We start from the raw sequence: 69,148 nt of genomic DNA on the forward strand, positions 1-69,148 counted from the left end.
ACTGTAAGAGAGAGAATCTGGGAGTTTGTTGTGAGATTGTTCCCTAGTAATGTCAGAAGCTACACCCATAAATCTCACCAACAAGACTGCTCAAACATGAAGTAAACAAGGACAGAATAAGACCATCCTCAATGGTCTTATAATGAAAAGCTTGGAGCCAGATATTGGGGTAAATGCTGAAAGATCAGAGAGACAAAGGAACAAACTACTAGAGAAACTTACTGAAATCCTTAGGCCAAAATGGAGACAAGATCCTATTTACACGAATCCTCAGACTGCAAACCTGAGTCCTCAGCCAAAAAGATCTCAGCCGAAAGGCTCTAGTTCCTGTCTCCTCAGGCCTTATATGCCTTTCTCCACCCAGACATATCACTTCCTTCCTAGTGCTGGATTAATGGCATGTGTGCTTCCCAAATACTGGTAGCAAAGCCATGATATCCCAAGTGCTAGGATTAAAGGAGTGTCACTCCCAAGTATTAGGATTAAAGGTGTGTGCCACCACTGCCTGGCTCTGTTTCTTTTTTAGACTGAATCAATCTCATGTAGTCCAGGGTGGCTTTGAACCCACAGAGATCCAGACAGATCTCTGCCTCCCCGAGTACTAGGATTAAAGGTGTGTGCCACCACTGCCTAGTTTGCATGTTTAATCTAGTGGCTTGTTCTGTTCTCTGATCCTCAGGCAAGCTTTATTAGGGTACACAATATTTCACCACATTTCCCCTTTTTCATCTAAAATAATAAAAGGTTGTAACTAATATAAGAAAAACTATATACAAAAGTACAATAACTATATATAATATATACAGTCAAGAACTATATTAACAATGTCCAGTCCATAAACATTTGACACAGAGAAAACACTCCATTATTTATTCTGTTTTGGTGAGTCCAAAATGTTGTACCTAATTCACTTTCAATCCTGACTTGTATTACCAACCAAAAACTATCTTTTGATGTCTTTCAAACTTATACACTTTACACCTTTTTAGTGGTTTTTTTTTTTTTCTGAATTTGTTAACAAGGAAATCTATAACTATAACAGTCCTGCTTGCCCAGCAGTCTGGACGAATCTCTCCCACCCTAGGTTCCACAGCCCTTTATAAAATAATCACTCAGAGGCTTATATTAATTGTAAACTGTATGGCCTATTATAGAAAAAGGTAGATCACTGAATCTACTCTGAAAAAAGAGAAGATATAGAAATGATAGAAGATAGACTTTTGAATCTACTCTAAAAAAAAGAGAATATGGATATGATAAAAGGGAGATTATTGAATCTACTTTTAAAAAGGAACTACTTGTTTTACATAGGATAAGTAATGAATTTTTTTGTCTGAATCTGTCAAATGTTAATGGACTAGACATTGTTAATGTAATTCTTGACTGTATATATTGTATATACTTATTGGATATAGTTTTTCTTGTATTAGTTATAAGCTTTTTTTAATTTTAGACAAAAAAGTTGGTGAGGTGAGGTTAGCTGTGGCTGGTTCTGTTTCTCTGATCTTTCAGCGTTCACCACAAAAAAAGAAAAGAAAAAAAGGAGGCTTCCAGTTTGAGGAAACAGGATCTACTGAGAAGTTGGCAAGGTGAGGTTGGCTGTGGTTTGTTCCGTTTCTCTGATCTTTCAGCGTTCACCGCAGTACCTGGCTCTGGGTTTGTTTTTATTAATAAGGTCTTTTAAGAGTCATGCTACAGCCTGTGGCTTCAGCTTCTTGCTAGCTAGCTCTTTCATCTTAAATTAATCCGTTTCTATAAAACCATATGCTGCCACGTGGCTGTGGTGGTCCGGGTCTGCTGACATCTTGTTGCTCTGCCCCCGCCCCCTGACCTCAGTCTTCTAGACATCCACCTTTGTCTCCCGAGTGTTTTGTCTGCATGTATGTCTGTGCATCATGTGCGTGCCTGTGTCCACGGATGTCAGAACGGATGGGACCTGGAGCTGGGGTTACAGATGGCTGTATGCCACCTTGTGGGTGTTGGGATTGAACCCAGTTCCAATGCAACCGGTGCTTCATTTCTTTAAGTTCGTACATATTTGTTATGTAGCTCAGGATGACTTTGAACTTCACTTTCAAGGTGTGCCACACCATGGTTTGTGTTTTGCTTGGGACTTTGTTGTTGCTTTTTGTTTGGTTTCTTTTCTTTTTTCTTTTTTGAGAAAGTCTCAGTAATCCAGGATGGCCTCAAGCTGGCGGCCAGCCTCTTGTCTCAGCCTGGCAGGCACAAGTGAGGCACATCCGGTTCCCGTGACTTTTTTTTTTTGTTTGTTTGTTTTTCGGGACAGGGTTTCTCTGTGTAGCCCTGGCTGTCCTGGATCTCGCTTTGTAGCCCAGGCTGGCCTTGAACTCACAGAGATCCGCCTGCCTCTGCCTCCAGAGTGCTGGGATTAAAGGCGTGCGCCACCACCGCCCGGCACCCAAGAGTCTTTTAACTCGGCACAAACAGCGTAAGGAAATTTATGGAAACTCGTATCAACCCCGAGAAGGAGAACAAGCCAAAAGGCCACGTCGGCTCCGGAAACCTCGGCTTCACTAGCTCGTTCATTCACAGGTCAGAGAACCAGGAAGTCTCGCGATGCCGCCAGCCGTGGTTGACAGCTCGCACCGGGCTGCGGACTTGGGATTGGACCGCTGATTCTGCGGGGCGGGGCACAAGGGCCGTCTCTCGGCGCGATTCGACTCTCGCGACATTTGCCTCCAGTCTCGCGAGCCTTGGCGTGGCACTGGGCTGCTGGCCCGGGCCGGGAGGAGGTGGCCTTCCGTTGGTGACGTTGGGCTCGCCGGCAGGGCGTTCTCCTGCGCTGACCGGAGCTGTGCGGCCAGGTGAGGAGCTCCGCGGGAGTGCGGGAGCCCGCGGCCGGGGCGGGCGGCGGGCGGCCTCCTGGCGGCCGCGCCCCTGGCTCCGGCCCCGCCCCGCCCCCCGGCTCGCCCGCCCTCAGCGCCCTCCTCCCTGTCCGCAGCTCCTGCCGCCGCCGCCGCCGCCGCGCTCGCGATGGGCGCCCAGGACCGGCCGCAGTGCCACTTCGACATCGAGATCAACCGGGAACCGGGTGAGCCGGGGCCTGCCGGGGCCTGCCGGGGCGGTGGAGCGCGCCGCGGGCCGGGCGTGGGGAGGAGCGGGCGGGCCGCTCAGCGGAGCGCTCCTGCGAGTCCAGCCTGGCTCGTCACGAGCTGGTCAACTGCCTTCCCGTCTCCCTCGAGGACCGCTGGGGAAAGGGCTCAGGCGACAGAAGGGCTTGTGTGCGTTCCCGAACCCCGGGACTGCGTCGTGGATACGCCGCCGCTGTGTTGTTTTGTCTTAGGAATTCCAGTGTGCAGCCATTCATTAATACACAGACACACACAGGGAGACTTACACATACATGCGTGCACATGTACACACACGCACACATAAAGCATGCACGTATACAGCATAAACATACATACACATGTATAAACATACGTTTGTTTTCCTGAAATACTTGTTTCAGGCGCAGAAGTCCTTGTTTTGTTTTGTATTTCGAGACAAGGTTTCTCTGTATGGCCTTGGCTGTCCTGGAGCTCCTTCCATAAACCAGGTTGGCCTCGAAGCTGCCTCCCAAGCACTGGTATTAAGACGTGTGCCACCATGCCGGCTAGGCTCAGGAGTTGTAAACTGCAGGAATTTTAACACATTTTATGTTTCGGATGTCTTGGGAGAGCTTGTCCTAGGCTCTGAAGGTACAGCAGTGACTAAAACAGCTGCCACTTTTATGTTTACATCCTGTTGGAAGACCACAGGCAGTTAACAAAGGGTTAAAAACACATTCCTTCCAGTGCTGTTCAGTGAGGTGGTGAGAAGAGGCCGTTGTGTGAAGACAGTTAAGTAGATGAGAAGCCGGACCATGTGGGTGTGTTTGAGAACCGCTTGACGTGGACAGCAGTTTTCGAGGGAATGCAAAGGGCCCAGTGTGGCTGGAATGGAGGGAAGGGAGTAAGGAGAACCCGACTCCGTGATAGAGGAAGACAGCAAAGCGTTCTGAACAAAGAACGAAGTGATCTTAAAAATTTTGTCTCTCCCATTTAACATTTCAACCCTTAACTGTTTCTGCAGTACATTCAGCATTTACCAAACTTATTGTGGAGATTTTTTCACAGACCTTTGCAAACCTAAGGTGTGAGCATACTCAGAAAGCAATAATTAGTTACTTAGAAACGTAACTCGGAAGTAGAGCATTTTCCTAGAATGACCAAGGACCTGGCTTTGATCCCCAGCACCACAGATATGGATCTTGAAAGGAAAATACTTAATGTGGCTGCACAATCTTTGCTTAATGTCTATTTTTTTTTTTTTTTTTAGGGCATCTTCTGTTTTTAAGGTTTTTTGTGTTTTTTTTTTTTTTTTTGTTTTTTGTTTTTTTGGGGTTTTTTTTTTTTTTTTTTTTTTTTTGTGCAGTTCTGGCTGTCCTGGATTCTCTCTCTAGACCAGGCTGGCCTTGAACTCAAAGAGATCTGACTGCCTCTGCTGGGATTAAAGGCATGTGCCACCACTGCCCAGCTTGTTTTTAACCCTTAAAAACTAGTAAAACTCCTGTTATCTGGAGCATGTATTAACTACTGAGCAAAGATGAAGTAAGAATCATACAGGAATATAGTTGAGTGGGAGAGTGCTTGCCTATCATATGTAAGCTCCAAGTTCAATTCTCAGCATCACAGATACAGTATCTGATTTACTTTAACAAGCAGAGGTGGTATAGAAATCAAGATACACTGCTAAGAGTTGAATACAACGTAGTGTATATTTTCAGTTACCATCAGTACAAATGCAAAACAGGTTAACTTTTGAATTATAAAACTATGGAATGAATGCAAATGCAGATTTAAAGGGGGAAACCTTTACATTATATAGTAGTTTTTCTGTATGAATTCAGTGAATTGTTCCTATTGGAAATAATTCTGACTGTTCTTTTGTTGTTATTAAGGCTCTTAATGAATATTTTAATTTCTTTGATAGAGGAATATTCATCTACATGTCTCTTACTTATTGATGTAGTGGTGGTTTGTAGCTTTTAAGAAACTGACGCATTTATCTAATTTGTCAGATTTGTGTACATAGGCATTAGTTGCCATAGTCTGAAGTCATAGCTCATCTTTCCCTCCTGATTGAAATGTGTGGTTTACCTCTCTAATGGCAGCATGAACCTGGGAGAGTGGAGCCTAAAAATGAGGCGGACAAAAGTCTCATGCTATGGCCAGTTTTATTCAAAGCATCAGACAGTTTATACTCTGCGGGTTAAGAAGAGTCACCTGATTAATCACAATCACAAGCTGCTCATGGCAAAAACATGTTTTTCCATAAAGGCATAGAAACAAATAATAGCCAGTTGTAGTCAGTAATCTAAATTGAACTCACTCCTGTCTGTCACACCTGGGAAGGTCATGAAAACACATTCTAAGAACAATTCCCTGTTTTTGAAGAAACCGAAGCCACAAGACTCTTGTTTCCTTGGAGTTTTCTCACAAGCACTTTGACTTGCTGAAACTTCTCAACAGTTCCTCCTTAAGAATTCTTAGGAATTTGGCCTAGACTGGAAGTTTGTAAATTTAAGGTCCTCTTGAGCTAGAAATTAAGTTTGAACCTTGAGGCCAGCCTGACAACTTAATGGAGTCTCATAGGGTATAAAGAGTACAGGGGCCTAGTGGCCAGTCCTGAAGGCTAATGAATGAAGTTTTTTATTGTTTTCAGTGTGCTCGCATGTGTGCGTGTGCGTGTGTACGTGTGTACGTGTGTACACGTACGTGTGTATGGGTTTGCATCTGGCATTTTACATGGGCTCTGGGAGTTCAAGCTTAGATCTTCACACTTGTGATACAGATGCTTTGTCTGTTGAGCCGTCACCCCAGCCTCGCCGTAGGAGAGTGGCTCTCACCCTTCCTAAGGCTGCAGCCCTTTAATACAGTTCCTCATGTTGTGTGACCCCCAAATAGAACATTATTTCGTTGCTACTTCCTAACTGTAATTTTGCTACTGTTGTGAATTGTAGTGCAAATACCTGATAGGTGACCTCCAAAGGGGTTGATTGTGACCCATAGGTTGAAAATCACTGCTCTAGGATACTTTAAAAAAATTTTCTGGAGATAGCAGTTTGCTTTGTTTTTATTTATATTTTATGTGTATGGGTGTTTTGCCTGCCTGCCTGTATTTCTGTGTGCATCTTTAATCCCAGCACGTTGGAGGCCAGAAAGGGCATAAGATCCCTTGGAACTGGAGTTACTGTGAGCTACCAGGTGGGTCTTCTGTAAGAGCAGCCAGTATTCTCAACTGCTGAGCCATCTCTAGTTGGATATGGCAGTGTTTTTAACCTTGCACCAAATTAAAGTCATAGCAGCTTTATTTTTTGTCTATTCTCCAATCCTAATGTGCTATAGAGAACACAAAGACTTTCTGCTAACCCTTGCCTCCTGAGATTAAGTCCAGTAGAAAATGTTCTACATCAGGTTAGGTTATGATAGTTAGGCCTACATCTCTGAATGTTAGACTTCATATTTTCAAATTTATTGTGCTACTAGGAGATAAATAACTTAGTCACCTGTAAAGGAGAACTTTGACCAGCTTTCATTAAAGTGGTGGTTCTCAACCTGTGGGTGACAACACCTTTGGAATCAAACAACCCTTTCACACAGGGGTCTCCTAATACCATCAGAAAGCACAGATATTTACATTATGACTCATAATAGTAGCAAAATTACAGTTGTGAAGTAGCAACAAAATAATTTTATGGCTGAGGGTCACCACAGCATGAGGAACTATATTAAAGGGTCATTTAGGAAGATTGAGAGCCACTGATTTAAAGCCTTGTTAGTTTTAGGGGGAAGACGAAAAATAAAAACCAAAAAAAAAAAAAAAAAATCCACTTGATTTAGATGTTTCTATGATCTTAAGAAAGCCTAGGTTGAAGCCAGTCTAGTGGCACACACCTTTAAAACCAGCACTTGAGGCCAGCCTGGTCTACAGAGGGAGTTCCAGGACAGCCAGGGATACACAGAGAAACTGTTGCTCTGGCTGTCATAGAACTTACTTATGTAGACCATCAAACTGGCCTCCAACTCACAGAGATCTACCTGTCTCTGCCTCCTGAGTGAGTACTACACTGGAATCTCCTAGATTTGGAGTTTAGGTGGTTGTGAACCTCCTGGTGTGGGTACTGGAAGTTGAACCCAGGTCTTCTTTTAGACAGGATCTCTCTATAGTTTTATGTTGTGTTTTGTTTTCAGGATAGAGTTTCTCTGTGTAACAGCTCTGGATGTCCTGGAACTTGGTTTGTAGACTAGGCTGGCCTCAAAACTCACTGGGATCTCTTCTGCCTAGAGTGCTGGGATTAAAGACTCTTGCCACCACACACCCTATTGGTTTTTGTTTGTTTATTTTATCCTACAGGCCAACATTGTACAATGATTTCAAAGATCTAAGTATGTTCTGACTTGCAGAGCTTGTATCTTTTTCTTCAAGAGTCAGCTAAAGTTTTGAAGTTGTTTTAAACTTTGACTTTGTCAGAGTTTAGTTTGAGAGTGTTGACACAGGGAAGTTTCCTCACATGATGGATGGTCAATAATGATCCCTCTGGTTGTCCTGTGGGGGCCCACAGAGGCTCCCTAGTGAGGTCTTACTCAATGTCTGCAAGTCTGAGCTTGCTTTGCCCAGCAGGGATACATAATGGGATGATTTGGCCAATGACGTGGTTACCAGGTATTTTGAAGGGTCTACACTTGTTGGTACTTTATACCTCAACCTTGAAAGGGGGAGGTCTTTTGCCCCTCCCCTTGCTGATATAGAAAAAGCCCATCATGAATAAAGTCCAGGTGACTGGGTATTGACCCAGGGTCCTCCTGAAGCTATCCTATGTCTGTCTTTCTCATTGTCTCCGTCTGTATTTCTGTCTAATACTTCCTCATTCCTCGCTCCTCCCCAAGAATCCTTCTACATGTCGTAGCTGGCCTCTGACATTGTCCATGACAGGTATCTGTAGTGCAGTAAAGGACAGATTGGGATAGCTAGAAATATATTAAAACTGTTAATAAAAACAGTAGGACTCAGTTTGTGTCTATTCTAAACATGACATATTTGATGTACAGTTTATTTTGATTTATACTGCTTCTTTAAATAAAATGTCCATAAGGGAAAAGACTTTGTAGAATGAGGGAGGAGATGGAATTAGGAGAGAATTATGAACTAAAACTCCATTTCTTGGGGGCCAGAGAGATGGTTCAGCCGGAAAAGGTACTTGCTGCTAAATCTGATCCTCTGAGTTTGATCCCTGGAACCTACACAGTGGAAGGAGAAAACTCATTCTTGCAAGTTGTCCTCTGACCTCAACACATGCTTTGTAATACGTGCATACCATTGCCCCCAGTAAATAAAAGGATATGTAGTAAACTTTAAAAATATTTTTACTGAGACTCTTTGAACAGGTCTATATAGTCAGAACTGGTTTCTTATTTGTTTTTGTTTTTCAAGACAGGAGGGTTTCTCTGTGCAGCCCTACCTGTCCTAGCATTCATTCTGTAGACCAGGTTATCCTTGAACTCAGAGATCCACCTGTCTCTGCCTCCTGAGTGCTGGGATTAAAGGCGTGCAATACCACTTCATGATTCAGAACTATTTTTTATGATTATACTAAAACAGGATTTGCACTTTTCAGGAAGATCTCACTTCACTGACTTGAGGGCTAATGGAATATGTGCTTGGATATTGTATCTTAAAGGAATGTCTGAGTTTTGATTTATATATGCTAATTAACAAGTATAACCCATTAACAACATCTTAGTAATTTTAAACAGTTCAAAAGAATATGGAGCTGGGTGTTAGTGGTGCACACCTTTAATCCCTGCACTTGGGAGGCAGAGGCAGGTGGATCTCTGTGAGTTCGAGGCCAGTCTGGTCTACAAAGGGAGTTCCAGGATAGCCAGGACTGTTACACAGAGAAGCCCTGTCTCGAAAAACCAAAAAAAAAAAAAAAAAAAAAAAAAAAAAAAAGAATATGGAGACCAGAATTTGTGAACAGTTTTTAGGGCATAGTGTGTTTCTTTTTATTGTTTTTTATTGTAGACAGCATTGGTTCTTATGAGCAGCCTTTTCTCCCCTGGCTCTCAGGGAGTGGAACATGAGCATTGAGTGTGGGTACAGTTTAGGTGATTGGCTCCAAACAGCTGAGGGAAGAAAGCTCCAAAGACAGCATGGAAGAACTTTCCTTCTAACTGTGCTGAGCAAAACAGACTGTTATGGAGGGAGGTGCTAATGTACTGACAGGGCCTGGTGGGTCACACAGCTTAGTTAAGAACACTTGGGAGTGTGTGCAGCTCAGCACTGGAGTGCTTGCTGTGCGTGTGAGGCCCTGGGCTTGGTCTTCAGCCTAGCAAACCAAAGACGTACTTTTTAAGAGGGTTCTTAGTTCTGTACTAAAGGACTCCAATATACAAGAAGGCTCTGTTAAAAAAAACACTTTAAATTGTACAATTTTTGTGCTAGAGAACTCACTGTGTTAGATCTCCAAAAAACAAAGAAGAAACTTACTATTACTAGGGTACCTCCCAGTTCTTACATGAATATTTGTATTAACTTGTTCACTGTTCTTTTTCCCTCATATATTTTGTTTCAGTTGGTCGAATTATGTTTCAGCTCTTCTCAGACATATGTCCAAAAACATGCAAAAACTTCCTATGCCTATGCTCAGGTCAGTGAAGTTTTTAACCTGTTTTCAGTAAGAATGCCTGGCTACTTGTATCTGTATCTGCTTTAGGCAGGGGAACTTTCATAAAAACGTAATTGTCTGTGAAGTAAGTTTTATAGCTAAAATGTTATCATTACTTCATATGAAATGAAGTAATTGAGAGGACAGGAAGAAAAATAAATCATCTTTAAAATGATAAGATTCTATTTCATGTGGTACAATTTTTATGTATTAGTTTGTCAAGTAGGACATCTTCAAAATTAATTTTATCTTGGAAAAATTTTACCTAAATTTCAATTTTTTAAATTATAAAACATGTTGTTTTCTATTATGTATCATTGTACATACCCTAGCCAAGCAGAAAAAAAAAAAAAAGTTAAACATTAGAAATAGCAGACTTCATTTTTAAAACCTTTATTTGAACACAAAGAGACACAATGTTTGAACTAATTTATTTTATTCATCTCCATTCTTACCTCCTGTAGCACATAGAATTGTTTCTGGATCAGTTTAATACATGAACTGCTTTGTGTTACTTATTTTAGTTTGTACGTTATGTATGTGTGCTACATACATTGTGTCTTACATCTCTCAGGTATCAGCACATGGGAGGGATTTGACTGCAGATTAGCTTGTTGGTTATTCCCATAGAATGATGGTTTGTAGCTAAACTTCTTTTTTTTTTCCCCCCAGGGGAGAAAGGCCTTGGGAAAACAACTGGGAAGAAGTTATGTTACAAAGGTTCTACATTCCACCGTGTGGTTAAAAACTTTATGATTCAGGGTGGGGACTTCAGTGAAGGTAGAGCTAAAAGTTATATTCCTAATAAATCCATCTGTCACTTTTTAAAGATTCTCATTATTTTTTTTTTAATGGTGAATATCATGTCACAGAATGATGTGAATATTGTGTCCTCAGTGCATCATTGGATGAACAGATGTTACAGATCGAGAATTTGTGAAAAAGTAAAAAAAAAAAAATGATGTTGTATTGTATGTAGTTTATTTTATTGACATAAACTATCTCATAGATTACCTTTCAGTGCACACCACAGTATTGTCCAATTACAGCTATTCTAGAAATTAGTGTGACTTAGTGTGACTACTACTGGAAATAAATGGGTCATAGAGATCATTTTTCTGATAGTACTTAGCATGATATTTTAAAGATTAAATTAATTGAATGCACCTAGAATCATAGGTTTTTTTGGTAGGTAAAAGGTTCAAGATTTCCTTCAAGATATTGAGGCCATCAAAAATAATTTATTGGGCTGGGAAGGTAGCTGAATGGTAGAGCACTTACTTGGTATGTATGTACCAGGCCCTGGTTTCAATCTGAAGTACTGCAGTACTGATGATGGTGATGATAATTGTAATAGAGGTGGATGTGGTGGCGTACACCTAAAATCCCAACACTTGGGAGGTAGAGGCTAGGGATTTTAAGGTCACACTGACCTACACTAGTGAGGCCGTGTTTTAAATCTAAAGCAAATGGAGCTAGCAAGGTACTAAGCAGGTAAAGGTACCTGTGATTAAGCCTGATGACCTGAGTTCAATCCCTGGGACTCACATGGTGGAAGGAGAGAACTAACCCTTGCAGGTTGTCCTCTGACCTCCACATTTACACTGTTGCACACATACACATGTGTGCATACCCTAGTAGATGTTTGAAAGATACTAATTTTCATGTGTTGAATATTTCAAATTTTCATTATGGCTCATTGTTTTCAGGTAATGGAAAAGGTGGAGAATCAATTTATGGTGGATACTTTAAAGGTAAGGCCTGGTATTTTGTGTTTTTTTTGTTTCAGTTCTGATATAAAGCAAGTTTGGTCGCATACTTTAATGAGAAGAGGTTTACTTGTAGTTCACGTTTTGCATGAAACTAATGCTGCATGAAAATACTTTATTTGCATGAGTTTGGGGATAAATTATATTGTAATATATAACTTTTAATTGACAAGATTAATTAAGGCTAACTTTAAGGTTAAACATGACTTTCAGCATGGAGGTTAGGCAACTATATACATGAAAACTCCTATCTTCCTGCCTAAAACTGTCAACATATTCTTTTGTTTATAGAGAATGTGGTCTTTTGCAAAATGAAAAGGTAAGAGAACGAAGCTCAGTAACACAAACTCCACTCTGCTCCCTTGTGCCCTCCTAATAAATCCACGGACAGTCTGGTCAGGTGGTGGCTGGATGTCTGTATTGTTTGAAGACTTGGAAAATCTATGTGATTTCATACATGCATCTGTGCCTTTGTTTCTTTACAATTGGTTATTCGTTCTACATCAGGGAAAAAAAGAATCTAGTTGTGGTTCCCCCCCGCCACAAACCAAGCAATTTCTTTGAATAAAAGTTGGTATTTTTTTCCTTTCTCAAAGGTTTGTATGTTTTCTTTTGTGTACTAGAACTTTACGGTTGTATTTTACTCCTACAGTAGTAACATTTCATAAGTCTAACTATTGCACTTCCCCAAAAAGCCTTAGAAAAGTCAGTTGCAGGGATTTACAGTGGGCTCCAGCATTGCTGGACTTTGACGCTATCAAAGCTTCAGTGTGTAATGGTCTTTTATATTTCCTTTGGGGAAAATGGATCACTACTCTTTTTTCAGAAGCCTGTCCCCAAGGTAATCATTTTTTTTTTACAGTTTTATGTTTCTGTTTGTTCTAAAGAAAGATTTGTTTGTATGAATGTAAAAGGAAATTTGTTTTAAAGATGTTTCTTCCAAATACTTACCGGGCCTGACCCTGCTTAATTTCTGATATTAGAGGAGATCAGGCGCATCCAGAGTGATATGGCTGTCCAGTTTTAAAGATAGTCTACTGAATTAAAGCCATCTCTAAGTGGTGGTGATGGCAGATTTTTTTCCCCTTTCTAGCTTGTTCTAATGGCATGTAGCAACTTACACTTAATGTTGTGGGCCGCTTTAATGTGGCTATTCTCTGTGGCAGATGCTTTTGTATCTTAAGATTGTATTTTGCCTTTTAAAATGTTAGTTTCACACAACTTTCTTCCATAGGTAATTTTGTGATCCTTTTGATACTTAATTTGATATTTTCCTAAAACTTAATATATGTAATATTTTTGTTTTCATAGACCAGCTGACTTCAGTAGAATAATAAATTTACCTTACAAATGCTAAGCATTTAAGATTAGGCTTATTAAACTCACCTACGTATAGTTCATGTGTCAGGCTAATTGGAAACTTGAAGGAAATACATTGAACTGTAGATATTTTTCTAAAAACTTCGTGACTGGTCTCCCTGAGAGTCGGTGGTTTATGTCATTAGCCGAGTGGCTTCTGCTGGAAGTGACTGTTCTAAGGCTGTTTGTGCAGTGTTCAATTCCTGTTCTTTTCCTCAAGGCTTTCATTAGTATCTTTTCGGCCTTTTTGTGCTTTTGTTACTTGATTAGTTAATTTTTTTTTTCTAAATATTGCCAAATATCTTACCTACCAGAAGAGGAATTTCATCCTTTGCTTTCAATTTAGTACTTGAACATGACTTTAAAAGCTGCTTATAATTGGAGACTAACAAATTTGTGTTTTCTTCAAACAGATGAAAACTTTATTCTCAAACATGACAGAGCGTTCCTTTTGTCAATGGCAAACCGAGGGAAACATACCAATGGTTCCCAGTTTTTCATGTGAGTAGGCATAATGCAGAGATGAGCTTTTCCTACAGAGAAGCGCTGTTCATGAGAAAGATGGAATAGCTAACCTCATTTTACTGCTCAAACACTTGACAGCTTTGGTTTGACTCTGTGTTTCCGATGTTATGTAGTAACTGTAATCTCTAATGGCTTCTTCAGCGCTCAGCACATATCCTGGATTTGAAGAATGGAACCGAATAATATAACCTGAAGGCACATGCTGTTTCCAGAATATGCTGCCATCATGAGGAAGGAATTTGTAGCCTTTTCCTCATTTGAAGGCTTAGTTTAGAAACCTAGATTGGAATAGGAACTCATGATGAACATGCAAAAATTGTTCATGATGTAGCCTAGCGGGATGTGGCGGTGCACGCCTTTAATCCTAGCACTTGGGAGGCAGAGGCAGGCCGGTCTCTGAGTTTGAGACCATCCTGGTCTACAGAGTGAGTTCCAGGACAGCTAGAGCTATAGAGCTACGTAGTGAGACCCTGTCTCAAAAAAAGAGAGAGGAGAGAGAGAGAGAGAGAGAGAGAGAGAAAGGAAAGAAAGAAAAGAAAAGAAAAATTGTCTATGATGGACCCCTAGGCATAAAATGGTTTGGGTTAAATCATCATGTGAGGTTTTGGTTTTGTTTTCTCTCTTACTGTGAGCTTGTTTTGAGAGAGGTAACCTTTTCTAAAAGGAGGTATAGGAACATTATTAACTCAACATTGGCTGTCATTTTCCCAAAATTTGTAAATATTACTCAACAAACTTTAAAGTACTAAATTTTCTTTTCAAAAAGCCAAATAACTTTTGGGCTGGCTCTGTGGTTCAGTGTTGGTAGAGCACTTGACACATAAGCCCAGCAACCCGAGTTTGATCCCCAGAACCCACATAAAGGTAGAAGGAGAAAATCAACTCTGCAAAGTTGTCTTCTAATCTCCACATGTGTGCCTACATACATATACAGATGTCATGCACAGTAATAATGGTTTTTTTCTTGTTAGTATATGCATGCACAACCAAAGACTAGATTCTCATGTAAAAATTCTAAGTAAAACCTTTGGCATACTTTTAATTACATTCTTATCTAAACCTATTTTTTTTATTATCTCATCATATAAAATATGAAAGGTAATTGCCCAGCATGCAGCTTAGTAGTTTTGATAGTAATCTCTGTTGTTCTATGTATGTTGGAGAAATATCTTATTCATGGTTTATCACGTTTTCTTTTACATCTTTCTGAATGGATAAATATGAATAGCGCTTCTCTGTCTTTAAAGGAGTCAATTATTCATATAAAAAACTCACATTTTAAGTTTGAAAGATTGCCAACATGATCTGAAGAAGTTCAGATAAGGGGCATTCTCTTCCTAAAGATGTCCTAAAAATGGAAAGCTAGCAGAAAGTGATGATGCTGAGTTACAGGGGAAGGAAACCTGAGACTGTCACTTATGTGCCCTGTTTTGATCCCACAGATGGTTAGTTACACACTTTTTCACTGGAGTACTTTTCCTAGTCTTACCCTTTGTTGGGGGCGGGTACAGTGCAAAGTAAAGAGGTAGATTTTCAAAAACTTTTTTGTAGTAACTCCTTGTCAAAGCTGTTTGCTCTAAGGCCTCTTTGTTTCCATTTTTAAGCTTATCTGAACTGTAAACATGAAAAACTAACAATTCATTTGTCAGGATGGTGCCATCTGAGGGCTCTAAAGTTTCTTTTTTATCATTACATTTAAAATTTGCCTTATCAGGTAGTAGCAGTTTCTTGCCTTTATTGCATATAGTTAGCTTATTTATACAGACCTCTGTTACTATCCTATTACCTTATCATTTTAATAGCTACTTAAATCTTTAGAAACATTTAGTAAAGGCATTACTGCTTTCACTGTGGCCTAATTTTGCATTGGACTGCTGTTTGAAGAGGAATGCCAAATGAAAAATTTAAATCAATAAATTAGAAATAAAAAATTTAAGCTTGTTTTCATAATTAACTATAGCTAGCACTAAAATCACTGGATGCATGGGAAAAAAATCTATCTTTAGTTTGGTGAAATTTATTTGAAACTTCCTTGTGGAGAGGAGTTCACAGTTTTGGAGGTAATTGAACATTTTACACCCACACAAAGTTTGTTCTAATTTTTTTTAAGTGACTTGTGTGCCTATGTGCTGCTTTATGCTGGCTGAAAATTCCGGTTTCCACAGGTTGCAAGATTAAAATCAAACTAATGTTCACATTTCTGAACAAAATATCCTGAAAGAGATGGTAGCCAATAAAGGAGAAGTCTTTGAAACTCTATATCTTGCAAGCTAACGTCCTTTTGGAGCTGGAAGTGTAAAAAGAATAATGTACTGTCTTTAGTTGTGTGTATAATCATAGAGAGACCTACCCAGTGGCTTTCCTGGAACAGCTCTGGGCTTTTGTTCTTTGACCACACATCTGTGGCACCTTGAGTAGTAGTTCTGAAACGGAAAGCAAGAGAGGCTTCACATGTGTCTTATAGATTGTTTCATTGGTCTTGCAAGGACTTGTAAAACATCTGCACAAAATGATACTCAGTTTGTGTCCCACAAATCTTTTACAGTTCCCAAGGAGTAAATTTGGTGCTGTTAGTGTGGCATGTGGAAGCCTCAGGATTATTGTGCTCTGTGCACTAACTGTTGTCTTGATGCTCACACATTTAGCAACTTCCCTTCATAAGGTGTACACTATTTTCATCAATATAATTTCACATGTATTGTTTTAGTGGCTAAATCTGTGTGTGTGTGTGTGTTGTGTGTGTGTGTGTGTGTGTAGAGAGAGTATATCTTAGCAGATATATATTTTATGATCATACATAGTGAAGATGAGGTTTTCTTTACAGCTATTTACAATTTTAATTATTAGCTGCTTGTATTGACTGCTATATGAATTGGTGCTTCTGTTGGGGAGCTTATATAGAAGAAAAGACATTTATGGGGAGTAGTACTGCTCAAGAAATGGGAAAGAAATGGTTTGTGGCCCCATCCTCATAAAGTTCTAAGGAAATAAGAATTCATATTGAAACATTTTTTTTTTTAAATGAATTCAGAATCTTGGAACCACACTCACCAAGTCAACCCCTGTTAGTGTTTACTCATTTCGTCATTTTCTGTTCATTTTTTAGGTCAAGTATTTTAAAACAAACAAAAACAATAAATGCTCTAGGGCAGAAAGTGTAGTTCAGGGATCGAGAGCTTGCCTTGTATGTGCAAGGCTGTAGGCCCAGTCACCAGCACTGCAGAAACAGATGCAGCAGTGAACGAGTCAGGTAAAAGCTGTAGAATTAGAGATCATGTGGGACACGTTTCATGTTGTATAGAGAATGAATGCTCAATAAGGAAGAAAAGACATGCCCAGTCTAGGCTGCTCTAGAGTCTTCTCTCACATTCTGGAAGAAAATGTTAAGACAGGAGAAGAAAGCTGCTGACAGACGGCATGCTCCAGGGTCATAAGCACTGTGTTCTGAGTCACTGTGGTTAAGTATCAGAGTCAGGGACATCCTGCTGCAAAAGAAAATGACAATTACTACTTTCGTGGGATGGAATATGTACCTAGCTATCAGGGTGCCTGGTGTGGCTCATACCTGTGATTCCATGCACTCAGGTGGCTGTGGAAGAAGAACAGCTGTGGATTTGAGTACAGAGTGAGTTCCGAATTATTCTAGGACACACAGCACAAGAAATCTGTCTCAAAAAGCCACACACACACACACACACACACACACACACACACACACACACACACACACACAAAGAAATCTTGGTTTTAGTTCTGTTTTTCTGTACCCTGAGTTAATTTTTTTACTCTTTTTGTTATTTATAAAAGCCTATGTCTTTATGTGTGTGCATGTGTGCCTGTTCTCAAGTGTACTTGAGAGCAGAGGTTAGAAGTTGACATCAGGGGCTGGAGAGATGGCTCAGTGGTTAAGAGCACTGACTGCTCTTCCAGAGGACCTGGGTTCAATTCCCAGCACCCACATGGCAGCTAACAACTGTCTGTAACTCCAAGATCTGACATCCTCACACAGACATTCATGAAGGCAAAGCACCAATGCAAATAAAATAAAAATAAAAATTGATTTTAAAAAAAGTTGTCATCAGGTATCTTTCTTTGTCGACCCTTCTCCCTTATTTTTTTTGAGACAGTTTCTCACTGAAGCTGGAACTTTCCAGATTCTCCTAGACTAGCTAGCTGGAAAACTCCAGTAACCCTCCTTCCTCTGCCCTTCCCAGTTCCAGCACTACAGGTACATGCTCTTACCAGCTATTATGTGGGTGCTGGCTATCAGAACTAGGGTCCCTCATGCTTACACAGTAAGTACCCACTGAGCCATCTGCCTAGCCCCAAATAGCCCTATTTTTAAGATAAACTATAAACACTTTGGTACAAAAATGTCATAGAAGAAAGAGCATGTCTTACAAATTTCTGAATATATGGAATGATTTGTGTACAAGCATTCTTTAAAAGAAATTGTTCTATAGCTACCTAATAATGTTCATCAGAAAAGCTCCTCAGAAAGACATAGGACTCATCTTGTCTAAACCAGGAGCTGCAGCATTCACTCCCTCAGCTGCTACTAAAATATTGGTCAGTACAGGTCTTTTTTTTTTTTTTTTTTTTTTAAACAAAAACAAAAACCAGTATTTTGTGCACATGAGTGTTTTCCCTGCATGTCTGTGTACCATGTGCATGCAATGCCCTCAGAGGCCAGAAGAGGGCATTGGATCCTCTGGGACTGGAATTGTGAGCCACCTTGTAGGTGCTGGGCATTCAGTGCTCTTATGCTGAACCATCTCTCCAGCCCCAGTGTAGGCCTTTTATGGCTTCAAAGCTTTGGTGAATAGACTGTCACTGGCCACTATTTCTGGTCATGATAATTTTTATGAAAACAAGATGAAAAGAAAAGCTCAACTTGACCTTTAAACAAGATTTGTTTTTTTCTTTTTCTCAGTGCTGGTGGTCAGACTTAAGGGTCTTGTAAATGCTGTACAAGCAGTCCTCTAAACTGGGTTGGCTGCAACTCAGAGACCCACTTGCCTCTGCCTCCATGTGCTGGCATTAAAGACATGTACCTCCACACCCAGCCTGTTGATTTTATATCTATGAATGAAGTTCTTCTCTTTCCTCCCCATTCATGTGTGTGGCTGTTCTGCCTGCATGTGTGTCAGTGTACCACATGGACACCATGTCTCCTGAGACTGGGTTACATAGCTGGTTGTGAGCCACCAGGAGGTGCTAGCAAATAAACACTGGTCCTGGAGGAGCAGTAAGTGCTCTTAACCACTGAGCCACATCTCTAATCCCCAGCTTACTACAGAGGTCATAAATAAGACAGGGGCACGTGATCTAGGATTTTTGTTTGTTTGTTTGTTTTTGTTTTTCGAGACAGGGTTTCTCTGTGTAGCTTTGCGCCTTTCCTGGATCTCGCTCTCTAGACCAGGCTGGCCTCGAACTCACAGAGATCCGCCTGCCTCTGCCTCCTGAGTGCTGGGATTAAAGGCGTGTGCCACCACCGCCCGGCATTAACTTCAGAAATTTTTTAAGAGGGAAGGAGTTTGTGATATTTGAACTCAAAGCCACTTTGTCTGAATATTGGATGTCGTTTCTAACACTTGGGCTTAGATTTACTGAGTGCTTGTGCGACATACATGTTAGCAGTCAGGAAGAGATGTTGTATCTAGTTATCATTTCTGTGTATTTCCTTTGTATTAGAGCTGAGTTTCAGAAGGTTCTTCTGTCTGAGTGACCTTGGGGACACAGCATTGTGAGTTGCCCACTGCCTGAACACAAGCTCCCCTCTTTGTGACAGCTGTAGTTTCAGGCTGTGAAGGAACGAGTTGTATACCAAAGATGACATTAGAATAGTTGTTTTTCGTGACCTCTTACTTTAGGCCTGGAGTACCTTTCTGTTTTACTGAAAAGAAAAACTGCATGATTTAAAACTTTTTTGTGTGTGTGACACTAATGCATGTATCATCTCATGTATATGAGAGATTCTAATTTACTTTTAAACATTTTACTTAATATACCTAAATTCCTGGCAAATTTTTGTTTGTGGTTTAGTAGGGTTTTTGGTTTATGTAGTCATAGTTTTTGTTATTTTTTTTTTTTAGGTTTTATTAGTTAAAATTCATCAGTGTGTGTTCTTAAAAAAAAAGACGTCTCATAAAGAGAAAAATCATATTAGACGTAAGTCCTGTGGCCAGGATTTGAGTTTATGCTCTAAGGCTGTCACCTCTGTTGCCTTTTGAGTCTCAGAGGAGATCTTAAAGTTCTAATTGTGCCCTTATGACTGTTTTTATTAATTCTGTCCAGTGACTTAACAGCTTGAGTATGTGCAACAAGCAGTGAGCATAGTCCAGACTCTGCCCAAATAATTTTCCACGTATGTTGATATTTATATGTCAGTTCTGTTATGTTGTGATATATAACCAAAAATGGGTTTGAAAGGCAGAAGCATGAAAATGAACTGAAATAGTTAAGTTCTTCAAGTTCTGTTTTGAATGATCTGAACTTGGTATTTTTAGTGTGTGTGGGGGGTCATTGCTTTCTCCTAGAAGTTCCTACTTCTAGTATTTGGATTTGTATATCTGTGTTCATATTCAAGATGCATTACCTTTTTGAGAAAGATTTTTGGCGTAGCTAGTCTCTGGGATTATAAATGGAGCTTTAATGTTTTATTAGCTGTTACCATCCCCTGTGTTAAAATACCATCAGTCTGAGAAGATCTCCACAAGGCCTTTCTAAAACAATATTCATCTCTTCATAAATATCTTATGAAAGAAAATTTAGAGCCCTCCATTTTAAAAAGCTTTCTTGCTTTGCATAAAACTATAAAATTTTTATTTCAAAGTTATATTGATATTAGAACATAGATTCAGTCTTGTCTTAAAAGTGTACTACAATTTATTTCTTGCCATTTTTGTGTAAAATTTACAGAAAGAGTGTTACACCGTGCGCTCCAAAGGTAATGTCTCATTACTCTAAGGCTCTCTCTCTTTTTCTTTGCCTTTGTTTCTTTAATCCTATTGTTATGTGTATTGAAACATTTTAAGGAAAAAAAGCTTTCTGCTTGTTCTGTGTAGCAGCAGTGTACGTAAAACAAGGGTGTTTGTTGCTTATGGTTAACCTAAGAAGTACAGTTCATTTCAGTGGCTCTTGTGTGCACTGGGCAGTGTTTTACATTAGAATTTTAGAAGGTAGTAAGGTCCAAAAGCTGGTCTGATGATGGCATACGTGTAGTTTATTCTTTGGAACAACAGCAATACTCTTCAGTTTCTAGGGTTTGTGATTTAAATGAACCCCTGCAATAACTGTTTTAAGTAGATTCAGGGGCTGGAGTGACTGTGTCTCTAAGTGATAGCAGAAAATAGAAACATGTGAGCACTGAAGCTTTATAGTCTGAAATGTTTTTTGTTTTTCTTTTTGTCTTTGTTTCTCCTTTGCTTTAATAAGTGTGTATAAACTTACACATCTCTGCTCGGCTCTGGTCTTCTGAGTCTTCATTTACTGTGTGTATATCACTGGCACGAGTGATGTCATTGAGAACATTGGATGTAGTAAAGAGTTGGTGGGTGGGGTTTCTCTGTCTGCTTTAATAGACTTGGCTGAGCACACGGTCCCTCCTGCCCTTCTGTTACCCTGTGGTCTGTTGACTGTTTATCGTGTGTACTGTCAACACAGTGTCAGTGAGCCTGCCTTACAGTGAGTCCTCCTGGAATTGGTAGGCTCAGATCCAGAGAGTTCCTTTTTTTTGTGAAATACTGTTCATGTTCTTACTATATATTCTATCTCAGTTAAGGTGCAAGCTGATATTTCTGTGTCCTGAATTGTAGGCGCCAGGAAATTAAAAGATTCACATTGGTTTGAAAGCTGAGCAGATTGAAAGTTGTCCTCAGAGGCAGAGATGATCCTTTCCTCTGTTCATGTGTACACTAAGGACTGGGTTTGTTTATCAACCAGTTTTCATTTGAATTAAACACAGAACTAGGGCCTGACCATGTAGTTCAGTGGTTGAGCATGTTCCTAGCACATGTGAGGGACCTGGGTTCATTCTCAAAATGAGACAGGTTATCTATCCTAGCTTGAATGTCCTAAGATCACTGTTCCATCCTCAGTCTGAGTTTATGTTGCTACAGGTATCTGGAATTTGCTTCAAGAGTTTGCCTTACATGTCTTACACAGTATTAGATGAGGTGGCGGTTGAATTGGAAAATTCGGTGTGCTAGAAAAATCTGTAGGCTCTTCTCAATACTAGATTCCTGAGAGTGAGGCCCAAGAAAGGAGGAGTGAATCTAATCAGTAAACAACCATGTGCTTTCATCTTCTGCCTGGCAGAGCAGGTTTGTCTTTCTGGAAGCACCCTTACTCCTTCTTAGGAGGGCTTTCTGTCTAGCTTGTGTGTTAGTTTGTATTTTGATAAAGTCCTACAATAGAGGAAGCATCTTGTTTCACGGTTGTTGTCTGCCATGGCTTCTGGGTAATTGTTTCATAGTTTCAATGTTTGTGGCTTACCAGTTTGTTAGATTTTCTTCATTTCTTTCCTTTTTTTCGTTACCTATTTTTTATTTTTATTTTACAATTATACTATCTTTAATTTCTGCTCAGTTTTCTAAGAAATATTTGAGACTTGTGACTTTAAAACTCAAAATTCATTTAAAGTTCTGAAACTTAAGTTGACATTGAAATTTTTTAAGTTAAATACTATCTATACTCCTCTAACAGAACTGGATACTCTTAAAGTAAGTATAAGCATTGCAGTCTCTTGTACAGTAATGGTTTTTGGCATTGTTGTAAAGGTTATTAGATTGTGTTCTGTTCATGTGTCTTGGAATGGCTTTAAAACGTACATAGAAATGCATATGAGTTTTTCTTACACAAGTGACTGCTTTAATATGGCCTGATAGCTCATCTGTTTTTTATCTTTACTAGTTAAGGTTCTGGTCTAATGCTGATCTAGCTATCCACTTTTGAATTTTTGCATTATAATTCACATACAAAGATCTATGAAAATGTTATGGGAAAACCAGCTTGAATTAAAAATATCTTAACCAAGTATACCCCACAGAGTTCCCAACAGTGACAGTGGGACATTTACAGAGCAGCTAGTGGGGTGTTTTCTGGACCATGGACATTGAAGACGTCAATAATACCCCCCTCATTTCTTACTCTGCTGTAAGGAGCATCTGCAGTTTGAAAGCCCCTCCCTATTGCATTTTCAAAAGTGTGAGTGGTGAGGCTTGAGTGAAAGAAGAGGGGCAGGTAGTTCTGTAGATAGGGATAGAACTCCTGAGGCTTCTCCATTGCCTGCCTTAAAGTATATGCAGACTGTCTCAGTCTTAAGTAACAAATAGAAGAGCCAGTGGGTGTGTGGCCAGTGTTCATCACTCCTTTGTGTGGGGCCTTCCTCCTCGTTTAATTCTGCTGGGAAATTTTTTTTTAATGTTTGTTTCTGTTGCCATTATTGTTTTTGATTTGAGAGTAAATTTAATTTCAGTGTGTACTCTGTACATTTTTTATAATGCAAATGAAACCTATCTCATATTCTAATAGAGTTGGTTTTATAATTCATTGCAATCTTGTTTTTTTTAATCAGTAAAGTGGCTATTATTGGTGTTTGGGTGGTCTTTAAGGTTGGATATATATTATGCTTAACATTTTTCTGTCTTTTTATCTTTACTTCTTTGTTCACTACATGCTATGTTTAAACCTTCTGCTTTCTTCATCTGAATACGTCATTTTTGATACCATCTTTGTGTTGATGTTTATTGTACAGAACTACAAAGCCTGCTCCACACCTGGATGGGTAAGCATCAAGTTATTAAAATATTGGGGAGTTATTTGGGTGCTAAGCCTGAAAGACTGGTTGATCCGGGGTTAGTCTTTTCACAGCTAAACTCTTCCTGAAGGGGCACAGAGGACAGTAGCTTTAAGAGCCCATCTCTCCTGTTACTAAAGACGTCTTTCACTTGTGCCCATGGGTCGTCTTCCCAGCCATGTGGTTTTGATTGTCTCTGTTGAGGTGGTTTCTCAGTATGAAGTATACTCTGTTACCAGATTCTTAACCCTAGAAAGGCTAGGAGCCACTACAGAACAGTCCTATTTTTTCTTCACATGAACGGTTGCTGTTTCCTGTAATGAAGTAGATTTCAGGTTGTCACTCCCTTCTAGCTGTTCGTAATACTTTGGCTTTGTTTGCAATTCTGTAGATATGTTTTTTGTGGCATTGTCCCAATTACTGTTCATAATGTAATTATCAGACTAATTTATTTCTTGAATTTATATTATGACAGGGTTCATGTCGTCTTTGGACTGGTTATTTCCGGTTTTGAAGTAATTGAACAGATTGAAAATCTGAAAACAGATGCTGCAAGCAGACCTTATGCAGATGTCCGAGTCATTGACTGTGGTGTGCTTGCCACCAAGTTGACGAAAGATGGTAAGAGCTTTTGAAGGGTGGAGGAATCTGGGATAGCGGTGTAAAGCATATGGCAACTTGAAGCTGCCTTCCCAGTTTCTAAGATCCCTTCTCAATTTCTGTGTGGAGGTGGTAGCTTTGGTGCTTCTGTGCCGTGCCTTATCCCATCCACCAGCAGATACTGTCAGCTTCTCCTTGCTTCTGCCCGGCTGCTGGCTTATCCAAGCCAGCCCATGCCTGTGTTACTGCAGTACCCTCATGCTACCTACCTTGCTTCTGTCTCCTTGTGTTCCCATGACCATTTATCAGCAAGAGTGTCCTTGCTGGTTGCCTTGTTTTACTTTGGTTTGTCTTTAGCAGCTACCACAGTGATCCTCTTCAGCCACATTGCGAAAACACGTCCGTCCTGCCTAGACACACCTACAGTGGCATCCTTAGCACAGAGGCCTGTGGTCTCTGTTGTCTTTCTTTTTCCTTACTCATTGTCCTCCAGCCACGCCGACCTTTATTCTGACACTAAGGGATTTTGTGCCTGCCCTTGGGTGTCTAGAACATTCTTTGTTAAGATATCTATAGGACCCCTCCCTACTTTAGGTCTCTGCTCAAATGTAAGCTTAAGCTACCTGCATCTCTCTGTTCCCTTTATATGTTTTATTTTCTGTCTTAGCTTTCATCACTTGCCACACTTACTCAGACTATAGACTTCATGGTGGGTAAGGGCTTTGGTATTTTTCAAGTTTGTAGACGACTCTAATATACATATAACCGGAGAAAAGTTTAAGTCTTAGTTTTAGTTTGCTATGCATGAAGTCATGATATGATAACCAGCAGTCACGTTTCTCACTCGGATGGGTGTGCACTGGACTCAAGCACTAATGTTTTTGTTACTATCTATTAAAAGTTTTTGAGAAGAAAAGGAAGAAACCAACACATTCAGAAGACTCGGATTCTTCTTCCAATTCCTCTTCCTCTTCAGAATCATCCTCAGAAAGTGAAGTTGAACAAGAGAGAATCAGAAGGAGGAGACATAAGAGGAGGCCAAAAGTCAGACATACTAAAAAGAGACGGAAGGAAATGAGCAGTTCAGAGGAGCCAAGGAGGAAGCGCACAGTGAGCACTGAAGGGTAAGTGTGAGTCGAGTGTCCGACCCAGCACACAGCCTGCGACAGGAGGCACAGTGACCACGCCGCAAGCTCAGTACTCTTACTCACCGTGCTTATAGGGGGGCCTTTGGAGTTTAACCTGATGCCTCTAACAATCTAGGAGTGGTCTAGACGTCTCATAGCAAAGATTGGTGGGGTTTTCATGTGAAGGTATTTCTGAACTTTCTTTTTTTAATGTTAAAGTTTTATTTTGTGTATTCAGAGATGTGTGTATGTGATAGATGCACATGTGGGGGTCAGAAGACAGCTGGAGGAGTGGTTTCTCTCTACCAGACGGGTCCCAAGAGATGAAATTCAAGACATGAGGCATGGTGACAAGAGCCTCTGTTCATTGAACCATCTTGCCAATCCTAATGCCTGATATTCTTTTTCTTAATACAGTATTTTTATTCTTTGAGAATCTCATACATTAATTTGATCATCTACTTCCTAATCCCTCTTCAGATTTCCCACTGTGTCTCCCTCCTCTTTTATTTCTTCTGTCAGTAACCCACCGAGTCCATTCAATATGGCCTAGATGTGCGAGGGGTGTAGGCCACCCACTGGGGTACAGGCAGGACACCAGGGTCCACATCCTGAAGAAAGCTTGATTCTCCCTAAAGCATGGCAATTGGGATGGCTCAGTGGCTTCTCACCATGCCTGAATTTGACCCCTGGTTTAAAGAGGGAGCCATCTCCTACAAGTTGTTGTCTCAATCCACATCATGGCACACTAGCACACACCAGTAAGTAAATAAATACTATTTAAAGAAAGGAAACATGGCCAGGTGGTGGTGCACACCTTTAATCTCAGCACTCAGGAAGCAGAGGCGGCAAATCTGTGAGTTTGAAGCCAGCCTGGTCTACAGAGTGAGTTCCAGGACAGCCAGGGCTACACACAGAGAAACCTTGTCTCAAAAAACAAAATAAAAAACCCAAAAAACCAACAAACAAAGGAAACATTAGCAGAATTGACAACTTCCATTTCAAAATTTTAGTTTTTTTTTTTATAAAAATTTTCTTTGCTCTGCATTTTTTTAATATGTTGATGTTTTTATATATTTGTACAAGTCAACATTTCAGGGTGAGTGTAAGTTTCGTTGTTTTATGTGCCTTTATTTTGTGAATGCTAGCATCTAAATTGGTGGCTTGATTTATACTTTAGTTATTCTGAGAGAAGTGATGTGAATGAAAAAAGATCAGGTGATTCAAATGCTAAAAGAGAAAAGCCAGTTGTCCGTCCAGAAGAAATTCCTCCAGTTCCCGAGAACCGATTTTTACTTAGAAGAGATATGCCTGCTGTCACAGTGGAGCCTGAACCGTAAGTAGGCTGATGAACGTATTAATCTTCTCCCTGCTGTGTCCACTGACAGAAACACCTTGCTCATGGTTTCAGGGAATTAAATCTATCACTGCAGAGGGGTACCATGGAGCAGCCCACAGCACAGTGGACAAGAAGCAGAGGGGAGGCAGTGCTGACATTCAGCTGGCTTTCTCCTTCTTCCTCCTTTAATCTGCCCTGGCCCTAGCACGTGGGATAGTTAGGATGCCCAGTCTTGTAGGTGATTGGATATCCAGTCAAGGTGACAGTGATGATTAGTGATTACACTGTATATTTTTGTTTCTTTGATGGGTAAATCCATTATTTCATTGCTACCTTACACTCCCTCACCATGACTCCTTTTCGGAATCCACACTTGAGTACATAAACAGGTAAAGGAAGTGGACAGTTATTCATTGAAGAAGGTGTGTTTTGTTGTTTTGCTTATGTGGCTTTTGTCTGCTTATGGATCTTGCTATGTGTTGCAGGCTGGCCTTGAACTGCTGATCCTTTTGCTTTATCCCTCCAGAGTATTAGGGTTATAGCTATGTATATGCCGCCTGCCTGGCAGGGAGGGTAAGTGCTTATTTAGAGGTCTTGGAAAGCTTATATTACTGGTCTTGCTGATTGGCCTTTTGTTCAGAATGGATTATCAGGTTGATTGAGCCCTGTGCATCCAACTGAGTGGTGAAATCTGTTTCACTTTTAATAGTGCAAAGTTAATTACATAGTGACTGGAGATAAAATTTAGTATCATAATATTACTGTAGTTAATTCCCCTGTATTGTGGCTTTAGGTTTAGTCTCAGAAAATAATATTTAATATGCTTCATATATTAGATTTAAATTTGGAATTATTAAAAGGACATGAGCATGGTGGCATATGCATGTGGCCTAGCCACGGGGAAGATTTTTTTTTTAAACAAATGAGAAGATTTTATTTTTTTTTCTTTTTATTTATTCAATGTGTCTTTTACATCATGCATCTTGATCACATTCATTTCCCTGTTACTTCGAATCTGCCCTCTACCTCTGCAACCCTTCCCCCCAAATAAAACAGAATTTAAGAAAAAAAAAAAAAGGAAAAAATTTAAAATTTCCTCATGGAAGCTGCTGTGTGACACAGTGAGTCACGAAGTAAACCCCTTTGTGTATATATCTTTACTTGCAAATGTTCATTACAAAGTGTCATTGGTCTGGTTCGAGACCTCTGTTTTCTAGTACACTATCAATGCTGGGTCCTCATTGAAACTCCTTGAATATTCTGTTGTTGCCCTGTGTTGTGCAGATCCTGCAGCTTGGGTCTGCGTGTCAGGCCCCTTCACATGCTCCAGCAGATCATAGATGGGGTAGATATTGGCGTGGGCCAAGTCATAACCCTACTTCTGGGCCTGGGCAGCTGCAGGGTTGGCCAGCCTGCCAGTTCTCCTGCTTTCACACCCTCAGGGTCAGCTCTTCCCTACCTACACCACCAGGGCCAGCTCTACTGTGTTGCCCAGGTGAGGTTCAGGGGCCACTCTGCTGAGTGCTACAGCTGACAAGGGGCTGGGACAACCCTTGTGCTCTTAGGATTCCAGGGCCAACTCCTCCACCTGTCTCAGGCATTGATTGGGGGTTGGGGTGGGCATCTCTCCTCCACCCATGCTGCCAAATATCAGATGAGTAAAGGGAATGGCTCTCCCTTGCATCAGTGCGCCTGGGTCACCCACACCTGCAACAACAGGGCCAGCTCTGCTGTGCTACCCAGGTGAGGAGCAGGGCCTGCTCTCCTGAGTGCTGCAGCTGGCAAGGGGGAGGGCCATCTTGCTCGGCTGTGGCTGTTGCAGACGGTAAGGGGTTGCGGGGGACACGGGGGCATCTCTCCCCCACCCACGCCATCACCTGACAGACAAGTAGTGGAGACAGCTCTCCCATGCTTACAACTTCGGGGATGGCTTGCCTACACCTCTGTGAACAGGGCTGGTTCTATTGTGTGCCCAGGTGAGGTGCAGGGACAGCTCTCCTGAGTGCTGCAGCCTGTGGGGGGCAGGGACAATTGGGGAAGATTATTTGACCTCAGGAGTGATGTTCATCCTAAGAAACATGACAAGGTCTAGTCTCAAAAGAGGGAGTTGGGGAAGGAGAGGGAGGAGAGAAAAACACCTTCCGTGAACAAAGATGCTGCAGTGCCTGGTGTAAGTCGGAAGTGCCTGTGAGTAGTTTAGGAAGCTGAGAAGTCAGGCAGAGCTGTACCCTAGCCCTTCAGTTTCTTGTTTGCTTTGCTTTGCTTATTTCTTTTTGAGACAGGGTCTTGCTGTATAGCTTAGGCTGGCATTGAAGTCCCCCACATGCTGGGATTACAGGCATGTGCTGGCATGGTTGGCTTCCTCCATAGATCTTTTATTTTTAAAAAAAATCAAAGTAGTAAATATTAATTTTTCAAATTACATATTTACTAATGGAATTCTTCTGGGGCAGGATAACTCCTGTCTAGAGCTCAAGTTAGTATTCTCTGTTAGAAGAGTTGTTAGAGCTTTGGTCTTGTAGTTTGCAGTGAGAACTCACACACCTCATGTTGGCAGTGAGAACTCACACACCTCATGTTGGCAGGGTCCTGTATGTAGCACCTGAAGTGCTAGTTGTGATTGTATCTGGTGATGTGTGGTACACCTCATAGCTGAGTGAGCTCAGAAATATGTGGATGGATGAGAATTTCATGTAATTCTCATGTCATGAACTATGAAACCTTGTATGGTAAAGACTGTAGTTCTGCCTTGGAACATTTGGAAGACATTCTGGCATTTGTTCATTTTTAATGGTCATCACAACTTTTTCAGGAACATTCCAGATGTTGCACCTGTTGTAAGTGATCAGAAACCATCTGTATCAAAGTCTGGACGGAAAATTAAAGGAAGAGGCACAATTGTACGTATGTTAGAACGTTCTTCTTTCAAAATGCTTACCTAAATAGTAATTTTTTTTTAATTTATTTTAAAAATCTGAGGTTTAGTTTTAAATAGAATATTTCTCCTGTCAGGCATTGGTGGCAGACGCCTTTAATTCCAGCACTTGGGAGGCAGAGGCAGGTGGATATCTGAGATTGAGGCCAGCCTGGTCTACAGAGTGAGTTCCAGGACAACCAGGGCTACAACAGAGAAACCCTATGTCCAAAAAAAAAAAAAAGACTATTCCTCCTATTTAAGAAATCTTTTTTATTTCCCATAGTTTGGGAAGGTACTGCCATTGCATACATTTACAGCTGTGGATGAATTTAATTATTCAGTGATGTAATAATACCTGAAATAGCAGATTGAGAAATTGTAGTCTCTTGAGACTGGCTTGTGTTAGGACTGCAGGAAGCTGTTATATAGGATTTCAGGTAAATGTCTTGTACCTGAAACACCTTCACGCTATCCAGTTGATATAAATCAGTGCCTAGGTTAGACTTTTGCTGACTCTGTCTTACAAGGGGCATTTTTAGAACAGTTGTAACACGAATTGCTAAACAGTCTTATTAATAAAAAAAAAATCCGGAGCCAGATATTGGGGTGAGGGCTGAAAGATCAGAGGGATAGAACAAGCCAGCCACAAGTTCTTACCTCTAGGAAATCCTCAGCCCAAGAGAGCTACTTCCTGTATACTCAACACCTATATCCTTTCTGTGCCCTACTATCTCACTTCCTCTCTCCACCAGCTACATCACTTCCTGTTTGCGCCCAGCTCTGTCACTTCCTGTCTGTCTGTACAAACCTCCAAACCTCTATGGTTAACTAGTGCTGGGATTAAAGGTGTGTGCCACCATGCCTGGCTCTGTTCCCAGTGTGGCCTTGAACTCACAGAGATCTGGATGGATCTCTGCCTCCCGAATGCTAGAATTAAAGGCGTGGGCTACCACTGCCTGAGCTCTATGTTTAATATAGTGGCTAGCTCTGTCCTCTGACCCCCAGGCAAGCTTTATTTGTTAGAGCACAAATAAACTATCACCACAGTCACTCACTGCCCTCTCCGTGTTTAAGCGCTACCACACACCTCCAAGGTCAAGATCGCGTTCTGAGTCTGAAGATGATGACAGCAGTGAAACTCCTCCTCACTGGAAGGAGGAGATGCAGAGACTAAGAGCGTATAGGCCGCCAAGCGGGGAGAAGTGGAGCAAAGGAGACAAGTAAGTACCTGGAGTGTAAGCACAGCCGGGATGCAGAGCGCTAAGTGCTGGGCGTCACTGTCTGAAACCTGTGTCACGATGGCCATTGCTGCCACCTGAGACCAAGGGGTTCTTCAGGCAGGTGCGGCTTCTCCTTGCTGAAAGTTGGAATGGACTCTCAATTGTAGAAGTGTTCAGGTCTTAGACATTACTAGTAGGTGTCTGACTTGACAGATACCTTCGTCACAGGTGCATGGATTGGTTGACAGAGCCTGCATCACACGTGAGTTTATCTCTGACTCCAGGGACTGTTGGATAACAGTGGTGCCCCATAGTTTCCCAAAGGGATCTGGCTCCAGAATAGCTAGTGGGAAAGTAATTCTTCATGGGAGAATTCTGGTTTCTCTGAAGGTATCTTAAGAGAATGGTTTTAAATTGAAAGAACAAGGGAAAGGTGGGCAGCTGCTGTGTAGAAATAGCATAGATGTGGTGCTGAGGACTCTCACTTGTGAGCTGCATCTTGACCTCTTAAGATCATAAAGCTTTTGTCAGTTTTCGTGTCATTGTGTTTGATTTCTGTTGTAATTAATAGGAGCTTAGGACGAAGTGTTAATTACCACAGTGAAGTGGAGAGAATGTAGTTGTCATTTCAGCATGTAAATAGATTCCCACTAAGGACATTTCTGTGTCATGTGACTTACTTAGTTAATGAAACTGGGCGTAGTGATGCTTGCCTTTAGTCTTGAGTATTTGGGGAAGAGAGGCAGGCACATGCATCTTTGTGTGTTCAAGCCTGGTCTACATGGTGCATCGCAGGCCAGCTGGGGCTGTATACTAAGACATCTCAAAAAGAAATAACATTTTAAAAAAGAAAAATGGGCTGGAGAGATGACTCAGTGGTTAAGAGCACCGAGTGCTCTTCTAGAGGTACCTAGGTTCAATTTCCAGCAACCATATGGCAGCTCACAACTGCCTGTAACTCCAGTTTCAGGGGATCTGACACCCTCACACAAACATACATGCAAACAAAATACCAATGCACATTAAATTTTTAAAAAGTGAAAAATTAAATAAATAAATAACCCAGCTTTTTAGCCAGGCCTGAAGGCACTATAATCCCAGTGCTTAGGAGGTTAAGGGCAGCCTAGGCCACATAGTGAGTTCCAGGCCATCCTAGGCCACATCACAGGAACCTGTCTCACCAAAAGCAAAGTGATTAGGAAGATAGCCCAGTTGCTAAAGTGCTTGCCTTGCAAGCATGAGGACACCAAATATGTGTAAAGTCAAAGTGTAACAGTGAGTACTTCATAACCCCAGTGCTGGGGAGGTGGAGACAGGAGGGTCCTTGGGCTTGCTGGATAGCAGTCTGCTGTATGGATGAGAGACTCTCTCAAAAGAATTAGTGTTCCTAAGAGTGGCACCTGAGGTGCCCTCCACATGTGCACACAAGCATACATGTGCACATGGATTTTTTTTTAAGGTTTATTTATTATGTATACAGAAGAGGGTGCCAGATCTCATTACAGATGGTTGTGAGCCACCATGTGGTTGCTGGGAATTGAGCTACGGACCTCTGGAAGAGCAGTCAGTGCCCCTATCCTCTGAGCCATCTCTCCAGCGTGCACATGGATTTTTTTAAAAGAAGAAAATTTTAAGAAGACTCTTGAAGTTGAGTCAAAGCTGGATTTCTAGCTCTGTAGTACAGTGCTTGCTTAGCATGCATCACCTGAGTGATGCCCAGCACCACAGAGACAAGTCATCCAAGTTGCAAGTCTGTGTCTGTAGAGGCTCCTCAGTGAGGTTGCTTGGGAACCTGGTTTCACTCTCTCAGAAATTGCTCTTGGAGGGAGAAGGTTGTGAGCAGATCATAGGGGAGTTGTGTCTCCATAGGACTCTGGTTAGTTGATGTGTTTTTCACAAACATTCAGAGTCTTTGATTCAATTAGAAACAAGAGGAATCTTTTGTGAGTCTAATAATAGTTGTCATCGCTCTGGTTCATGTTAAAGTATGGAGTTAGGTACTCTGTGTTAGTAAGAAGTGTGTTGTAAGACGCAGAAAGTGTTTGCAAATAACTGCATGCACATTGTGTCTCCCACTTACAGGCTAAGTGACCCCTGTTCCAGCCGATGGGATGAAAGAAGCTTATCCCAGAGATCCAGATCGTGGTCCTATAATGGATACTATTCTGATCTTAGTACAGCAAGACACTCTGATGGTCACCACAAGAAACGCAGAAAGGAAAAGAAGTTTAAGCATAAAAAAAAAGCTAAAAAGCAGAAGCATTGCAGAAGACACAGACAGACAAAGAAGAGAAGAGTAGTTATGCCACCTGACTTGGAACCCTCAAGATCTTCCACCCACCGAATGAAGACCTCTTGTGAGAGAGAAAGGAGATCTCGTGCCTCCTCCTCCTCCTCGCGTCTCTCATCAAAGCGGGACTGGTCTAACTCGGACAGGGACGACCGGAGCTCTTCTACCCACTCCAGCAGAGACTCCTGCAGATCCAAGTCTCATTCACGATCGGATTCTAGAGGGAGCTCAAGATCAAGGGCTCTGTCAAAGTCCTCATTGCGTTCTCACAATAGATCAAAGTCCAGATCTAGTTCCAGGTCAGGGCACCGAAGAACATCATCAAAATCACCAAAAAAACCTGCTCATTTGAGTGAAAATAAGCCAGTTAAGACAGAACCTTTGAGATCATCGATGCCACCGAATGGAAATGTGCTAGTACAGCCAGTGGCGGCAGAAAGCATTCCTGTAATACCGTTGAGTGACAGCCCTCCCCCTTCTAGGTGGAAGCCTGGACAGAAGCCCTGGAAGCCCTCTTACGAGCGGATTCAGGAGATGAAGGCTAAGACAACCCACCTGCTGCCTGTCCAAAGCACATACAGTTTAACACATACTAAAGAGACTGGGAGTTCATCTTCCTATCACAAAAGGGACAACCATTCCGAGAGTGACGGGAGTGCTCATTCAAGGTACAGTGACAGAAGTTCTGCGAGCTCAGGGAGGTCAGGGGCCAGGTCCTCTAGGAGCAGGTCATCCTCTAGGTCCTACACAAGGTCAAGGTCACGAAGTCAGCCTACTTCACGCTCTCGGTCCAGGTCTCTGTCATCTAGGTCTCACTCAGAGAATAAGTACAGTGATGGTTCCCAGCGCAGTAGGTCATCTTCATACACTTCCGTTAGCAGTGATGATGGAAGACGAGCCGCGAGGACATTTAGATCTAGTGGGAAAAAGAGTGTCACCTCAAGTAAAAGACACCGCAGCAGCTCAAAAAAGATACTTCACAGTAAATATGTCAGAGGCAGAGAGAAGTCTCCATGTCAAAGAAAGTATAGTGAAAGCAGATCGTCTTTAGATTCCTCCTCAGACAGTGAACAGTCACATGCTCCAGGAGAGCACTCGGCCCCAGAGAAGGAGAAGCAGGGGAAAACAGAAGTATTGAGTGATAAGCAGGGGAAAAGCAGAGAGGAAGGGCCATCCAAGCCTGAATGGGAAAAGAGAACTTTAAAAGAGAGTCTTTCTGGTCACTCTAGAGACAGCAGTAAGTCTAAAGGGAAGAATTGTGCTGGGAGTAAATGGGACTCTGAGTCGAACTCAGAACAAGATGTGACTAAGAACAGGAAAAGTGATCCTGGGAGACGTTCTGATAAGGAAGAGGGTGAAGCCTCTTCAGACTCCGAGTCAGAAGTTGGTCAGAGTCACTTCAAAGCCAAACCCCCAGCAAAGCCTTCAGCAAACACTTCTCTGCCTGACAGTAATGGTGCCTGGAAGTCTAGGAGACCACAGTCTTCGGCTTCTGAGTCAGAGGGCTCCTGCTCCAACTTGGGAAACGTTAGAGTGGAGCCCCAGAAGCAAAAATGCCCAAAGGATAGTCTTAAAGGGGATCACACAAAAAAGGTGAGAGAGAAATTGAAAGCCAAAAAAGACAAAAAACACAAGGCTCCGAAACGGAAGCAAGCCTTTCACTGGCAGCCTCCACTAGAGTTTGGTGACGAAGAGGAGGAGGAGATGAATGGAAAGCAACTTACGCAGGAGCCAAGAGAAAAAAAGCATGTCTCCGAGAAGTGTGAAACTGTAAAAGACAATGTTCCAAAAGTAGAGAAAACCTGTGATGGAGGCAGCTGTCCCAGTAACCCTAAGAAGGATACTTCAGAGCACCACCCACTTGCAGAGGGTGATCGGCATCCCAGCCCTTGCCCTGCACCTTCCAAAGTGGAGGAAAATGCTACTAGCTCTCCTCCTAGCACCCAGCCCATTGAAGAGCATGTCCCAGGTGGAGGGGAGGACGTGCTTCAGACAGATGACAACATGGACATTTGCACCCCGGATAGGAGTTCTCCTGCAAAGGGAGAGGGAGTGTCCCCATTAGCAAGCCACAGGCTGGACAGCCCAGAGGTGAGCATTATTCCAGAGCAGGTTGAGCACATGGCACAGCCCAGAGCAGGAGGGAAACAAGAAACCATTGTGTCTGAAAGTAAAACCTCAAGTGAAGGTGGAAAACAGGACAGTTCTGCCAGCTTGGCCAGTCCTGTAGAAATTGCTGGAAAGAAGGAGGGGGCTGAGAAGAGCCAGATGAACCTCACAGAGAAGTGGAAGCCGTTGCAGGGTGTAGGGAATCTGGCAGTGCCTACTGCAACCACATCCAGTGCTCTGGATGTGAAGCCATTGGCTCCTGTGCCTGAAGTGAAACCACAAGGCTTGAGAATAGAAATCAAAAGCAAAAATAAAGTTCGGCCCGGGTCTCTCTTTGATGAAGTAAGAAAGACAGCACGCCTAAACCGGAGGCCACGGAATCAAGAGAGTTCCAGTGATGAGCAGACACCTAGTCGGGATGGTAATAGCCAGTCCAGGAGTCCACACAGATCTCGAAGTAAATCTGAAACCAAATCTCGACACAGAACAAGGTCTATCTCCTATAGTAACTCAAGAAGTCGATCTAGAAGTTCCACATCATCTTACCGGTAAGAAATTTCACCACCACCCCCCCCCCACTCCACCCCCAATGTCATTTAGCTCAGAAGAACATAAATGTGATCACTGTTTCCAAATACAGGGGAATAAGAAGCATTATTCCATGTGACCAAAACCACAGATAGAGGACATAGATAGGAAGTGGGCATTTCAGGAGAAGAAATTTGGGCTGAGTTGAAAAGACCATCATTATCTGTAGTTTTATCACTTGGACAGTGAAAGCTCTCTTGCCATGACCAGTGACAAATCCCTCCATTTTCAGAGGTGTCAAGTGGCTGGCTTTCTTGCCTAGGTTACCATGCTTTTGCAAAGAATCCTTTGAGCAGAATCTGCAGGGCTTAGGGATTGTTGATCTAACTACCCTTTTACACACGTGGAAGGTACATGCTATGGATGCAGAGTTGATGTCCAAGGCAACTCTATCTAAGTTATCAAGTTTTGTGATCATGTTCAAATGTTTTGTTCAAGTCTCACCCAGCCTTTGTCATCAAGATAGACTGAAGAGTACAAAGAAGGAGAGTGACAGCTAAAGAAAGGGCGGGCAGGGGTGTCCCGGTGACAGGAGACCAGTAAGTGGTTACGTTCATGAGCAGTCTTCTGTGGCTGCTCTTTATCTCATTGTTTGTTTAAGCCATGGTGGCCTCTTTTGGACTACTTCTTTGCAAGTTCATGACTGTCGCCGTGCAGTTTGAGAGAGACCTTATCCTGGTTGTGCTTCCCCCTGCCCCACTGTCCATCCTAACTGGGGAGTACACACATTGCGCTCTTTCTCACTCATTTCCACTGTAGATCAAGAAGCTACTCTAGAAGCCGGAGCAGAGGCTGGTACAGCAGAGGTCGAACCCGAAGCCGGAGCAGTTCTTATGGAAGTTTCCATAGCCATAGGTAAGCTATGGTCTTGCCTTGTTGTGTGGTGCCCTGTCACTTGCAGTGGACCCCTTCTGGGACAGAGCAGGACAGCTGTAGATCTGTCCTTGTCAGATACCACACTGATCTGTTTCTCATCCAGCTCTTGGAGCTCTGAACTCTCCCTGGATGTTCCTTCTTCAGAGTGAGGCAGAGAAACAGAAGTATGGAAAGGCCATGTCACTCTTAACTCCTTCGTACATAGATCTTACTGAGGGTCACAAGCACAGTCACCTCTTGACTTAGGGGTTAAAACGGGGTTATAGTGAGGAAACCAAGAGGAAAGTGTGTGCTAGAGGGCAGGGCGTGCGCTTTTTCTTCCCAGATGCTTTTCCCTTTGGCATTTTGAGGTATTTTCTGCTGTGGCCACTCATGTAAATGGCCCTTTTCTCTTCCCACCCAGCTGAGTCTCCCCAGAGAACTACACAAAGCTTTATGAAATACAAAGGTTTTTATAAAGAAAATCCAATATACTTGTGATAAAAACAAAATAGTTAAAAGATTTCACTATATTTTCACTTTGATGGGCAAAAATGTCTAGATTGTTAATGTGACCTGTGCCCTAATGCACAAGGTGACAGTCCCTCCTGTGGTACATTCCAGGACATCCAGCAGGAGCAGGTCCAGGAGCAGCTCCTATGACCCTCACAGTCGCTCCAGGTAAGTGGCAGTGGGAGGCCCCAGTGTGCTGGGGTGGGAGGGCTGGCGTGGAGTGCTGGGGCTTGACCCCAGGGCCTAGGTGCAGCACACAGCACGTCCTCTGCCATGAAGTTTACCTCCCCAGCCTAAATGTTGGATTTTTCGATCCAATAACTTAAATGAGTGTTTATCGTTTGAAATCACACTCTTTAAAAATGAGATCTATCTGAGGCCCATTGTGCAACAATGTCAAATTGTAATGGCAGATGCTTGTTGAATATACCTGCGTAATAAGATCCAGACTCAGGCAAACTAACGCAATGTTAACTTTGTGATGCTTTTCAATGCAGAAAAGAAATTAGTATTTTTCTCTTTAACATGGTAAGTCCAATTGGGGGCAGTTGCTGGATGTTTCTAGAACTTCTTATGCAACTGTCCTCACACCTCCATAGAGTGCCCATGTGAGCTAGCACCATCTGACAGCCCTAAAAAGGAGACTTTCCGTATTTGAATGAGGAAATATAATGCGTGCTGTTTCTGTTTAAGCAGATCCTACACTTATGATAGCTACTACAGCCGGAGTCGCAGCCACAGCCGCAGCCAGAGGAGTGACAGTTACCATCGAGGCAGAAGTTACAACAGGCGGTCCAGGTGGGTCCTGATTTAGAACACTACAAGTGACTGGGCACTTGGTGCAAGTGGACTGTCAGCGTTTCTCTTCTTGAATTCCATTGGCCTACAGGCAGCTGTTAAATATGGCTTTGGTACTAAGAGTTGCCAGTGAATAGCTAGTTGTTAGTTATTATTTTACAGTTGAAACTAAAGTGGGTTTTCAAACACTCATATAGCTTTGACCAAATATTTCTTTTGGAAGGAGTAAGAAGACCAAATCATGGCTCACTTCTGAATTTCAGGCTAGTTTGCTAGAACAGCCAGTTTGTCATTTTATTAAATTAATCATAATTATTTGTTCAGCAGCACGGTTAAGGTTTATATTGTATTATTTAATAAGATGTAAAACTTTATAACAACTTTTGTATTGTCCCTTGCTGGTGGCTGCTGTCACCCTCCCTCATCTAGTTCCACTCCAGAAACCTTTCTACAGACAGTGCATGTGACCAATCCCTTGCTTGAACTGTTTCAGGGGATGCCAGCTGTCTTCACAGGTCCAGGTGCCTTACACTCTTGTACATGAAGCCTTCCAATTACCAGCTCCAGTTCCAACATCCTATAATGTTCTAGAACCTTCTGCCCAGAAACATAAGTGCCATCTCCATCATTTCTGTTTTTTGTGTGTCTTAAAGTGATCATATAACACCCACCCCACAATCCCCTGCTTCCCAGTGGGTCTCCACTGCAGCCCATTGCCCTGGGAAACCCCTACCTCCATCCCACTGCTAACTGTGAGGTGCATTCCTTCCTGAATATACCCTTGGGGTTGTCAGTGCACTAACCTGCCTGTCCACAGTCTTACACTGTCCTTGAGCCCTTAGGTGGTTTGCTCATTTGTGGTGGGATGATGCCCACCATGACTCAGAAAATACTTTTTTTTTTTTTTTTTTTTTTTGGTTTTTTCGAGACAGGGTTTTTCTGTGTAGCTTTGCGCCTTTCCTGGAGCTCACTTGGTAGCCCAGGCTGGCCTCGAACTCACAGAGATCCGCCTGGCTCTGCCTCCCGAGTGCTGGGATTAAAGGCGTGCACCACCACCACCCGGCCAGAAAAGACTCTTACGTGAACTGAATGATGACCATAACCAAGCCCACTGGCTAGGGTCCTAATGGTTTGTTCACATGCAAACCCACACCACACTATTAGTGAGACTCTGTACCTTAGACCCTTCCCGCTTCAGTCTACTCCAGTGTTGATGTTCACTGGGGTGTGGGAAAAAAGTAGTTGGCTCAATTTTATGAATGAATTTCAAGTAAATTTAAAAATAAAACCTCACTATTGTGAGGTTTCTTTGTTATCTTAACCTTGATTTTGCTACTATTTGCCATTTTACACATCTTTGAAAAGCCCATAGTGTTGCCATAGTTAGAACCCAAATAATAGGAGTTAAAGGCTTTTGTGTTGTGTTGTTTTGTTCTGTTATGCAGGAGCGGTCGATCGTATGGCTCAGACAGTGAAAGTGACAGAAGTTACTCTCATCACCGGAGCCCCAGTGAGAGCAGCAGATACAGCTGAGGGATCTTTGTACACAGATTGTATCTTAACTGTAAATAATTGGTAACTTAAAGCTTAAGAAACTGGACGGCAGTCTGTTGTGTTTCAGTATTAGAACTCAATTCCAACAGTGGATAGTTCCTGTCACTTCAAGTACAGGTGTCAACTAGAAATATTTTTATGCCCCACTTTACAGTAGACAACTATGGAATTTTCATTTTCTTGAATCAAGAAATGGTGAAGTTGATGTAAGTATAATTTGCAGTGTTTGTAGCTCACATAGTCCATAGAATTCAGGTTTGTCAACAGTGTTTTCAGGTTTTAGCATCCATGCTGCCAAACAGAATTGTGGAGAGCTGTCACAAGCTACAGGTCCCCACATCCCTGTGCTGGTTATAGTCTTGTGTGTGTTGTCAAACTAGGCCATCCACATCCATATTGACTGTGGCCAGGTGTGCAGGATGGTGGCGCATGCCGCCATGTTTGCCTTTCCACAGAGACTGCAGATGGTGTTGCTGTTCCAGCTCTCACTTTGGTGCTTGGTGCCTTTGGTTCTCTTACACCTTACTTCATATACATGTCCTGATGCCAGAAGATAGAATCATGGCTTTTTTTTCTTTCTTTCTTTTCTTTTTTTAAATTCACTGGCACCAAAAATTATTTCTTCTGAGCTGGGTTCACTATGAGTGTAGGGCTTCTTCCAAACAGATATGTGGTGCAGGTGTCTTGGAACAGAGCCTGCAAGGTTGGCCATCTTGCTTTGCACGTGTGTGCTGGAAGAGTCAGCTGGAGAGTGGACTTCAGAAGAAACCCCACTTCTTTAATTAGCACATCCCAGAGACACTTTGGCAAAGCTCTACTATCACACTGTGGCAACAGCCAACCTCTTTCCTGTTTGTGTTGAGACCTCTACTGGCTCCGTGAAGCCCTGCCTGACTGGAGACAACCCAGGACAAGAGTTGGGAGCAGAAGGATCACAGGCTGCTGCACAGAAAGATGTTCTTGTGGCTTTGCGTGGTTCCTCCTAAAAATAACCTGTAAAAATTAGTTTGGGTTTGTTTCTTTGTTTCACTCTTTAGTTTGCATTCTTTCCCCAAGTGTACTTAATCACCTTAGTGCCGGTTTAATCCTGTTCACAGAAAGAATTTCTGTATATGGTGTCAAAGTCTATACCATCCAATCCCAGGCCCTGCTGCTGGTGTATTTGGGAAGAAGAAAAGCCTTTAGCTGCTAGAGGACCTTACAGCCCTGGCCCGATGGAGGGAGGCACCGATGTGTGAAAATGGTTTTCCAGGGCCATGTGGCTCAGTGTAGCATATGCTTAGCATGTAAGGATGCTCTTGTACCCCAAAAATAATGCTGTCACCCTTATGAGGTACATAAGTAGCATTTTGGTGGCCAGCCATTGTTCAGCATACCAGTAAATATAAGTCCATTAGAAAAAAGTATAACATCAGAAGTCATTGCTTGGCTGAAGATTAAACCTGTGGTTTATAGTGGGTTTTTTTTTTTCCCTAAAAGTTTCCTACAAAGAAGGATGTTTGAACCTACTAGTTGGTGAGAAGAATGCAAGCAGAGCCCAAACAAACTGCCAAATGGAATTAGTAAGGAAAAGTCACTATTGGGCAACGTATTGTTGTTTTGTAGCTGTGTAACAAATTATCCCAAATTTCTCAGCCTAAAACAGTACCCATGTGTCACTGACTGTCAGCTTTGTAACTCATGGCCAGGCACGGTGGGGTTGACTGCTCAGGGTCTCAGGGCTGTGGCTAAGGGCTGGAAGGACACATGCCTCATGAAGACTGAGGAGGAGTGACTTTCTTGCAGACTGTCAGCTGGGCTCTTTTGAGGGTGCCCACATCCCTGCCCCAGGCCTAGCCATCTTCAACCAACAGGGATCCTTTGAGCCTTCATCTTTCTTCAAAACCTCTGCCTTCCTCCTGTCTTAAGGGTTCATGTGACTAGATCAAACTAGAACAGAGATAAATATCTGAAGTCCGGTGGCCAGGGGAGTTACAGGCGTTGGCAGGTTCCGGGGGTTGGCATAGGAAGAGGCAGGGCGTGCCACCTCCTGCCACCATGGACAGCCTGACCTGTCCAGGCAGGCTCTCACCTTAGCAGTGTCAGCCTGGCTGTTTATACTCAAGTGAACTACAGAAATGGCTTTCTTTCCTAACCAGGATCATTCTGTATTTTGAAGTTATTTTTTTAATAAAATTGAATTACATTGTGTAATGTGCTTAATAGAAAATGCTTTATTGGACAGTTTTGTAACATCCTGTTTACTGCAAATGGCATAGTTGATATTGTCAAAAATGTAGAAAATACTTTTGTACATACATATTAGCAGTGTCTAATTTGTATATACATCAATTAAATTTCCCTACAACTTGAAAAGGGTCTTGTAGACATGAAAATACATGCTAACTTTGAGTCTGTGCTGACTGGTCTTTGCTTGCTCAGACTCCACAGTCAGTTTCTGATAGAGCAGGTGAAGAGACGTGTCCATGGCAGGTTAGTGGTGCAGGAGTGGAGCCAGGGAAACCCTGGCAGACAGAACGGTGCCCTCTCAGGTGGGGCGCAGCTCCAGCCTCCATGGTTCTCGGCCCAGGAGCAAGTCACCCGACTGCAGTGCCCATCGTCATCCACCTCTGGGAGACCACAGTGACCTTTTGCACATAAAGGTGAGGATCTGCCAGGCAAGTAAGTGAGCTCTGGAACCTGACTTGTTTGCAGATACTCAGTTTTCTAAATAGTTGTCTTTCCAAGTTAGGAAATTGCAAATTGTCAAATCTGGGTGCTTTCCTTTAAAATTTAAAGAAAATGCCACGTGTGGTGGTATACATCTTAAACCCCAGTATTCAGAGCAGGCAGATCTCTGTGAGTTCAAGGCCAGCCAGGGCTGAATAGTAAGACTGTCTCAATAGCTGGGCAGCGGCGATGGTGGCGCACACCTTTAATCCCAGCACTCGGAAGGCAGAGCCAGGCAGATCTCTGTGAGTTCGAGGCCAGCCTGGTCTACAGAGATCCAGGACAGGCACCAAAACTACACAGAGAAACCCTGTCTGGGGAGGGGGAAGTAAGACTCTCAGAAAATACATGAAGTAAAATTTAAAGTTAGCTGGATTTGGCCTCACAAACATGTAATCCAAGCACCTGGAAGATGGAGACAGGAAGATCCATGAGTGGAAGGCCAACCTAGGCTACATGAGACCCTGTTCCACACCCTCAAAAGATAGGGGGAGGGCATTAGGGAAGTCCCTTATGGTCTTTACAGAGTTCTAAGAACTTTATTCTCATCTGGTAAGAACCTGCTTGGTGAGCTGGGCAGTACTGGGGCATTGCCAGAGGCTTTGGTCTCAACTTACTGAATTAGCCAGGCATTGGGCCCCCAATGTCCTTGTGAGGGGTGTGTAACAGCTGGGGTGTGGGGGCTGGATGGGACTCAGTGGTTAAGAGCACTGCCTGCTCTTCCCAGAGGATCCAGTTCAATTCCCAGCACCCACATGGCAGCTAACAACTGTCTACTAACCCCAAGATCGGACACCCTCACACAGACATATATGCAGGCAAAACACCCATAAATTTTAATCTTAACAAGTTGGAACAGGTCAGAATGTTTTGGCTGAGACAAATTATTGGTTGGTGCAGTCCTTCAGGAACCTGGAGGTGAGGGAGAGCTCAGCACCCTGGAATCACCCACAGACTGCATTCTTGTGAGGCCTGGGCCACCCTTGCCATGGCTGCTCCTCCCTGTCTTAAAACAGCTCCATATTTCTGCTGTTTTCCTCAACACCACACCCCACGCATGCATTAAGACCCAACTCCACAGCCTGGGCTAAGGAGCTTTGAAGACACCAAGGCAAAAAGTGGAAAGGGCCAGGACTGTGCCTGTGTCCACTGAGCCCTGGCCCTTGATCTCTGTTGCCCATGTGAGAGCGACAGATTCTGAGACCCTTGTTTTCCAACTGTTGAACCCAGAGGATGCATGTGACTGGGCAAGCAGGTGTAAATAGGTGGTTCAACCCTTCTGCACTGGTCTGGAAAGGAGTCTGCCTTCTTGCAGGCCGTGTCCAGGGGGCACTTAGGGCTCAGGACCTACACTACAGAACCTACACTCAGCTCCTCAGGACTGTGAGGGCCTCTGAGCAGCTGTGATGAACAGCCCTTGACATGGCTGTTGCTACTCCTGAGTAACTGGGGGTGGGGGCTTTTGCAAGACACTAGCCTCCCAGGGCTGTGCAGGACTAAGGTCTCTGGCAGCCTTCTAGAAGCTACCAGGGAGGCTCTCTAAGGCCCTGGAGTTGGTGTGGGCAAGGGAACCTGCTGGTTTGCATTAGGCTGCCACAGTGGTGCAGCTGTGGCCCATTAGTGCTGGGCTCTGCAGCCAGAACTCGGGCAGATGGAGGGGCCCCCGCACCGCACCACCAGGCCGCTGTCCTCCCTGCAGCCTGCACCACCCAGGTACTACCTACACTGTACTTCCATGCTACCAGGTTTGCTTAGCTTTCCCAGCCAAGCACAGGGAACCCCAGAAGTGAAGTCTGGACTGGAGTCACCCGGCTTCAGGTCACAGGCCTCTATCCTGAGCTTGAGGCTGTGGTCTGGGCTCTCTGCTCCCACCGTGCCCCTCCAGGAGGTCGAGTGCCCCCATCAGTCCCTTCTCAGGCCTCCCCCCCAGCTGGACACGTGCACTCAACGGGAATCTTGGCTGTGTCCCACCCCTGACCACCCAGTTCTGTAGCCAACGAGCACAAGGGACAGACCTGGCCTTTGCAGGTGTTGCAGTGTGTCCTGGAGCCGTGGGTCAGAGCTCAGGACAGCTGGGGGTGGGGGTGAGTCACTCCTTTACTTTCCAAGGGCATCCCCCAAAGGCCAGCGTTCTGCCTGTGGTAGCTGGCCACTCTGCCCAGCTACCAGCCTCCTGGCACAGGGTTCTGTTTGCATGTCTCGTTTTCCTGTGGGACTCTGTCCTTGTCCACTCAATGGGTAGATAGCCCTGCCCTTCCCACCTCCCGGGTCAGTGTAGCAAACCACTCAGAAGAGAAACCAGTCCGAGGAGAAACGGTGGCTGGGAGTGACAGGAGGCATCCTGGGAACCGGCAGTTTCACAGCTCAGTCAGGCATCTGTCTGTGCCTTCTTGCAGATTCGGGGCTGCAAGCAGCTTGCTCCCCCAGCTACAGGGCATGTCCTGCTCAGATGGAGGAAGGGGCCTTCCTCTGTCCCCACCTCTTTTCATCCCACCTGACTGCTTCCCTGGCTCAGGGGTAGCCAGCCCAGTGTGGGAGGGAATGCAATGTCCCCTTGCATTCTTAGGGGACAGACCCTCAGCTATTTGATGGCACCTGTCTGGCTCTAGAGGAAGAGCCACAGCCCCTGCCCACCGTGAGGAAGGCGTATACCCAGGGAGACTGCTGTGGCTGGAGCGGGGCGGTCAGGCTGGAGCAGTGCGGGGAGTGACTAGGCTGAACAGCGGCCGCTGGGTAGGGGTGCGGGGCGTCCGAAGGAGAGACCACGGTGGTAGCCCGTGGTCCCGCCCTGCCGCCGCTCAGCCTGGCAGCGTTCCTTCGCAGCCTCCTGCCAGCACAGCCAGCCCCCTGCCCCCACGGAGCCGGTGCCAGAGCAGCATTCCGCAAGCCGGGCTGCATCTCCCCAGTGGAGGCTGCGCCGAGAGGCCACTCGGCCGGGCCTGGGCCTCTGGGCCCCCACCCGGCTGTCCCGAGCAGGCTTCCCTCGCTGCGGCTGCGGCGGTGGCTCAGAGGCCCTGCGCAGCCAAAGGCCACCAGGTAGGTCCCAGAGGCGCAGAGCAAAACGTATGGGAGGCCGGAGCAGCCGGGGACCCCAGACTCACCCCCAAGTCGGAGCAGCCGGGACCACAGGGGGCGGGTGGTGAGCGTGGCTGGGGTGCGGGGCTCGGGCCCTCAGCGTCTCCCGGCTCAAGGGAGCAGGTGGGTCGGGGGCCGGCGCGCCCAGCTCAGTGACCTCACGCCTACCCTGGCCCCGCCCCCGTGGAGCAGCGGGAGGACACACGGGTTAGACTCCGGACGAACTTCCCCGCAGAGAGGGGCTCAGCGCGGGAGGGTGGGGTCGCGCGGTTCAAACGCTCCCACGTCAGCTGCCGGCCCGGCCCGGGGGCCCCGAGGCTCTCTGCAGGGCAGCCGCACCGGGACGGCGCGCACACCGCGCATCCGCGCCCCTAGCCCGCACGCAGGGCGGCCTGGCCCTTTAAGCGTCCAGACGGCGGCCCCAGCTGACGCGCGGGCTCCAATCGGCGCCCCGCGCCCCCCGCCCGCCGCGCCCGAGGCTCCCGGGCCGCAGCTGCTCGGCCGGGACTCGCCGCGGCCCTGCGCCTCCACCCGCCCGCCCGCCCGCCCGGCCGCGCCCCCGGGGCCATGGTCGCGGGGGCGGCCCCCAGCGCGGCGCTTCATGGGGCGGCCCGGCCCCGGCCGCCGGGGGCAGCGCGATCCTGCGGGGCCCTGTGAGCTCCCAGCGCCGCGGCACCATGGTACGCAGGGCCCTGCCTGTCCCCCCGCTTATCCGCCCACCTGCGAGCGCCGCCTTTCGGAGCTCACGGTCCCGCGCGACCCGGTACAGGGGCTGGAGCGACCTGGCCCCTCCCCCGGGGGTCCTCGACCCTATCGGCTGGGTGTCCGCAGGCCGAGAGTGCAGCGCGGTGGCGCGGTGGCGCGGCTAGGGGTGAAATTCCTGGGTGGGGGTGCAGGCGCGAAAGGCCGAGGTCTTGCTGCCCGCGGGCGGAGGGGGGCGCTTCTCTGCGCCCGGACGGCGCCGCCCCGGGGCTGGTAATGGGGGGGAAAGAGGGAGTCGGATTCCCGCCCAGGCCTTGGGCCACGTGGGCGCTGCAGCCGCCCTGCCGGAGATTGGGACGGCTCGCACCGAGGGCGGGGGGCGCCCACAGCTGGAGTGGAAATTCCTGTGTGACCTTGGGCCGGTCCCCTGCTGTCTCTGAGCCAGGCCATTCCAAAGAAGGCATCCAGAAGTCACGAGCCCGTACCCCTGCGCGGCTTGGGCTCTCCCCAGGTTTCACCAGATGGCCCTCAGGAGTCAAAAGCTCGGTGGCCTCTGCAGGTGTCCCCTGGGGGAGGGCTGCTGCTGGAGCTGGCATAACCAGGTGGAGAGAGGCCTCCTCAGCTCCAGGGAGCAGAAGCATCTGGCCAGAGACCCACAGCTGGTGGGCACCGATGGGAGGGGCTGGGCCCACAGCTGGGCCCTGCTGCTTGCCTGGCAGGGTTAGGCTAGGGAGTGGATTTAGAAACACACGGGTTCCTGCCAGGCCCAGGTGGCCCTTTCCAAGCAGGTGGGCCCTGGCGGGGTGGGGGTGGGGTATGTGGTATGCACACTCTCCCTGCCACCATCCATCCTCAGTAGTGCGGACCCGGTCACCTGCAGGCGCGGTGACTGCGGAGGGTGTGTGGTGACCGTGCTTGGATGTTCACAGACCCCACACCTCCACCCCACCTCACTTTCGGCGCTCACTAAGCCATCTCACCACTTGGCGTGTCCCAGCCAGAAGGAAGGGGTACCCAAGCAGGGCAGGATGGCCACAGCTCCAGAGCACAATGCCTCTCTGGGCCTCAGTTTCTCCATCTGTGCAGCAGGAATTGGTCCCAGAGGATGAATCAGAGTGAGTCAGAGGAGAGGGACTCCATGCCACGTCCCAGTCCGATGGGCCAGCAGTTCTGGGGTAGTCGGAGATGGGTGGCGGAGAGCACTCAAGGGAGGTGATGTCCGCTGCTGGTGGAGCTGCGGGCAAAGAGTAGGTATGCCCTAGGCTGCCCTCCGGAAGGGCAAAGGCTCATAGCTCCCCGGGGTTCACCTGCATCGGAAACACAGCTTCTCCCCGGCTGACAGAGAATCGACCGACAGGGCAGCTTCACCCTTGGACCTCTGAGGAAGAGGTGGTGGGCTTATGTCCCCCAGTGGGGCAAATCGGCACTCAGACACGGGAAGCCTTTGTCTTGCCAGGCAGAGCCTGAGAAGCAGCCAATGCTGGCCTGTGTGGGGCTGGACTGGCCAGTGTCTGCCGAGCCCCAGGCACCCAACTTCTGGGAGTTCTCTGGCAGTCTGGTCTAGTGGTCTCTGAGGTCCCTGGTGATCTCCAGGAGGTGTGGCCTCCAAGACAGGGCCATCTTGGAGCTTGTAGGCCTGCGCATCACCCCAGCCACACTGAAGTCTCCTGTTGGGAGTGTGGTAAACAGAGAACGCGGCCCATCCTCCCGCGAGGGCCCTGGGTCCCAGGAGCTGCTGTGGCCAGGGCTGGGAGGTATGGTGGACCAGGCCTGAGCGTTTTTAGTCTGTTGTCTTCTGTAACCCTAAAGGCCTTTACTGGCCACCATCTAAGTGATCCCCAGATGGAGCCGGGGTGCTGTAGCAGACGCTGGGTCTTCTGCTTCCCAGCTGCTCACCATTGGGCAAGCTCTTGTCTGTCGGTGTGGTGGGACGTCAGGACGCACTGGGGGAGAGATGGAAATAGAGGCACGATGAGCAAGGATCCCGGGGCGACCCCTCGCCCTGCTATGCTTGGGCCTCTCAGAAAGCCCGGCATCCCAAGGAGCTCCAGGTTCCCCACAAGTGGTTCACACGGCCCCTGTCCCCTCCCCTCTCTGTGTGACCGCCCTGTGCGTGCACAGAAGAGCTCTGGAGGAGGCCCGGGGCGGCCACCTGGGCACAGGTCCCAGGACACTCGCTCCTGCCGTGCCTCTGGTGTCGCCCACGCGGTGGGAGCGCGGCGGTGGGAGCGCGGCGGCGGGCCCTCACCTTCCTGTGTCCCGGCCCCACAGTTGCTGGTTGAGAAGACGACAGACTCGCCGGCGGCAGAGTTCTCGCTGGTGGAGGACGTGGCTCTGCACTTCGCCTGCTTGATGGGCCGCCTGAACGAGCAGCGCCTCTTCCAGCCGGACCTGTGCGACGTGGACCTAGTGCTGGTGCCCCAGCGCAGCGTGTTCCCCGCACACAAGGGCGTGCTGGCCGCCTACAGCCAGTTCTTCCACTCGCTCTTCACACAGAACAAGCAGCTGCAGCGGGTGGAGCTGTCCCTCGAGGCGCTGGCACCCAGTGGCCTGCAGCAGATCCTGAACTTCATATACACGTCCAAGCTGCTGGTGAACGCAGCCAACGTGCACGAGGTGCTCAGCGCGGCCTCGCTGCTGCAGATGGCTGACATCGCTGCCTCCTGCCAGGAGCTGCTGGACGCTCGGTCCCTGGCGCCCACGGGCCCCGTGACCCTGGCACAGCCGGCTGCCAGCTGTGCCCCGGTGCCTCCGCCACCCTACTACTGTGACATCAAGCAGGAGGCAGACACCCCAGGCATACCCAAGATCTATGCCCGAGAGGGCCCCGACCCCTACTCTGTGCGTGTGGAGGACGGGGCGGGGACAGCCGGGGACTCGGCTGCCCCTGGGCCGGCACAGCCACTCTTCTTCAAGGAGGAGAAGGAAGGGGCGCCTGAGGAGGCTGGGGCACCTGAGGAGGCCGAGGCCCCTAGTAGCCTGTGCAAGCTAGAAAGTAGAGAGGGGCTGGAGCCAGAATTGGGCGCCTCGGGCACCTATGGGCGCCAGGAGCAGTCACAAATCATTGTGGAAGTCAACCTCAATAACCAGACGCTGCATGTGTCCACTGGGTCTGAGGGCAAGCCAGGCTCTGGGGCCACTGTGGTGCTGGGCCAGGAGGATGGGATGCAGGAACGCTTAGAAGAAGAGGGGGAGGAAGGGGGAGGGAGTGCAGGGGGAGAGGAGGAGGAGGAAGAGGAGGAAGAAGAGGGAGGCAGCCAGGGAGAGGAGGAAGATGAGGAAGGACCCAGTGAGCAGGAAGATGAAGATGAAGAGGATGGGCCCAGTGAGCAGGATGCAGAGAGTTCGGAGGAGGAGGGGGAGGCTGAGGGCAGGCAGGACACCGCGGGTCCTGCGGGGTGTCAGGGCAGCCAGGTGGACCCCCCGCTGCACAGCCGAATGTCCACACGGTCCCGGGGACAAAACTCTCAGCCCCGAGCCACCCCTGAGCCGGAGGAGGCCGGGCGTAGAGGCGGGAAGAGGCCCAAGGCCTCTGGAGCTGTTCCTGCAGCCCAGGCAGCGGACGGGCTGGGGGCCAAGGTGAAGCTGGAAGAGAAACAGCAGCATCCATGCCAGAAGTGCCCTCGGGTCTTCAACAACCGCTGGTACCTGGAGAAGCATATGAATGTGACCCACAGCCGCATGCAGATCTGCGGCCAGTGCGGGAAGCGTTTCCTGTTGGAGAGTGAGCTGCAGCTACATCGGCAGACGGACTGCGAGCGCAACATCCAGGTGAGACAGGCTGCCCAGGTGGTCCCCAGACTGGCTCTAGGAGGTGGAGCCGGGCTCTGTGCTGGCCCGTAGGGTCATGAACAGAGGACTGTGGCAGCACCCTTACCCGATGGACGAGGGCAGCAAGGGTGTGTGTGGGAAGAGTGGAGAATTTTCTGAATGCATGTGGTCAGGGAAAGTAGGAACCGGGGAGGAATGTGTCTTCACCAGTCTCTAAGGCCCAGAGCTGCCCGTGCAGCTGCGTAGGGTGTACACCACACGGAGTGTGCACAGAAGGGAAGGGGCATGCCTGCAGAGGGCGCCACCCTCCCCTGGCCACAGTCACGGCAGAGCCGCAGGCAGCCCGTCGGGAGGAAGCCCTGCATTCGACTCTGTGTGTGTGTGTGTGTGTGTGTGTGTGTAGGGGGGCCGGTGCTGGGATGGCTGCCAGTCTCTCGGGCCAGTCTGTGTCTGTCTGAGCACACCCCCGCATGTGCATGCATACACACATGAGCCTGGCCCAGGACAAAGGGAAAAATGGCCACAGGTAGGCGGGTGTTAATTACCTGCACTAATTGCTAATTGTGGTGCCGGTGGGGAAGGTGTGACCTGGTGACCTGCCCATCCCCCACTCTGTGCACCTGTTTCCTGCCCCTGGGCTGTTTGCTCAGCTATTCCTGCTGCAGGCGGCAAAGCCTTTGGCCTTCCTGCCAATGGCCTCTTACCTCCGGGGCTCCAGGAGAAGGTCTCTCAGTCCACCCACCCTCCACTGCCTGAGGAAGTCCTCGTACCCTCTGCCGTCCGTAGAGCCCCCCCTGACGAGAACCTGAAAGGCCCCTCCCCCAACCAGCGCAGCTGCCCTACCTAAGAGGGGGTCCTGGAAGTGGTACCCCAGCAGCCACGCGGGGTGGTATGGGAGGAGTCAACCCAGCTTCGAAACGTCAGGTCCGGCCATCTCACCAGCACTCTTCAAATGGGGAAACTGAGGCCCTGTCGAGGTGGAAGCTAGTCCCAGGCCACACCCAAAGCCCTCCTCCTTTTCCCGCAGTGCGTAACCTGCGGCAAAGCCTTCAAGAAGCTCTGGTCCCTGCATGAGCACAACAAGATCGTGCATGGTTACGCAGAGAAGAAATTCTCCTGCGAGATCTGCGAGAAGAAGTTTTATACCATGGCACATGTGCGCAAGCACATGGTTGGTGAGTCCCCGCCAGTGAGTGTGGGCCCAGGGTGGGCCGGCTGCTGGCTGTGTCAGAACTGCATCCGGGGGGCGGGAGGGGATGCCCGAGCAAGCTGGCAAGGTGGGAATCCAGCTGGCCCACTGCTGGCCAGGCTTGGGTCCTGTCCACCCATGGAAAAGAACAGCTTTTCCTGAATCGCAGTTCCACGTGGGCTGGCGCGGTCCCGTCTCAGGGTGGCAGACACGAGCCTCTCCTACTGTCTCACCTTTGGGCCCTTCACAGGGCTTCAGGCTTCTCTTGCGTTCAGCCTCCCCCAGGGCTCACACCTGGACACAGTAAGGAGGCCTCCCCAAGTGTGATGGCCACCCCACGCTCAGGCGAGGCTGCATACCCTCCAGGTGGACCTGGCCGAGTGTCTGGAGTTCCCTGTGGTTACCTTTTCTCAACTGGGCTCTGAGCACTAGGAAGGATCGATCAGATAGACAAATGGCCCGGCAGACATTTCTTCACCGGACAGTGTAAACTGGATGGGACTGAGACCCTGGGGTCTAGGTCTTGGCCAGGGGCATGCTGGGTAACAGGTTGGTGATCTCTGAGCAGGGAGGGCTGTCTCCAGATGTGTTCCTCATTGGCCTTCCATGTCACTGGTCCCAAGGATGAGGCCTTCACCCTGGGTATGCCATTGAGTTCAGTACCACCCCTCAGGAAACTGCGGGGTGCAGGGCTCCCAGAAGGCGGGTCTGGAAGTGGGGGTTCAGGTAGGTACCCTGGAGAAGTGACGGCTGGCGCCCACCCGCAGCCCACACCAAGGACATGCCCTTCACCTGTGAGACCTGTGGGAAGTCCTTCAAGCGCAGCATGTCGCTCAAGGTTCACTCGCTGCAGCACTCCGGAGAGAAGCCGTTCCGCTGTGAGGTGAGCTCTGCTTCCTGCAGGGTCCCCCTGGTGGTCCCACCTCCACCCACCCCCATCTTCAGGGATAGGGAGGTCAGAGGGAGCTGCAGGTCTGGATTGGTGGCACATGCCTGTAATCCCAGCACTGGAGAGGCGGAGGCTGCATGAGCAGGAGTTCAAGATCAGCCTCCGTCATACAATGAGTTGGGGTGGGGGCGCATGAACCAGCCGACCGAAGGGCAGGCTGGGGAGACAGCCGGTCAGGAAAATGTTTGCTTTGGAGGCCTGAGAACCTGAGCTCCAGTCCAGGTATTGTTTTGTTTTCGTTTCGTTATTATTAAGTTAAAGCTGGGCATGGAGGAGCATGTGCTGGAGAGGCAGAGACAAGTGGGTACCTGGAGCTCCCTGGCCAGTCAGCACAGCCTGAACAAAGTCTAGGCCAGAGAGAGACCCTGTCAAAAACAGCTAGGGTGGAGGATGCCTGAGGAAACACCAGAGGCTGACCACAGGGGACATCTGTCTGTGGACACACACGCACATGAGTTTCAGGTTGGGTGAGGCAGGATGAGGACGTCTGCAGCTCTGCCCTTCCCCATAGAACTGCAATGAACGCTTCCAGTACAAATACCAGCTGCGCTCCCACATGAGCATCCACATCGGCCACAAGCAGTTCATGTGCCAGTGGTGCGGCAAGGACTTCAACATGAAGCAGTACTTCGATGAGCACATGAAGACGCACACAGGTGCGCGCCCTCCACCAGGGGCTCCGTTCACTTCTGGGCCCCCTCGGCCCTGAGTTGGGTAGGGTGGGATGGGGTGGGGTGGGAGCTCGGGCTGGCCATAACACCCCTGCCACCCCTCCAATTGCAGGGGAGAAGCCATACATCTGTGAGATCTGTGGCAAGAGTTTCACCAGCCGCCCCAACATGAAGCGGCACCGGCGCACGCACACGGGAGAGAAGCCCTACCCGTGTGACGTGTGTGGCCAGCGCTTCCGCTTCTCCAACATGCTGAAGGCACACAAGGAGAAGTGCTTCCGTGTCAGCCACCCACTGCCCAGCGACCCTGCCACCCTGCCCACCCCACACCTGCAGCCCACAGCCCCCCTCTTCCCCACTGCAGCTCCCAGGCTGGACACCAACTGACCCCCAGCACAGGCCCTCCTGGCCAGGGACAGCAGAGACACAGGCTGGGGGCTGTGCTGAGGCGGGGTGCCCCTGGCACTGGGTCCCGGTGCATGCTGGGAGCTCCCTTCTGCAGCTCCTTGCAGGTTTTGCTCCTTACCTTTGGGAGTAAGGGAACACAGAAGGACTAGTTGGCTACACCCCTCCAGGTGAGGGATGCCGGAGGCAACAGATACAGGGCAGGGGGACTCTGGGCTGCAGACATGGCCATGAGCCAGGCAGGGCCTGGGTCAGCCTCGCCTGCCCGTCCCAGCTTTCCTGTGCCCTGACTTACTCCCTAGGATGGGAAGGTTTTGGGGGGGGGAATTCGGGTACACCCCTGTTGAAGGAGTTGTGGACCCGCCCCCCCCAGCAGGCCTATGCCCAGGGAGGCATGGCAGGGTAGGGGAATGGCAGGATGTGAGGGCTGCAGACCCCCTCTGTGTGATAAAGAGTGGGGCGGGAGGGGCTGGCCCCCATGGGTTTCTTTTCCTATTCGCATCCCTGCCAGGCAGGTTCAGGGATCCTCAGCCTGTGCAGGACTTTTTAAAGAGCCCCAAATCCTGGAGAGACTTTCTCTGGGTGCTGGGGACCAAGCCTTCAGGGGGGTGGAGAAGCTGACTCCTCAGCCCCAGCTCCCAGGGGTCCTGCAGGAGAATGATATCCCAGGGGTGGGTCTCACAGGAGCCTCAGGCAAGTAGTTCAGGGTTTCACGGTGCTATCTGTGGGTCAGGGGACAAGGAGGTGTCCACAGGGCGCCCCTGTCCCTTACCAGCCTGCCTGGCTGGCCTCCCCCACCAGGAGACACATGCATCTGTGTCTGCTCCCCAGAGGCCTACATGAGGCCTCTTGTGGGGCCAGGCCACTACCCGCCTCTGGCTGGCACCTGGTCCCCCTGCACTCTGCGCTGCCTGGTGTGCCCGCCCAGCCAGGGGGCTCAGCCAGTGCCCAGTGCTTGCCCTTGGGAGGCAGGCACTTATAGGTGACCCTTCTCTGTCGTCATTCAATGTCCTTATTCCTGCGTTCAAATGGGAGAAGGTTTCCATAAGCTGTTTGCTGTTCTGGTCTCCCACTGTTCATAAGCTTCTGTTTGTCACACTCTGCACCTTATTCCCTTCCCATCACCACCTTCCCAGCATGCCACACTGGGAAGAGGCCTGCGCCCAAGGGTCCAGGCAGAGGGCACCAAAGCCCTCTGACCTCAGAGGCCCATGGAGCTGGGACAGAGGGCTGGGGACATTTTAATCATCAATAAACGAAGCACTTTATTCTGTACAGGTGTGGGCAGGCCCCAGGTGCTGACTCGGCTGTCCTCTGGGCTAGGAAGGACTGAGTGACCAGTTTCTCTGGTGTAGGCAACCTTTCCCAGCCTGCATAGTCAGGCTCAAGCACGGCCTCGGGTCCCTCTGTGTCCACGGGGGGAGACAGGTGGGACCCTGTCTGAGAAAGGAAGGTTTCCCATTGCCTGCAGACTCCTGCCTCGCTGCCCAAGGTTGGGCTTCCAGCTCCTTCTCTGTAGCTGTTCTTCCCCTGGCACCCTTAATCTCTGGGCTTCCACAACGTCCTCAGGGACCCCTTCCCTGCCTCTTGTTTCTAACCTTTGGCCCCAGTGCCTGGCAGCTCTCCAGAGCTGGCTCACATTTAAAAAAAAGAACAGTTGACCACCTCAGGGGGTTCCCCGCTTGTCACTTGCTGGCCCTGGTGGCCTTCATGGGGCCAGGACCCTGGTCTATCTGGCCATTCTTCAGTAAGCAGCAGTCTGAAGGGTAGAGGCTGGAGATGAAACTGTCCCAGGAGGTGGGTTCCCCATACCCTTACATACCCCCACCCTCAGGGGCCAGACGGGTTCTGGGCACTGGCTGGGATGGTTGCTATGTGGGAGGTGGGCACAGCCCCCTCTCGGAGGCCGCTGTGTGGTGCTACACACTTCACCCTGCCCACATGGAGCTCCCTTGCGCTTCTCCATGCTGTAGAATTGGGGTTCTTGCTTCGCCAGCTTTTACACTTTATTTTAAAAAAGATGGTCAAGTCGCTGAATGTTGGCATGTGGGAACTGGAGCATGGTGGCAACTTTCCACGCCCACCTAAGAGACTGGCCTTGGGACCCTCACCTCTGGGAAGACTTGCTGGGGTCTCTTGCCGAGCTGGACTTGGTAGGTCTAGTCCTGGGCCTGCTCCTCTGAAGTGATGCAGGTGTTCTGGTCTTGGAACAGTTGTTAGGGAGTCTCCATGGAGGCATGGTGGGCCCTGAACCCAGGAACGACCACCTCCATATCCCCTCAGTGGTCTAGGTGGTGGAGAAGGCCAGACACAGGTGTGTGGAACCTCCATGTCTGGTTGCATAGACACCCCCATGGTCCCAGGGTGGGGACAGTAGTCATTCAAGGGAGATGAGTGATGGGGGAATAAACTTAGTACCGCTCCTGGCCTCCGGCCCAGCCTCTTCTTTATATGTCCCAGAATCTCAGCACACAACCCCTATGGGCGTTTAGGGCATCCATGGGGCCCACCTTTCCCCCTAAAGGTTTGGATGAGATGGGCCCCACACTGCCTCCGGGTTTTGGATCAGACACAGAAGGGTCTGAAAGACCTGAAGTTCTGGGATCTGCTGAGGTAACCCCCAAGGCAGCATCCATAAGACTCCAGGGCCTCAGTCCTGGGGTCAGCAGGGCCTGCCCCTCTCATCCCCCTGGGGTCTGATGCTTTCAGACCCCAGGAGCTCTGAGAGCCAGGGACCCCCACAGGTATTTCCTGCCACTCGTGCTCTGCTTGGTGGAATTCTGGGCCCTGGAGACACGGGTCTCCACAACTGTCATCTGTCACCCTGCCCACAGGTGCAGAGTGCCACAGAGACCCGGAGGCCTGGTGGGGGAGGCTGTGCCCACAGGTGCAGAGTGCCACAGAGACCCGGAGGCCTGGTGGGGGAGGCTGTGGGTGAGTTGGCTGTCCAGGCAGATTCCTGTGGGGTTACTGTCTCCTTCACAAGAAACAGGTTGTACTCAAGACACTCTTAAGAGCTGGATGTGGTAGAACATGCCTGTAACACCCGCACTTGGGAGGCAGAAGCAAGAGGGTTAGGAGTTCAAAGCCACCTTTGGCCACACAGTGAGTTCCAGGCCAGCCTGCCCTATGGAATTGACACCCTCCCTGTCTCAAAAAGGCCTAAGATTCAAAACAAGCTGTGATGTGAAGGGGCTGCTTCTTTTGTTGTTGTTTGGTTTTTCGAGACAGAATATCCCCATGTAGCCCTGGCTGTCCTGGAACTCACTCTGTAGACCAAGCTAACCTTGAACTCAAGAGATCCGCCTGCCTCTGCCTCCTGAGTGCTGGGATTAAAGGTGTGTGCCACCAACGCCCGGCTGTAAGTGGGCTTCTTGGGAGGGTCCTGTTATGTTCTCTCTTGCACCTCTGTACTCTGTCCTTCAGTGTGCCACCTTCACACGGGACCTTGGGCTATAGGCTGTGGGTGTCAGACAGCAGAGTGCCTTGTAACTAGAGTTTTCCTGCCTGGCCCACAGTCAGGACAAATCTCTGTCACCCGCCAGTCCCACAGCCACTCAGACCCAACCAAGTAAACACAGAGACTCATATTGCTTACAAACTGTATGGCCGTACCAGGCTTCTTGCTAACTGTTCTTATAGCTTAAATTAATCCATTTCCATAAATCTATACCTTGCCGCGTGGCTCGTAGCTTACCGGCGTCTTCACATGCGGCTTGTCATGGTGGCGGTTGGCAGTGTCTCTGACTCAACCTTCCTCTTCCCCAAATTCTTCTCCTCCTTGTCCCGTCTATACTTTCTCCTGCCTGACTACTGGCCAATCAGTGTTTTATTTACTAACCAATCAGAGCAACACATTTGCCATACAGAACATCCCACAGCAGGGTCTGGGCCCAGGCTGCTCTGCCTTATCTCTTCCTGAAGCCTGGCTGGTGTGGGAGGGCCAGCTGGGAGACCAGCTCCCACATTTTACCTCAGGGTACTCTTGAGAAGAGAGGGATAAGAGGTTTAGATAGAAGGATAGAGGGGAGAGAAACAGAAACACAGGATAGCCTCGGGAGGGCCTGGATCCTTATCTACCGGCCCCTTCTGTCTCTTCTGAAGGGCCTTTTATAGGAATGCCAAGGGGTGGAGCAAAAGACCTCCCCCTGGGTTAGCCAAGTGTTGACCCTTCCAATCACCTAGTAACCATGCACATGGTCAAGCAGTCCTCTAATGCAGCTCTGCTGGGTAAAGCAAGCTCAGATCTCACGAGGAAACGTTTATGGGCCTCCACAGCTGGGAAGGCTGTTCCCTGTCTATGCATGCCTGGTTATTCAACAAGAATAAGACATTCACTCTGGCTTAGCAGTACTCTCCAGCCTTCCTTTGCTATGACATGGCCTTTTAGCTGTGTATAGTAAGTCAGGTGAGGCTGGATCCCACGGTGGTGACAAGCCACCCACACTTCAGTGACACAACACCTATGACCCTGTGAAGTCTGTGGGAGAGGCTTTGGTGCCTCAGAACGACAGGTTACTTTGATCTGTGGCACAGCCATATTGACTTGGGTCTCCAGACGGATGAGCTAGGGTAGGAACAGTGTGCTGCTATTCAGAGATGACATGTCATTACCTAAGATTCCATGGCCAAGCCCTACTTGAGAGTGATGTGGAAAGAGGACCCTGGTGAGCAGCTGAAGTGAAGAGAGTTCTAGAACCATAGCAGGCAGCAATACCCGCTCCTGTACCTTGCCTTGGTCTCCTGGGGCCAGGTTGCCAGGCAGTCTACTCGGCCAAGGGCAGCGGGACACCTGAGAGCTGAGGCAGAGGGTTGATTGAGCCCAGAAGTTTGAGGCCAGTCTACAACATAGACCTTGTCTCAAAATGAATACAGCTTTTAAAAGGGTGCGTGTGTGTGCGTGTGTGTGCGTGTGTGTGTGTGTGTGTGTGTGTGTGTGTGTGTGTGTGTGTGTGTGCACGCGCTGACATGAGCATGTAGAAGTCAGAGGATGGCCTCCAGGGTCAATTCTCACAGTTTGGGGGGTGGGAGCAGGATTTCTTGTTTTTCTACTTTGTAGGCTGGGCTAACTGGCCTCTAAACTTCCAAGTGTTCTTCTATCACTATTTCCCATCTTTCCATGGAGCCGCTGGGATTTCAGGCTCGTATACTGTACCCAGCTTCACATGGGTTCTGCATTTTACCCCGAGTCATTGTCTGAGTCAGGGTTTCTATTGCTGTGACTAAACACCATGACCAAAGAGCAAGTCGGGGAGGAAGTCAGAACAGGAACTCAAACAGGGCAGGAACCTGGAGGCAGGAGCTGATGCAGACATAGGCTATGGAGGGGAACTGCTTACTGGCTTGCTCCCCATGGCTTGCTCAACCTGCTGGGTTTTTTTTTTTTTTTCTGTTTTTTTGAGACAAGGTTTCTCTGTTTAGTTTTGGTGTCAACCTGCTTTTTTATAGATCCCAGGACCACCAGCCCAGGGATGGCATCACCCATAAAGGGCTGGGCCTCCCTCATTGATCACTAATTGAGAGAAGGTCTTACAGCTGGATCTCATGGAGGCATTTCCGCAGCTGAGGCTCCTTCCTCTGATGACTCTAGCTTGTGTCAAGTTGACACGAAACCAACCCGTACAGTCATCTCCCATACAAATTCATGTATGCGCGCGCACGCGCACACACACACACACACACACACACACACACACACACACACCCTATGTAGCTGAATATGACTTTGAACTTATTGTTCACCTTCTGCCTTCATCCCCCCATGCTGGGATGGTAGGCATGTGCCACCACACTGGAGAGCCAACCCCAGGTCTGTGCATGCTAGGCAAGCACTCTACCCACTGAGCTACACCCCTACCCTGAACACACCTTTTTTGGGGGGTAGAGGATGAAAAATATAAAGTGTGAAGAGAGTCTGAGAAAAGGCAACATGGTGCAGCATCCCCAAGGTCTCGTCTGGAGAAACCTGCCAGATGTCCACAGATGGTCACTGGGGCCTTGAGGGATTGGGGAGCACGGGTCCCATCCTTCTACACATCTCCAGCAGCAGCTGAGCAGGCCCCACCTTGCACTCTCCTCAACACTCTTGCCTAGCTGGAGATGGGACTCTCGAAGCTGTGGTCATACCTGTCCCCATGCCCCCAGGGGCTTCTGCAGCTCCCTGTAGCTGCCCAGCCTGCAGCTTTCTGAGTGCTGAGGACACAAGGAAGCTGAAACTCAGAGAACTGAAGCCACTTGCGTGAGCAGACACTAATCGACACAGGAACTAGATCACAAGTCTGTCCGAGTCCCAGCCACTTGCTCTGTAAATACTGCACCACACCTCTTCTGTCCTCAGAGGCGGTCATTGTTCAGCAGGACCAGGGCTATCAGTGGTAAATGACAGACCCTGTCTAGATAAAACAGAGAGCGACTGAACACAAGAATATTAGTTAAATCTTCAGAAGAACCAGAGATTTTACCAGAAGCAAAACTAACCTTGTCCAAAGGAGGGGTGCTGGATGTTTTATCTTCTGTGGAACCTGGAGTGTGCTTACAAATGTTTTCTCCTCTTCCGGCTCTGGAGATCGCCATGTGTTTCTACACAGACTTTTGTAGAACAAAAGTTTGCTTTTGAGATTTAGTTGTTCACAATTCCCTTTTTCATGTCTTGTTCTTGGAGCTGAGGACTCACTCCCTGACCCAAAGTACCTGTTATTCTCCTGCGTCTCCCCAAAGGCTTGCAGCCCCGTGATTTCATTACTAAGCCACACTCATTTGCTTGACTCTCTAAGAGTCAAATCTAGTCTTAGGATTGCCAAGGCACTCTTTCTGCTCCACCCCCACCCCCACGGTGTTTATGCATGTATAAGTATGTTTAGTGAATATAAAACACATGTAAGAGTTGTAATTGTGTGCATGTGTGTGTGTTTATGTGTGTAAGTAAATGCTGGTGTGAGTTGCATGAATCCTAAATGGTCTTATAATAAAAAATAAAAAATAAAAAAACAACAAAAACCTGGAGCTAGATATTGGGGTAAATACTGAAAGATCAGAGAGACAAGGGAACAAGCCACTGCCACGTCTCACTTCGCCAACTTCATGAATCCTCTGACTGAACGTCTCTGAGTCCTCAGCTGAAAGGGGTCCAGTCGAAAAGACTTTAGTTCCTGTCTCCTCACGTCTGATGTACCTATCTCCGCCCAGCTAGGATTAAAGGCGTGTGGCTCTCAAGTACTGGGATTAAAGGTGTGTGCCACCATTGCCTGACCTCTGTTTACTCTAGTGGCTGGCTCTGTCCTCTGGTCCCCAGGCAAGCTTTATTTGATACACAATACATCACCACAGGTGTGAGTGTGTCATTGTGCCTGAGGAGGTCAGAGGACAGACTTGGCTGTCAGTCTTGACCTTCTTTCTTGTTTCGGACAGGATCTTATTTTTCTGATGCACTGCCAGGCTAGTCACTGACTGCTCTTCCAGAGGTCCTGAGTTCAATTCCCAGCACCCACATGGTGGCTCACAGCCATCTGTAATAGGATGCAATGCCCTCTGCCGACAAGCAGAGGACATGCAGACAGAGCACTCTTACATAAATAAATATTTAAACAACAACGAAAAATTGACCCCCTGGGATTGTTTCCCAGACAGAGAGTTTCACTGGGTATAGAATCCACAACTGATAGGTTTTAGAGCCTTAAAAAAAGTTAAAAGTGGGGTTGGGGATTTAACTCAGTGGTAGAGCACTTGCCTAGCAAGCGTAAGGCCCTAGGTTCAGTCAGCTCAAAAATAAATAAATAAATAAATAAATAAATAAAAATAAAAAGTGTGCCACTTCCTGCGGCTTCCATAACTTCTGATGAGAAGACACTGTCACCCAAGTAGCTGCCCTTCACCCTTCATAGATCATACACATATTTTTCTTTCTCTTTGATTTAAAAATTTTAAGTATGATACATTTAAGTCTGAATTTCTCTGCATCTATCCTGTCTTCAGCTTGCTTAGCTTCTTCGTGGTATGTGTGGTATGGTGTGTGTGTGTGTATGTGTGTGTGGTGTCTGTGAGGTGTGGTGTGTATGTGGTGTGTGTGTGGTGTGTATGTGGTGTGTATGTGTGGTGTGTATGTGGTGTGGTATGTATGGTATGGTGTGTGTGTGGTGTAGTATGTGTGGTATGCTGTGGTGTGGTGTGGTGTAGTATGGTGAGTGTGTGGTGTGGTGTGGTGTGTGGGAGTGTCTGCTATGTTCATGTGGGACCCAGTTATCTTTCCACCGTGTGGTTCCAGTTATCAAGCTCTGGTCCTCAGACACCTTTGCCCTTGAGGCCCCTGGCCTCTCCTGGTGTGTCTTAACTAAATTCGGGGATTTTCAGCCATTGTTACTGGACTTAACCTTTGACCTGTCTCGCTTCCTCTCTCTCTCTCTCTCTCTCTCTCTCTCTCTCTCTCTGGTTAGGAAACAATGCAGTTCTTGGCTCTATTTGTGCCCCATGGCCCGAGACCCTCTGTGTCACTAAGTACACTCCTCACCGGAGCACCTCGCTGTTGCCTGGTAGGGGGTTCTAGGCCCCTTCTCTGCAGTGATTTATTCTCTCACTTTTTTGTTTGTTTGGTTTGGGGGATTTTTTTTTCCCCAAGACAGGGTTTCTCTGTGCAGCCCTGGCTGTCCTGGATCTCGCTCTGTAGACTAGGCTGGCCTCCAACTCAGAGATCCACCTGCCTCCTGAGTGCTGGGATTAAAGGTGTGACACACACACACACACACACACACACACACACACACACACACACACAGCTAGTCTCTCACTTTTGTCAAGGCCACTCAGGAAGCTTTTGCTTTGTGTATTTTTTCAGGTCTGTAATTCCCACTTGGTTTTTCTGTATCACTTCTATTTCTTACTGAGATTTTTCTGCTTTGAGAAATTTAAGGGAATTTTTAAATTGATTGATTTTTAAGTTTGTGATTGTTGCTTTCAAATCCTTCCAGTTAATTCTAGCGTTTAATATTTTCCTGCGTGTTGGTGCCAGTTGATTGTTTTGGCATTCAAGTCATGATATTCTCAATCCTTGGTCGATGCTCTCTCTCTCTAGGCCAGTTTTGTGTCTGACCGGGAAAATGAGTTTCAGGCTCAGGACACCTCCCTTGGATGCTTGCTGCTTCATCTCCCTGTGGTGGTCCCTGCGTGGACTCGTGGAGACTTGTGGGTGCAGTCTGTGGCAGGAGTGAGCCTTCCTGCAGGGCCTTGTTGCTCTGTAGGATTAGGATCCAGCAGGCTGGGCATCATCTGCTGTCGGAGGCAGGGCGGAACAACCGCACTTAGTTTTGCTGTGTCCGCCACCTGTCTCTGCAGCACTCACGATCATCTTTGGCTCCCTCCCTGATGCCCACCTCAGCAGACGTAGGCTCCATAGGGACGGTGTTCACAACCGACTCAACCACCCACAAGCTGTGTGACCTGCAGTCCACACAGGCTCTGGATGGACGGTGAGCCATGCTCCAATGTTTTCCTGGGAAGCCGAGTAGGGAGTGAGCACCACAGAATCCGCCATAAACCAAAATACGGCATTAAGTCATCTGGTGGCTATAAATTAACTTTTCAGTCAGTGTCTTCTATTCAGGACTTTGGAAAGCGAGGCTGTGATCACAGACATTTTTACTCACTTGGGGAGGGTTCTTCAAGTTGTCAGAGATGGGTGTGTCTGCTCTGGCTCAGGCGTGCGCAGCTGTGCAACCCAGCAACTGACTGCCCCGTTGTCTAGAAATGCCCCACTGTCCAGAGCTGGGATGGAGACCCTCCCAGCCTGCCCCAAGACAGCCCTTGACGTTGCAGAAAGGTGGGCAGCCCACCTCTGGAGCCTGACCAAGTACGTGTCCCTGTAGGACTGAGGGACTGTCAGCTGCGCTACTCATGAGGGACAGGCAGTGATGGTTCTGGAATCATAAAAGGGGAGGTGACTCAGTCCCCCCCCCCCTGTTCTCCTATCCCCCCACAAGCTCAAGGTTAAAAACAAGTGACTCAGAGGCATGGTGGGGGGGAGTGCTCCATTACACCTCCTACCAATGTCCCAGGGCTAAATTTAACCCACAGCTGCAGCCTTTGGAGCTCGGGGAATGCGTTCATCTCAGAGGCTAAAGCCCATGTGTGTGAGTTGGGAGGTGGACGGGAGTCCAGAGCAGGGTGGGCATTGAGATTGGCTGTGCCTAGTCTCAACCCAACTCCTCAAATCACAAACAGGCTTGCAGGGGCCCAAGGCCAGGCAGGAACACTATAAGCCTAAAGTGGACGAAGGACAATGGGCACAGACAGACAGACAGGCAAAGTCCCTGAGCACTATACAGACTGTGGGAAATGCCACTATTTAGACTCTACAATTCTGAATGTCATTCCCTAGAATATTAAGAATTTGAAGGTCTAAACACCCAGAATAGCAGCATCCTAAGACACTGGTTTCCCAGCAGGCCTGACACCTCTGAGTGCTCCTTGGTGCATGCTGCCCCGGGGTCTCTGCCCTCAGCAGAGCTGAGCTGAGGCCCTTGGAGTCTAGCGCTTCTCCCTCATTGAATGGAGGGGAAACTGAGGCTCAATGGAGAAACACCTACTCTTATTGACTTAAGGGGTTTCTTTAAGGAAAGGCAAAGTCTCTGAGCTGGGGCAGAGAGGAAACCCATTCTTATTTTGAAAGTGGGCACCAAGGTTTCTAAACAGTGATTGCCAAGGACACGTTCACCAAGCAGGAAACTCAAAGGTACTGTAACCAGGAGTAGTCACGTGAGATTCGCTCTGTGAGGACGGCTGTGAGCACACAAGCCTGGAAGGCAGGGTCCTGGAAGAGAGGCTCTGTGGACTTCAGCCCGGGGCCAGAGTTGCCGTCATATGCAGTGGCATGTCTATACTAAGGAATCCAGAGGCAAGGCTTCCCTGGGTTCTGGTGGCAAATAGGGCCGAGAGACTTCCAGTTCTGGAAGGGCCCAGACCCCACCCTCACCCCATGAGCCCCCGCGCTGAGTCAAGGCTGCTCAGGGAAAGGGCCTCTCTGCCCAGCTGTCCCCGGTGCGTCATGTGCAGGAGGCCAAGTGGCTCCTCTTACAGGGTCCGGGCATCCTCTATATATAGCCCAGCACAGACAGCTGCGCAGTCAGTGCCTGACCCATAGGACAACAGAGGTGTGCAGAGCAGCCCCTGACATACAGGCTTGCTGCGTTCTAGGGAGCCGCACTATGACGCTGGGCTTGGAGCAGGCTGAGGAGCAGCGGCTGTACCAGCAGACGCTCCTTCAGGACGGCCTCAAGGACATGCTGGACCACGGCAAGTTCCTGGACTGCGTGGTGCGCGTGGGCGAGCGCGAGTTCCCGTGCCACCGCCTGGTACTGGCCGCCTGCAGCCCCTACTTTCGCGCGCGCTTCCTGGCAGAGCCCGATGGCGCACGCGAGCTGCGCCTGGAGGAGGTGTCGCCCGAAGTGGTGTCCCAGGTGCTGCACTACCTGTACACATCGGAGATCGCGCTGGACGAGGCAAGCGTGCAGGACCTCTTCGCCGCGGCGCACCGATTCCAGATCCCGTCCATCTTCACCATCTGCGTGTCGTTCCTTCAGAAGCGCCTGTGCTTGGCCAATTGCCTGGCTGTCTTCCGCCTCGGCCTCCTACTAGACTGCGCGCGCCTGGCGGTGGCAGCGCGCGACTTCATCTGCTCGCGCTTCCCGCTGGTGGCGCGCGACAGCGACTTCCTGGGGCTCTCCGCTGACGAACTGATCGCCATCATCTCCAGCGACGGCCTCAATGTGGAAAAGGAGGAGGCGGTGTTCGAGGCGGTGATGCGCTGGGCCGGCAGCGGCGATGCCGAGGCACAGGGAGAGCGTCAGCGCGCACTGCCTACCGTCTTTGAGAGCATTCGCTGCCGCCTGCTGCCTCGCGCCTTCCTGGAGAGCCGCGTGGAGCGCCATCCACTCGTGCGCGCCCAGCCCGAGCTGTTGCGCAAGGTGCAGATGGTGAAGGATGCACATGAGGGCCGCCTCACTACACTACGCAAGAAGAAGAAGGAGAAGGGCGAGAAAACCGTCCAGGCCAAGGAGGCCAACCAGGGCGCAGCAGACGCCAAGGCTGAGGACGATGAGGAACGCGTACTGCCTGGGATCCTCAACGATACCCTACGCTTCGGCATGTTCCTGCAAGACCTCATCTTCATGATCAGCGAGGAGGGTGCAGTGGCCTACGACCCAGCCGCCAACGAATGCTACTGTGCATCTCTGTCAACCCAGATCCCCAAGAATCACGTCAGCCTGGTGACCAAGGAGAACCAGGTCTTTGTGGCCGGTGGCCTCTTCTACAATGAGGACAACAAGGAGGACCCTATGAGTGCTTACTTTCTGCAGGTGATTGGCCAGCCCTGGGAGTGCTGGGTCTGGATACTAGGAGGCGGCCTTGGAGTGTGGGAGGGGCGTGCGTCTACTTGAGCGCCACTTATTTAAAGCGGGGAGAGTCAAAGGTGTAAGTCTGGTGACTGTGTCTGGGGGTCGTGGGGCCCAGTGTGCAGCAATCTGGGGAGACGGAGGCCCTGGCGCTGCATGGGGGTTGGCGGTCAGAGACAGTAGTGAGCCGGGCCTTGGCAGAAGTGCCAGGACAGGGTGCGAAACACACAGTATCACACAGAAGGCACCTTGTCTTCTTTCAGTGTCCAGGGCAAGAAACTGAGGCTCAGGGGGACTGGGTGAGGGGACAGCCTGGCCAGTGGTGTTGGCTGTGGGACCCTGTGGTCTTGAGCCTTGTCAGGCCGCCACAGTCCTCACAGTTGGAGCAGGAGAGGCTCCCCCAGGCTGGCTACAGTGTGAAGCATCTTCTCTCTGGGCCTCTTACATAGGACACTCACTGTTCTTCCTGCGTGATGAAGCCGAACAGAGGTTAAATAACATCAAGTGTCCATTCACACAATTAGGGGTCCTTGTGCCTGTAACCACAGGGTCAGGCAGATGCAGAAGGTGGGGTGCAAAGCTTGTAGATTTTAAGGGGTGGGAAGCCTGGAGCAGAGGGTCACCAAAGAGTCAAGGCCACGGGAGGACCCCATCTTAGAGGGAAAAATTCCTCTCCATGGATTTGGCTGAGCTGGGCCAGGAGGTTAGTACAGGAGTTTGCTGTGGCTGACCCAAGGGTACCACCTGCCCACAGTTTGACCATTTGGACTCTGAGTGGCTGGGTATGCCGCCATTGCCCTCACCACGCTGCCTCTTCGGCCTGGGGGAGGCTCTCAACGCCATCTACGTGGTCGGTGGCCGGGAGCTCAAGGACAGCGAGGACAGCCTGGACTCAGTCCTGTGCTATGACAGGCTGTAAGTGGGCGGGGTGAGGCTGCCTTGGGGACAGGGTGGTGTGGGGCAGGGCCCTGGGGAGGGGCTGGGATCACTGGAGCAGCCACGGGGCCGCACAGGTGCACAACCATTGGGTGGAGACCTGAAAATAGATCCTTGACAGAGGGGCAGGCAGGCTGGTGCAAAGGCCCAAGACATCAGGGGAGGGGCCCAGGGATGCACTGAACGCATTTTGACGTGTGTTGTGAGTGTGGGTGCCGAGAACCAGACTTGATGTCGCCTTGAGCCGCGCTCCAGTCTCTCCTGTCCCCTCCAGGTCATTCAAGTGGGGTGAATCGGACTCACTGCCCTATGCAGTATACGGCCACGCGGTGCTTTCCCACATGGACCTCGTCTACGTCATTGGCGGCAAAGGCAAGGACAGGTGAGGTTCAGGCTGGTGGAGCCTCTGTGTGGCTGAGGGGACAGGCAGTTGTCACCGCCCCCTCTCTCCATTCACCCTGTCGGCCCACAGGAAATGCTTAAGCACGATGTGTGTCTATGACCCCAAGAAGTTTGAGTGGAAGGAGCTGGCGCCCATGCAGACAGCCCGCTCACTCTTCGGGGCCACCGTCCATGACGGCCGCATCTTTGTGGCTGCAGGGGTGACAGACACAGGACTTACCAGCTCCACGGAGGTGTACAGCATTGCCGACAACAAGTAGGTCCCCCTCCCCCCCCCTCCGCAGCTGCTCGCCTGAGTCAGCCCTGTCTGCCCTGCTGAGGGTCATAGACCCAGGTCCTCATGTTGATTTGGGACATTGGCATAGAAGTCGTCCTCTCCTCTGAGGCTTCCCTGCAGGAGAGTCTACAGAAGGGCTCCCAGGGTGAGGTGGGGTGGGGGTGACAGTTTCCTCCTTTGGGGATTGCTGCCAGGACATGGGCTGGCTCTGAGGTAGCAGTACTGAGCCAGGAGTTCAGGAGAGAGAAGCCACCTGGACCCATCCAGCAAAGATGGCGGTTAGTGGGTACCCAACACCAAAGGTGGGGCTCCTAGAGGAAGAGCCATGCTCAGGAGAATGGGGGTTGATGGGTGAAGGGATGTGGGAGGGTTCTGGGATGGGATAGGTGAAATGTCTCCTAGGAGTTTAAGCTCCATGGCTCGCCGGCTGCCACAGGACAGGAAATTTCTCAGAGACGGGTCTGGTTGCAGCCACGACGAGGGGTAATAGACTCCTTGGGTGGGAATGTGTTAGGGAAAGGGCCAAGGAAAGGCAGTGGAGCGAGCGTGGCTTCTGAGGAGTGGGGCAGGCAGGGGAGCTGCATTTCCAAGTCATTGAGGTTAGTGGTGGGGACGGTGTTGGACGGGAAAGAGGGTGAAATGGACGCTTTTGAGTAAGTCTAAGAGGCCAGTTGTTGGGGGAGCCCTGGGGGGTAGGCAGCAAGTTGAAGATCCGTTCAGGAAATGTAGATTCAGGGTACCTGGGGGTGTGCGGGAGAAAGCCAGGAGCGTCTCAGAGGAGAAGGATGGAGGACATCCCAAGGAACAGGGCCATCAGTGGCAGGCAACCACAGCCTGGGCCTGAGTCCAGCAGCACTGAGGACTGAGTTCACAGGTGTAGGGATATATATATATAGTGGGGCTATCCATTCACTCTGCAGGGTAAATGGAATGGCAAAGTGATGGGGAAGGGGAGGACCGGGAAGGGGAGGGAAGTAAAGGTCAGAGTGAATGGGGGCATGGCTGGGATGACCAAGCATCGTAGGTGGTCGAAGGGCTGCAACCTGGAATTCGGATTTCCCGGGGTGATGGATGCTCAGAAGGTGGGAACAGTGGCTGCTGAAGCCCTAGATAACTCTCCTCTCCCCTGTCCCTAGGTGGTCCTCTTTTGAGGCCTTCCCACAGGAGCGCAGCTCGCTCAGCCTGGTCAGCCTAGCTGGCACTCTCTATGCCCTGGGTGGCTTTGCCACTCTGGAGACCGAGTCTGGAGAGCTGGTCCCCACGGAACTCAATGACATATGGAGGTGAGCCCAGCCTTAAGATCTGAGGGGGACCCTGAGTGTCCCAAGGCAGGGTCAGCAGCTCCACCCTGGCTTCTCACAAGCCCTGGAGGAGAGTGACGTGGCCTGCCCCACTGTGGAGCACCGGTAGGAAAGAGACGGAGCCAATCCTAAGCTTCAGGCACAGACCCAGAGTCTGTCCTCCCCGTTTTCTGGGGTGCTTTGTTTAGGAGTGGGAGGTAGCTGGATCCAGGCTCCAAGAGCTGTTTTTCTTTTTCTACACCCCTTCCTGGTGTGGGGAAGAAGGCCATCATCTCAGGGACTTCCTCAGTGTACAGAAGCTTCAGGAGGAGAGACTTGAATTTGGGGACTGGAACTCTTCCCAGAGGGCAGTGAACTTTGAGGAATGTGGGGACCTAGGGGTGGCTTTTCCTGGGAGGGGGCTGCTTTACACTGCTGGGTGTCTTCTTATGGTATCTCGTGGGGAACCCCACTTTTTTGTTTTGTTTTTTGAAACAGGGTTTCTCTGTGTAGCTTGGTGCCTGTCCTGGATCTCGCTCTGTAGACCAGGCTGGCCTCGAACTCACAGAGATCCGCCTGCCTCTGCCTCCCGAGTGCTGGGATTAAAGGTGTGCACCACCACCGCCCGGCGAGGATCCCACTTTGAAGCTTGTGAAAATTGTTTAGAAATAGAAATACTTGGAGGTGGGCCCAGGGCACCAGCTACCCCTCCTTGCGGGGTCCCTGCCTGGCCTCAGTACACACTTTCCCTTCCCCTCAGGTTCAATGAGGACGAGAAGAAGTGGGAGGGGGTTCTGCGGGAGATCGCCTATGCGGCCGGCGCCACTTTCCTCCCTGTACGCCTCAACGTGCTTCGCCTGACCAAGATGTGACCAGTGCAAGGCCTAACTGAGCCTCCTTCCCGACCTGTGGCCTCACAACAAATGCCTGGCGGGATCCAGAGAGGAGCTGGATCAGTCAGGAAAGTGACGGAAGGGATTTCTCCATGTCTCCTCAAGGACTGAAAAGCTAGGCAGGCACCCCAGGCTGTGTTCTGGCTCTGCCCATGTTGGCTGTGTGTGCCCATTACGTCTCCTAAGGGACTCAGTGTCTGTGCCCATCATATGGGAGTGTCTGTTGTTGGTACCTTCTGGTGTTAACCCAGACCTCCCTTAGGAAGCCCAGGGGCAATAAACTGCCTTCTGAGCATCTAACCCAGGGTCTAGAATTAGCCACCACAAAGAGCCAATGTCTAGAGGGCTGAAGATTAGGGGCTTGACTATACCAGTGTTGGGCTGTCAACGTGGGTGGCCCTGCCCTCACAGGACACCCCATCATGTCCTGTGAATGGC

General features: G+C 48.2%; 3 protein-coding genes across 8 annotated transcripts; all 3 read left to right on the plus strand.

Annotated features, from left to right (window-relative positions):
* Positions 1-2,712: 2,712 nt before the first annotated feature.
* Nktr (natural killer cell triggering receptor) lies at positions 2,713-41,462 on the plus strand. Of its 4 annotated transcripts, none has more exons than XM_028890474.2 (17): positions 2,713-2,825; positions 2,963-3,052; positions 9,617-9,691; positions 10,382-10,489; positions 11,419-11,463; positions 13,251-13,338; positions 23,120-23,149; positions 23,637-23,782; positions 24,663-24,885; positions 26,069-26,224; positions 29,040-29,127; positions 30,219-30,364; positions 32,447-35,311; positions 36,111-36,206; positions 36,831-36,887; positions 37,416-37,517; positions 38,963-41,462. In XM_028890474.2, the coding sequence occupies exons 2-17, from the start codon at positions 2,995-2,997 to the stop codon at positions 39,048-39,050; spliced, it is 4,371 nt and encodes a 1,456-aa protein (XP_028746307.1). In that variant the 5' UTR covers positions 2,713-2,825; positions 2,963-2,994; the 3' UTR covers positions 39,051-41,462. The 4 variants fall into 4 exon arrangements, with proteins under 4 accessions (XP_028746307.1, XP_037063951.1, XP_037063950.1 ...); XM_037208056.1 differs by having other exon boundaries at positions 2,734-2,825; positions 24,738-24,885; positions 37,413-37,517; XM_037208055.1 differs by having other exon boundaries at positions 2,735-2,825; positions 37,413-37,517.
* A 2,916-nt stretch (positions 41,463-44,378) lies between these two features.
* Positions 44,379-53,817, plus strand: Zbtb47 (zinc finger and BTB domain containing 47). Of its 3 annotated transcripts, none has more exons than XM_028890434.2 (6): positions 44,379-44,816; positions 47,829-49,328; positions 50,356-50,503; positions 51,285-51,400; positions 51,978-52,122; positions 52,250-53,817. In XM_028890434.2, the coding sequence occupies exons 2-6, from the start codon at positions 47,910-47,912 to the stop codon at positions 52,522-52,524; spliced, it is 2,103 nt and encodes a 700-aa protein (XP_028746267.1). In that variant the 5' UTR covers positions 44,379-44,816; positions 47,829-47,909; the 3' UTR covers positions 52,525-53,817. The 3 variants fall into 3 exon arrangements, with proteins under 3 accessions (XP_028746267.1, XP_028746265.1, XP_028746266.1); XM_028890432.2 differs by lacking the exon at positions 44,379-44,816 and adding an exon at positions 45,429-45,535; XM_028890433.2 differs by lacking the exon at positions 44,379-44,816 and adding an exon at positions 46,327-46,672.
* A 9,792-nt stretch (positions 53,818-63,609) lies between these two features.
* Positions 63,610-69,010, plus strand: Klhl40 (kelch like family member 40). The gene is made up of 6 exons (XM_028890448.2): positions 63,610-64,886; positions 65,677-65,837; positions 66,133-66,240; positions 66,331-66,516; positions 67,674-67,820; positions 68,578-69,010. Exons 1-6 carry the CDS (start codon positions 63,735-63,737, stop codon positions 68,687-68,689), a joined length of 1,866 nt encoding a protein of 621 aa, XP_028746281.1. The 5' UTR covers positions 63,610-63,734; the 3' UTR covers positions 68,690-69,010.
* Positions 69,011-69,148: the final 138 nt, after the last annotated feature.

The sequence above is a fragment of the Peromyscus leucopus genome, chromosome 7, assembly GCF_004664715.2.
Source record: "Peromyscus leucopus breed LL Stock chromosome 7, UCI_PerLeu_2.1, whole genome shotgun sequence".
Lineage (NCBI taxonomy): Eukaryota > Metazoa > Chordata > Mammalia > Rodentia > Cricetidae > Peromyscus > Peromyscus leucopus.

Bases quoted from the DNA above. Each gene is read 5' to 3' on its own strand.
- Klhl40 (XM_028890448.2), top strand. From the start codon at position 63,735: ATGACGCTGGGCTTGGAGCAGGCTGAGGAGCAGCGGCTGTACCAGCAG. The intron at 66,241-66,330 runs GTGAGGTTCAGG...GTCGGCCCACAG, and splicing joins GGCGGCAAAGGCAAGGACAG to GAAATGCTTAAGCACGATGT. The intron at 67,821-68,577 runs GTGAGCCCAGCC...CCTTCCCCTCAG, and splicing joins GAACTCAATGACATATGGAG to GTTCAATGAGGACGAGAAGA.
- Zbtb47 (XM_028890432.2), top strand. The intron at 49,329-50,355 runs GTGAGACAGGCT...CTTTTCCCGCAG, and splicing joins ACTGCGAGCGCAACATCCAG to TGCGTAACCTGCGGCAAAGC. The intron at 52,123-52,249 runs GTGCGCGCCCTC...CTCCAATTGCAG, and splicing joins GCACATGAAGACGCACACAG to GGGAGAAGCCATACATCTGT.
- Nktr (XM_037208055.1), top strand. From the start codon at position 2,995: ATGGGCGCCCAGGACCGGCCGCAGTGCCACTTCGACATCGAGATCAAC. The intron at 29,128-30,218 runs GTACGTATGTTA...TCCGTGTTTAAG, and splicing joins TTAAAGGAAGAGGCACAATT to CGCTACCACACACCTCCAAG. The intron at 36,888-37,412 runs GTAAGTGGCAGT...TTTCTGTTTAAG, and splicing joins GACCCTCACAGTCGCTCCAG to CAGATCCTACACTTATGATA.